Source organism: Ranitomeya imitator, chromosome 8 (assembly GCF_032444005.1).
Source record: "Ranitomeya imitator isolate aRanImi1 chromosome 8, aRanImi1.pri, whole genome shotgun sequence".
Classification (NCBI taxonomy): Eukaryota; Metazoa; Chordata; class Amphibia; order Anura; family Dendrobatidae; genus Ranitomeya; species Ranitomeya imitator.
The window spans coordinates 59632801-59704889 of NC_091289.1; the positions used below are offsets into that span (position 1 = coordinate 59632801).

The window sequence follows — 72089 nt, forward strand, 5'->3', positions numbered from 1 at the left end:
CCAAGTAAAAACCAGAACCGTTAAAAAAGAGGAAGGAAAAACTGATGCAAAACCAAAATCAAAGTGTCCATTTTTAAACAGATCCATTTTTTTTTAAAGACGGATCCATTCACAATTAGAAACGTTGATGTTAAATGTGCATCCATTTTAATGTTAATTGTAACATAGCAAACAGTTTTTTAATACTTGGATTAGTTACAAATGTAACATTAGTAATAACACTATTTCTAGCCATTATATGACTTGTATCCCACATTTTCACCACTCCTCCCTTCTATAGGTTCTCACCTTAATTTGCACTTGACTCTGAGCTGGTAGGTGGAAATTTGCTGATTTGATGTCTCCCATATACAGCACAGTATGTAGAGAGGAATTCCAGCTCTTCATTCTTAAACTAGAAAACAACCAGGATCAGCAGCAATTTTCCCCAGGTGATGGCTTCAATTCAGGACCTGGACTTAGACCAACTATTGTAAAATAATGAAATAATTTCTAAATGAGAGTCCTCGAAATCAATTTTAGTAATCACCGTATATGGGAAACTTTTATGTTGTTAGGTAACAAACAGATAATAACATTTAAAGTAAATTATTTTAGATTTACTGTATGTCTAAAGGGATTACCATATATACTCGAGTATAAGCCCAGTATTTGAGCACTTTTTTTGTGCTAAAAATGCCTCTTTGGCTTATACTCGAGTGAGGGTCCTAGAAGACGGAGTGGGAGCAGCAGCGGTGGAGCAGCGGGTCACAGTAGGCAGGAGTCAGCTGCTGTGGCTAAAGCTTGTGCCCACTGCTAAAGAGAAATGAATATTCACTGCGCTGGCATGGTGCTGTACATGAGAAGGGGTTACATCAAAATACAAATATCACTTACAGTAAATAAAACTAACAATAACGGACTGGTACAGAGGAAAGAGGACCCTGCCCTTGCGGGCTTACATTCTACAGGATTATGGGGAAGGAGACAGTAGGTCGAGGGTTGCAGTAGCTCCAATGGTGTTGATCTGGCCGTGTGGTCTTTACAGGCTGTACGCTTCCTTGAAGAGGTGGGTTTTCAGCTTTCTTTTGAAGGATCCAAAAGTAGTGGATAACCGGATGTATTGGGGCACTGCATTCCAGAGGATGGGTGATATTCGGGAGAAGTCTTGGAGGCGATTGAGTGAGAAGCGAATAAGCGTGGAGGAGAGGATAAGGTCTTGGGAGGACTGGAGATTACGTGCGGGAAGATATTGAGAGATTAGTGTGGAAATATACGGAGGAGAAAAGTTATGGATGGCTTTGTAGGTCAGTGTTAGTAATTTAAACTGGATACGCTGGGAAATTGTGAGCCAGTGAAGGGATTTGCAAAGAGGTGAAGCAGGAGTGTAGCGAGGAGACAGATTAATTAGTCGGGCAGCAGAGTTAAGGATGGACTGGAGGGGTGCGAGAGTGTTAGAAGGTAGGCCACAGAGGAGTATGTTGCAGTAGTCGAGGCGGGAGATGATTAGGGCATGCACGAACATTTTGGTAGAGTGTGGGTTGAGGAAAGGACGGATTCTGGAAATATTTTTGAGCTGGAGGCGATAGGAGGTGGCGAGAGCTTGGATGTGCAGTTTGAAGGTCAGGGCAGAGTCAAGGGTTACTCCGAGGCATCAGATTTTGGGGACAGGGGAAAGTGTGATTTCATTTATTTTGATAGATAGATCAGGTAGGGAAGATATGCGTGATGGAGGAAAGATAATGAGTTCAGATTTGTCCACATTGAGCTTGAGGAAGTGAGAGGAGAAGAAGGAGGATATGGTTGATAGACACTCTGGGATTCTGGAGAGCAGAGAGGTGACATCTGGGCTAGAGAGGTAGATCTGAGTGTCATCGGCATATAGATGGTACTGGAAGCCATAGGACCTTATGAGTTGTCCCAGGCCGAGTGTATAGATTGAGAAGAGTAAGGGTCCTAGGACAGAGCCTTGGGGGACTCCAACAGAGAGGGGGCGAGATGAAGAGGTAGTATGGGAGTAGGAAACGCTAAATGTGCGGTTGGCAAGGTATGAGGAGATCCAAGATAGGGCAAGGTCTTTGACCCCAAAGGAAGAGAGGATCTGTAGTAGGAGGCAGTGGTCAACTGTGTCGAAGGCAGAGGACAGGTCTAGGAGGAGTATAGAGAATTGTCTGTTAGCTTTGGCTGTAAGTAAGTTGTTAGTTATTTTGGTCAGGGCAGTCTCAGTGGAATGGTGGGGACGGAAGCCAGATTGTAGGTTATCGAAGAGAGAGTTGGATGCAAAGTGAGAGGAAAGTTCAGCATGGACATGCTGCTCAAGGAGTTTGGAAGCAAATGGGAGCAAAGATATGGGGCGATAGCTGGACATACCGCTTGGGTCAAGGGATGGCTTTTTGAGGATAGGTGTGATTGTGGCATGTTTGAAGTCAGAGGGGAAGGTACCATAAGTTAGTGAAAGGTTGAAGAGATGGGTTAGGGATGGGATTAGTGTGGTGGTGAGGTTGGGGAGGAGGTGGGATGGGATGGGGTCAAGTGCACAAGTGGTGAAGTGTGATTTGGAGAGAAGATGAGCAAGCTCCCCTTGAGAGATTTTGGAGAGTGAAGTTATGGGGTTTGGGCATTGGTCTCTCATACAAAGGGGTTGTGGTGGTTGAACAACAAAGACTTGCCTTGTTTGGTCTATCTTATTTTTGAAGTGCATGGCAAAGTCCTTGGCAACGATTAGGGAACTCGGAGGGGGCAGTGGTGGGCGGAGGAGAGTGCTAAAAGTGCTGAGCAACTGTTTGGAGTTGTGGGATAAGGAAGTGAAGTAGGCCTGTTTAGCAGAGGTGAGAGCTGGTTCGAATGCCAGTGTTGCTTGTTTGAGTGCAGTGAAATCACGTTTTCTTCCAACGCCGTTCTGCAATTCTGGATACTTGCCGAAGCTTTTTAGTGATGTTATTGTGCCACGGTTGTCTCTTGGTTCGTCGCACTCTGCTATGCATGACAGGGGCGACCGTGTCAATAGCTGATGCAAGAGTGGCATTGTAGAAAGCAGTGGCAGTGTCTGTGTCGTGGAGTGAGGATATAGAGGACAGTGGTAGGATAGAGTCAGAGAGTGTGTTGGTGTCTAGGTGTGTCTAGGTGTGGGAGGTTCCTGCGTGGGTGCGCATGGTGCTGGACATGGGTGACAGGTGAGGAGGACAGGGATGAGAAAGTGAGTAGATGGTGGTCAGGGAATGCTCAGGGAATATTAATTTCCCTGTCATAGCAGGCATAGTAGTCGTAGCCGCCGGTCTCCTGCAGCTGCCAGGCAGTCACGTGTGCCTGCTACTTAAGAAAAATTAATTGCCCCACTGTGCCACAAACCAGACTACCCTAAAAGGGGCGTGACTAAGCAGCTACCTTGGTGTTCACTGGAGCCTCTGATGGTGAGGTCAGGCTTGTGTGGCAGGTAGCTGCCAGGTACCACTCCAGGGCGGTGTGTGGCTGTAGAAGCTGATCCCACTGAGGGACAAAACACAAGTGACAGGTGCAAGCAAGTACGGATAGGCACAACTGGTACTCTGGCGGGCACGGCTGGCACTCTGACAGGCAGGTGGGCACGGATGGAACTCTGGCAGGCAAGAGGGCACGGCTAGCACTTTTGGCAGGCGGGCACTTTTGGCAGGCGGGCATGGCTAGCAGCCAGGTGGGCACGGCTGGAACTCTTGGCAGACGGACATGGCTGGCAGGCGGGCACGGCTGGCATTCTTGGTAGGTGGGCACTATTGGCAGTCAGGCGGGCATGGCTGGCACTCTTGGCAGGCAGGCGGACAGTATTGGCAGGCAGGCGGGAAAGCAACACACTAAAGGAATCGAGATGGTAATGGGTAGGGCAGGAACACAGGCAGGTACGAGTAGGGAACAGATAGGAACCAGTTCAGACTGAAGGGACAGTAACTGTTAGGAACCAGTTCAGTCTGGAGGGACAGGAACTGTATGGAACCAGTTCAGACTGGAAGAATAAGGACACACAGGGCACGGAGCCGGAGCAGAGCAAAGCCACAGGATGCGGAGAGCAAGGTAGAGCCGCAGGAGGCAAGACAGGAGTAGAGCAGAGCCGCAGAATGTGGTAAGCAGAGCGGAACCACAGGTTGCGGCGAGCAGAGCGGAACCGCAAGGTGCGCAGAAGAGCAAAACCGCAAGGTGCGCAGCAGAGCAGAACCGCAAGGTGCACAGCAGAGCAGAACAGCAAGGTGCGCAGCAAAGCAGAGCCGCAGGATGTGAAGCAAAGAGTAGAAGGCGTGAACACAAGGAAGCACACAGCAGAAGAGGAAAGTCTACAGACATCGATCCAAATGGACACAGGGATAGGACTTAGTTCAGACAGGGTCAGATCAGGTACGAGATAAGGTACAGGAACAAGGATTCAGACCAGGGTATGCAGCCTCCTAGGAGGCAGAAACGAAAGACACAGGATACAGGTACAGGCCAGGGTATGAATCCCCCTGGTGGCTAAAACGAGAGATACAGCAAGACAGGACCTGGCAACTCAGCAGCAAGACACTGAGAAAGTACATTGCTCAGGCATCCCCCTGTGGGTGGGGATGCCTTAAGTACCTGAGGCTTCCTGGTAATTGGCTGGGGACACCTTAGGAGGGTGCACATTGTCTCAATAAGAACCAGGAAGTGCTGGGGCCGCCACCCTAAGCATACAGCCAAGAAGTATGCAGCAGGCAAAGACATGAGGCCCAGAGCATGGAGCCGGCAGAGGACAGAACTCACAGCATAGCCCGGAGTGGTGAGTAAGATGGGGGATTGGAAGCCATGCAATGATGCTGGCAAGGATGTTGCATGAATAGTCACGTCTCTCCACTCCCGTGGGCGTGGAGAACAGTGAATATTCATTCCCTTTAGTAGAAGACACACGTGAAAGCCCGGCCACTGCAGGAAGCTGGTGGCTGCAGCTTACACTGTGAGCGCTACTAAATAGCAATAATACTCACTGCTCTCCATGCACATAGTCCCGGCGCGGTGAATATTCTGGCAGCTGTCCTCGGTTTGTAATCAGTGCATGACGTCAGTGCCATGTGCTGCTTACAAGCATAAATCAGCTGCTGGCATCGGAACAAGATGCTGCAAGGGAGTGCAGGGATGGTAGGTAACATGGTTTAGTTTTTAAATGTTTTTTTTTAATGGGGGCCATATATGCAAGATTAGGGATGAAGAGCCATGCAGACAATGGGGATGATGAGCCATGCATACCAGGATGGGGAAGAAGAGCCATGCATACAAGAATAAGGATGAGGAGGGAGCCATGCATACCAGGATAGATATGAGGATGCCATGTATTCCCCAGGATAGGGATGAGGAGCCATGCAGACAAGGATATGGATGAGGAGCCATGCATATAACGATAGGGATGAAGAGCCATGTAAATCAGGATAGGGATGAGGAACCATTCATGCAAGTAAAGAGATGAGGAGCCATGCATACCAGGATAGGGTGAGGAGCCATTCATACGAGGGTATGATGAGGAGCCATGCAATTTTCCGAAATGCGCATCAGGGAGGGCCGAGGACAGCGTGAGGCTTGATCTTTGATCTTGTGGTATGTTCACTTTCAATCCATTATCAATGTCTGTATAAACAGCATTAGGTTTGTGCTTGTTATATGTATACACTTTACTTGATTGATATGGTGTTCAGCAATTTATCTTGATCTATGACTACTTATGGTGGTTTTACCCCATTAGAGATATTATATAATATTAATCCTTATGCCGCCCACTCGCCCTTGCTTATGTGTTGCTTTGTTGCACAATTAATGGCTGTTACCTGTTTTAATCAATAAAGACTACTTCTTTCTATTTATGTACTTGGACTATTAGGCTGTTTCTGTCTATTTAGGTGGTTTATCATTGAATTAAGCAGCTTGTCCTGTATACGTCCATATTAGTGGGGACACTATTTTTCTACTCAAATGTTTGATTTCTGTTGATGTATTCATTTCCCGAGCATAGTATGTTTTCTATATATTTTTATATACCAGGATAGGGATGAGAGGCCATGCATACCAGGATAGGGATGAGGAGGCCATGCATACCAGGATGGGGTGAGGGGGCCGTGCATACCAGGATGGGGATGATGGGGCCATGCTTACCAGGATGGGGATAGGCCATGCATACCAGGATAGAGATTGAGGAGGCCATGCACACCAGGATAGGGATGAGAAACCATGCATACCAGGATAGGGATGAGGAACCATGCATACCAGGATAGGGATGAGGAGCCATGCATACCAGGATGGGGATGAGGAACCATGCATACAAGGATGGGGATGATTGGGCCATGCATACCAGGATAGGTATGAGGAGTCATGTATACCAGGATAGGGATAGAGGACAATGCACACTAGGCTTATACTCGAGTCAATAAGTTTTCCCATTTTTTTTGTGGTAAAATTAGGTGCCTTGGCTTTTACTCAGGTCGGCTTATACTCGAATATATACAGTATTTAATAAATTATTTCAAAATGTATGTTACTCAGCAATATTTTTAACGCAATTAAATACATCCTTCATCATAGGTTCCAATTATTCCCATTGGTGTTGCTATTAATCTGTGCTGCTAGGGTTAGATTCTGGAGAAAATCAGTCTCCTTCCCCCTCTGGGAGCACTACAGTCTATTCTTACTTTCAAATCCCGCTACTCAATCCTAACAAGCTGAAAAGCTAGCCATAAAGCTGACTGTGGGGAGAATGACTTAACAAGCTTGCCATCAGCAATTAATTCATTAAGTAATACTATTGATTTTGACATCAGATTGTGCCATAATATCTGTAAATGCCCAAAAGCCTCACCTGATTTTTTTTAAGGGTTAACCCCTTTCTGACATTTGTCGTAATAACCTGTCCCTGTGCCCTGGGCCTATCCGACCAGGGACATATTATTACTGCACGGCCGCCGGGTGTCAGCTGATTCTGGGCACTTTATCTGCACTTTAACCCCCCAAATGCTGCGATCGAAAGCGATTCTGGGAGCCAGCAGAAGGCTGACAGCCCTACTGCCTTTGGATCGGAGATCCCGCAGCGTGTCGCGCGGTCCCGATCGTTGCCACGGTGACCCGATGCTGCTGCATTCCCATGCTGTACAAGCGATCAGCCTGCAAAAAATGATAGTCTCATATTAGGACAAAGTAAAAAAGTAAAACTTTTTTTATATAATTGTAAAAATATTTTAAAACAATATAAAAAATAATAATTAAAAAAGCAAAAGATAATGTATCTATATATAAATATTCGTATGAAAAAAATATAAACAATAAAAGTAGACATATTTGGTTTCTCCGCAACGACCCGACCTATAAAGCTGTCCCACTAGTTAACCCATTTAGTGAACACCATAAAAATAAATAAAAAGCAAGGCAAAAAACAATGCTTTATGATCATACCGCCGAACAAAAAGTGGAATAAAACGAGATCAAAAAGACGGATATAAATAAACATTGTACCACTGAAAACGTCACCTTGTTCCGCAAAAAACGAGCTGCCATAAAGCTCCATTAACAGAAAAATGAAAAAGGTGTAGCTCTCAGAATAAAGAGATGCAAAAATAATTATTTTTTCTGTTTAATAGTTCTTATTGTGTAAAAGTGCTAAAACAAAAAAATATATAAATGAGGTATCGCTGTAATTGTACTGACCCGAAGATAAAACTGCCTTATCAATGTTACCACAAACGGAACAGCATAAACCCAACCAAAAATTAAATTCCTGAATTGTTAGTTTATGTACATTCTGCCTCCCAAAAATCGGAATAGAAAGCGATAAAAAAAAGTAATGTGCCTGAAAATAGTACCAATGAAAACGTCAACTCGTCCCACAAGAAACAAATCACATGACTCTGTGGGCCAAAATATGAAAAAAAGTATAACTCTCAAAATCTGGTGATGCAAAAACTAGTTTTCGCAATAAAAAGTGTCTTTTAGTGTGTGAGAGCAGCAAAAAATAAAAACTCGATATAAATCTGGTATCCCTGTAATCGCACCGACCCGAACAATAGAATAAGAATAAAGTCGCCTAATCTCTTACACTGCATGAGGAATGGGGTCAAAAAAATAAAAACAATCCTTCACCTGCTGTTGATTTTTTCATTCTGCCTCCCAAAGATCACAGTAAGGCTCAGCGCACATTTATCCTGCACTTTGAACTGAGCGCTTGCACCCGGGTGTCCGTGTAAATTTCTGAAATACATGATTCAGATGGAACCTCTTGTGGAAGATTCCCTATAATGAAGCACATGGAGGCACTGTTGATGCCGTCTGGCCTGTGATCTGGCGGTGTCCGTGTTTTTAGGATTGCATAAAAGTGCCATCGGCCACAGTTTTTTGCAGTTCTGAAAAGGACACCGCTGAACAGAGGCTAGAGGCCAGAGTTATATAGTTACATAGTTATTAAGATTGAAGAAAGACTATAAGTCCATTTAGTTCAAACCATAGCCTAACCTAACATGCCCTAACATGTTGATCCAGAGGAAGGCAAAAAAAAACATGTGGCAAAGAGTAAGCTCCACATTGGGGAAAAAAATTCCTTCCCGACTCCACATACGGCAATCAGACTAGTTCCCTGGATCAACGCCCTATCAAGGAATCTAGTGTATATACCCTGTAACATTATACTTTTCCAGAAAGGTATCCAGTCCCCTCTTAAATTTACGTAATGAATCACTCATTACAACATCATACGGCAGAGAGTTCCATAGTCTCACTGCTCTTACAGTAAAGAATCTGCGTCTGTTATTATGCTTAAACCTTTTTTCCTCCAAACGCAGAGGATGCCCCCTGGTCCCTGTTTCAGGTCTATGATTAAAAAGATCATCAGAAAGGTCTTTGTACTGTCCCCTCATATATTTATACATTAAAATAAGATCACCCCTTAGTCTTCGTTTTTCAAAACTAAATAGCCCCAAGTGTAATAACCTATATTGGTATTGCAGACCCCCCAGTCCTCTAATAACCTTGGTTGCTCTTCTCTGCACCCGCTCCAGTTCAGCTATGTCTTTCTTATACACCGGAGAACAGAACTGTGCACAGTATTCTAAGTGTGGTCGAACTAGTGACTTGTATAGAGGTAAAATTATGTTCTCCTCATGAGCATCTATGCCTCTTTTAATGCATCCCATTATTTTATTTGCCTTTGTAGCAGCTGCCTGACACTGGCCACTGAATAGGAGTTTGTCATCCACCCATACACCCAGGTCTTTTTCATTGACGGTTTTGCCCAGAGTTTTAGAATTAAGCACATAATTATACATCTTATTACTTCTACCCACGTGCATGACCTTACATTTATCCCCATTAAAGCTCATTTGCCATTTATCAGCCCAAGCTTCTAGTTTACATAAATCATCCTGTAATATAAAATTGTCCTCCTCTGTATTAATTACCCTGCAGAGTTTAGTGTCATCTGCAAATATTGAAATTCTACTCTGAATGCCCCCTACAAGGTCATTAATAAATATGTTAAAAAGAAGAAGGCCCAATACTGACCCCTGTGTACCCCACTGCTAACCGCTACCCAGTCCGAGTGTGCTCCATTAATAACCACCCTTTGTTTCCTATCCCTGAGCCAGCTCTCAACCCACTTACACATATTTTCCCCTACCCCCATTATTCTCATTTTATGTATCAACCTTTTGTGTGGCACCATATCAAAAGCTTTTGAAAAGTCCATATACACTACATCCACTGGGTTCCCTTGGTCCAGTCCAGAACTTACCTCTTCATAGAAACTGATCAAATTAGTCTGACATGAACGGTCCCTAGTAAACCCGTGCTGATACTGGGTCATGAGGTTATTCCTCTTCAGATACTCCAGTATAGCATCCCTTAGAATGCCCTCCAGGATTTTACCCACAGTAAAGGTTAAGCTTACTGGCCTATAATTTCCGAGTTCAGTTTTTGTCCCCTTTTTGAATATTGCCACCACATTTGCTATACGCCAGTCCTGTGGTACAGACCCTGTTATTATGGAGTCTTTAAAGATTAAAAATAATGGTCTAGCAATGACTGTACTTAATTCCTGCAGTACTCGGGGGTGTATCCCATCTGGGCCCGGAGATTTGTCAACTTTAGTGATTTTTAGACGCCGACGTACTTCCTGCTGGGTTAAGCAGGTGACATTTAATGGGGAATTTTTATCACTAGTCATTTTGTCTGCCATGGGATTTTCTTGTGCAAATACTGATGAAAAAAAGTCATTTAGCATATTGGCTTTTTCCTCATCCTCATCCACCATTTCACCCAGACTATTTTTAAGGGGGCCAACACTATCATTTTTTAGTTTCTTACTATTTATGTAGTTAAAGAATATTTTGGGATTATTTTTACTCTCTCTGGCAATGAGTCTCTCTGTCTCAATCTTTGCTGCCTTGATTTGCTTTTTACAGAATTTATTTAATTTTTTTGTATTTATTTAATGCCTCCTCACTACCTACTTCCTTTAATTCTCTAAATGCTTTCTTTTTGTCACTGATTGCGCCCCTTACAGCTCTATTTAGCCATATTGGTTTCCTCCTATTTCTAGTATGTTTATTCCCATACGGTATATACTGTGCACAGGTCTTATCCAGGATGCTAATAAATGTCTCCCATTTTCTTTGTGTATTTTTATGTCTCAGGATATAGTCCCAGTTAATTGCACCAAGATCCTCTCTCATCCGTTGGAAATTTGCCCTCCTGAAGTTTAGTGTCCTTGTAACCCCTCTATTACACATCTTTTTAAAGGATACATGAAAGCTTATTATTTTGTGATCGTTATTCCCCAAGTGACCCCCAACCCTTATATTTGCTATGCGGTCTGGCCTGTTGGTTAATATTAGGTCTAGCAGTGCCCCCCTTCTTGTTGGGTCCTGAACCAGTTGTGAAAGGTAATTGTCTGTTACTCTGCTGCTTCATTATAGTGAATAGATTCCTCAGGGGTTTCATCTGAATCAACTCACTCAGAGATTTAGATGGAAACACCAAAGTAAGTGCTCAGAATAGAGCGCCGGATAAATGTGATCCCAAACCTTATGTAAAATGTTCCCAATAAAAGCTTCAACTCAATCCACAAAAAAAGCAAGCCGTCCCTCAGGTCTGTCATCTGTTAACGAAAATATAGGGGTGCTTCCACGTTACTGGTAGCACAAAGGCTCTGGAAAAGCAAAATGGCTCTACACCTGCCAAAAGAAATTCAGCAAATTCTCCACTCTCAAATGCAAATGCCCCCTCCCTTCTGAGCCCCACAGTGTGCCTAAACCACATATTGTGCCCACGTTTGGCATTTCTGAAGTGATGAGAGCCCATCTAACTTACGGGTGCATGCGTTGGTTATAACATTCTGGTGACTGCAACATACTGGTCACTACAGCGTACTGGTCACTACAACGGCAGTTTGCAATTTTCATTCGACAACATTCATTGCTGCTTGCTTCTGGAAAATACCCATGGAGTCAAAATAGTCACTACACCTGAAGATAAATTCAAGGGGTATAATTTCTAAAATGAGGTCAATTGAGGGGGGATTTCTGCTCTTCTAGCAATTAGGGGCTCTGTATATGGAGTCAGCAAACAGTTCTAGGAACATCTGCTCTCCAGGAGGCAAATAACGCTCCGTTCCTCCTGAATATCTCCGTATGGCTAAGTAGTACTGTACAGCCACGTATGGGGTAATGCCACATTCAGTAGAAATTGTTGGACAAATTCTGGTGTCATTTTTACCCACTTCTTGTGTAAAAATGTGAAATCTTTTTGTTGGTAAAAATGTAATTAGTTTTTCATCACTGCCCAATGGTATAAAATTCTGTGACACACCCTTGTTGTCAATATGTTCACTGCACCCCTAGTTGAATTCATTGAGAGGTGTAGTTTTTAAAATGGGGTCACTTTTTGGGGTTCTGCTGTTCTGGCACCTCACGTGCTCTCCCAGTGGGTCATGGCACCTGCAAACCACAGCAGTGAGATATTTTGCTCCTTGCCTTCTGAGCTATTGGCGCACTCTGGAATTAATGGACCTCAGTTTGTTGTAAAAAAAATTTCTATTAGCTCGTAGAAAAATGAAAAACTTGGGGCTACCTTTTAGTGATACAAATATAATTTATTCTTTCTTCACTGCTCATGGTATAAAATTCTGTGAGGCACATGTGGTGTCAATATGATCACTGCACCCTTAGATGAATTCATTGGGGAGTGTAGTTTGTAAAATGAGTTCCCATATAGGGGGTTTCTGTTGTTCTAGCACCTCAGGGGCTCTGCCAATGTGACATGGCACCCTCAAACCATTCCAGCAAAATCTGAACTTCAATGCGGTGCTTCTTACCTTCTGAGCTTTACACTGTGCCTCAAAAGTACATATAGAGTATCGGCATACTCAGGAGAAATTGCACAGCAAATTTTATGGTGTAATATCTCCTGTTACCCTTATAAAAATGCAAAATTTGTGGCCAAATAACATTTTTGTGGGGAAAATGCGTTTTTTTTATTTTCACAGATCAACGTTATGAACTTATCAACTTCTGTGAAACACCTGCGGGTTCAAGGTGCTCGCCATGAATTTAAATACATTATTTGAGGAATTTACAAAATGGGGTCACTTCTGGGGGGTTTCCACTGTTTAGGAACATCAGAGGCTCTCCAAATGGGACATGACGTCTGCTAATGGCTCCAGGACATTTTACATTCAAAAAGTCAAATGGCGCTCCTTCCCTTCCGAGCCCTGCCGTGCACCCAAACAGTAGTTTTCTCTCTCATATGGGGTATCGGTGCACTAAGGAAAAATTGCACAACAAATTGTATGGTGCAATTTCTCCTGTTACCCCTTATGAAAATGCAATATTTTGTGCTAAAAACATATTTATAGGGAAAATTAGATTTTTTTTATTTTTATGACTCAATGTTATAAACTTCTGTGAAGCACCTGAGGGTTCAATGTGCTCACCACACATCTAGATCAGTTCCGAGGGGTATATTTTCCAAAATGGTGTCACTTGTGGGGGCTTTTCACTGTTTAGGCACATCAGAGGTTCTCCAAATGCCACATGGCGTCCGCCAATTGTTCCAGGAAATTTTGCATTCAAAAAGTCAAATTGTGCTCCTTCAGTTCCGAGCTCTGTCGTGTGCCCAAACTGTGGATTTCTCCCTCATATGGGGTATTGGCATGCTCAGGAGCAATTACACAACACATTTTGGGGTCCACTTTTTCCTGTTACTCTTGTCAAAATAAAAAAAATTGGCTCTGAAGTTTTGTTTTTGCTAAAAAAAACTTAAATGTTCATTTTTTTCCACATTCCAAAAATTCCTGTGAAGCACCTGAAGGGTTAATAAACTTCTTGAATGTGGTTTTGAGCACCTTGAGGGGTGCAGTTTTTAGAATGGTGTCACTTTTGGGTATCTTCTATCACATAGACCCCTCAAAGTGACTTCAAATGTGAGGTGGTCCCTAAAAAAATGTGGGAAATGTTACTTATTAAGCATTTTGTGTGACATATCGCTGTGATTTAAGGGCATGAAAATTCAAAGTTGGAAAATTGCAAAATTTTCTACATTTTCGGCAAATTTCCATTTGCTTCACAAATAAACGCAAGTAATATAAAATAAATAAACCACTATCATGAAGTACAATATGTCACGAGAAAACAATGTCAGAATCACCGGGATCCATTTAATCATTCTAGAGTTATAACCATGCCTATGCAGCATCAATAGTAAAAAGATCTAATGCTAAAAATAATTAAAAAAAAAAAAAAATCGTTATATACACACCGTCCGTCGGCCCCTCGGATCCAGAACAGGCCTTTCCCGCTCCTCGCGACGCTTCGGTAACCGGTCCATGCATTGCGATCTCGCGAGATGATGACGTATCGGTCTCACGAGAATGCTACATCATCATCTCGCGAGACCGCAATGCACTCTTGAGACCGGAGCGCACGAGGAGCGTCGGTAAACGCTTCCTGGATCCGGGGGCCAACGGAAGGTGAGTATATAACTATTTTTTATTTTAATTCTTTTTTTTTAACACGGATATGATGCCCACATTGCTATATACTATGTGGGCTGGGCAATATACTACGTGGGCTGTGCAATGTACTACGTGGGCTCTGCAATGTACTACGTGGGCTGTGCAATGTACTACGCGGGCTGTGCAATATACTATGCGGGCCGGGCAATATACTAAGCGGGCTGGGCAATACACTACGCGGGCAGGGCAATATACTACGCGGGCTGTGCAATATACTACGCGGGCTGTGCAATATACTACGCGGGCTGTGCAATATACTACGCGGGCTGTGCAATATACTACGCGAGCTGTGCAATATACTACGCGGGCTGTGCAATATACTGTGTGGGCTGTGCAATATACTGTGTGGGCTGTGCAATATACTGAGTGGGCTGTGCAATATATTGCGTGGGCTGTGCAATATACTGCATGGGCTGTGCTATATACTGCGTGGGCTGTGCAATATACTACGCGGGCTGTGCAATATACTGTGTGGGCTGTGCAATATACTGCATGGGCTGTGCAATATATTGCGTGGGCTGTGCAATATACTGCATGAGCTGTGCTATATACTGCGTGGGCTGTGCAATATACTACGTTGGCTGTGCAATATACTGCGTGGGCTGTGCAATTTACTGCGTGGGCTGTGCAATATACTGCGTGGGCTCTAATATACTGCGTGGGCTGTGCAACATACTGCGTGGGCTGTGCTATATACTGCGTGGGCTGTACAATGTACTTCGTGGGCTGTGCAATGTACTACGTGGGCTGTGCAATGTATTACTTGGGCTGTGCAATATACTATGTGGGCTGTGCTATACACTATGTGGGCTGTGCTATACACTACGTGGCCTGTGTTATACACTACATGGCCTGTGTTATATACTATGTGGGCTGTGTTATATACTGCGTGAGCTGTGTTATATGCTATGTGGGCTGTTATACACTCCGTGGGCTTTGCTCTATACTATGTGGCTGTGCTATATACTCCATGGGCTGTGTTATATACTACGTGGCTGTGCTATATACTATGTGGCTCTGCTATATACTCTGTGGGCTGTGCTATATACTCTGTGGGCTGTGCTATATACTACGTGGCTGTGCTATATACTACGTGGCTCTGTTATATACTACGTGGCTGTGCAATATGCTACGTGTCCGTGCTATTTACTGCGTGGGCTGTTATATACTACATGGCTGTGCTATATACTACGTGGCCGGCCGCAAACAATCAGCGACAGGCACAGTCCGGCCGTGAATTCGTGCGGGAGTTGAACCACGCTTCGCTAATTGGTCGCGGCCAGCCAAATCCTGTGTATTCAATGTATTATTCTAAAATCTTCATAAATAAACTACATACCTATTCTAGAATACCCGATGTGTTAGCAAAAACTGTAGAAAAAAGTGGGCACTCACCATCTGCTAATATTCAGTCTTTATTGTGCCACATGCCAAATGCAGAAATAGCAGGGAGATGTGTTAGAATCGGGGTACCATCTAGTTCTAACTATATCTATCTTAATATTCTCATTCCTTGCCTCTAATGTGTCACACTATTATCCTACGCTGTCCCTAACCTTATACACAATACAGCAACATTACATGAACACATTAACAGTCACAAACATCATGAACACGCACATAATCAATGTAAACATGGCTCAAAGAGGGGAAGACATATGATGGTCTACGTCACCCCCTTATAATAGCATGTAAATAAATAGGTGTACAAAGTTATCATACAGTATGTAACATAGATTAAACACCAGTGTGTAGAGCATAGTATAGAGAAGTTGTTCAATGATAACAAATTATCTGGTCAACAGCATTTTTGGTGCCAAAGATATTTCATTGAATTTAGGGTAACTTTGGGGTGCTGATTCTGAATATGTCATCAGTTTTGCCAGATTGGCTCAAGTTTTTGAGATTTTTGGTATCTTATTTATAGCACTTGTTGGTAAATGCGACGCATCATCTCATTAATTTCTTTGGATTAGTACTTGAACTGAGCAGTTCTCAATATAGTTTTGTGTTAATTAGTGTTCTAAAAGTTTGTTCATAGCTTGATTTTTGCACTAACTTTATGTTGTTGTCTGTTTTCCAGTGAAAAGCATGAACTCATCAAGAAGAAGTTGTCTTAACGATCCAGACTCATTCTGTTACATTTGTGGTGAATACACACTGCCAAAACATAGAAGAAACATAACAGACTTCGTAAAAAAAGTGTATTTTGCCTATTTTGGGGTTATGCTTGGGGACCAAGACAAGTTTTGGGCACCACACATAGTGTGCAAAGCATGTATCGAATTATTACGAAAATGGAGCAAAGGACAAAGAAAAAGCTTCAAATTTGGTGTTCCAATGGTGTGGAGAGAGCAAAAAAATCATCATGATGACTGTTATTTCTGTGCAGTGCAAGTGCAAGGATTCAATAAGCATAAGAAACGAAAATGGGAGTAACCTAACATGGAATCTGCAAGAAGGCCTGTCCCTCATTGTGAAGATGTGCCTGTACCTGTGGTTACCATGTTACCTGACCTTCCCCCACCTGATGATGATGAAGTGTGTATTGGCAGTGTGTATTCACCACAAATGTAACAGAATGAGTCTGGATCGTTAAGACAACTTCTTCTTGATGAGTTCATGCTTTTCACTGGAAAACAGACAACAACATAAAGTTAGTGCAAAAATCAAGCTATGAACAAACTTTTAGAACACTAATTAACACAAAACTATATTGAGAACTGCTCAGTTCAAGTACTAATCCAAAGAAATTAATGAGATGATGCGTCGCATTTACCAACAAGTGCTATAAATAAGATACCAAAAATCTCAAAAACTTGAGCCAATCTGGCAAAACTGATAGCATATTCAGAATCAGCACCCCAAAAATACCCCAAATTCATTAAAATATTTTGGACACCAGAAAAAATTTTTTTTTTTGTTGACCTGTGGGATGGTCTTATGGCTAAAAACTAGCAGCCTAAGTCAGAGAGTAAGGAATCAGGTTCCACAATCCTCCACCCCGACACGCGTTTCATCCTGCTTCCTCAGGGGGCCATAATCAATACTAGATAATGCAGTGTTCCCCAACTCCTGCCCTCAAGAGCCAACAACAGGTCATGTTTTGAGGATTTCCTTAGCATTGCACAGGTTATTGAATGCTTGCCTGTCCAGGTGACGCAATTATCACTTGTGCAATACTAAGGAAATCCTGAAAACATGACCTGTTGGTGGCTCTTGAGGGCAGGAGTTGGGGAACACTGCATTATCTAGTATTGATTATGGCCCCCTGAGGAAGCAGGATGAAACGCGTGTCGGGGTGGAGGATACTTCTTGGATCCTGTCTGTTCTAGTGTCCCTCTGTTGTGATGCACCTGTATTTTTATATTTTGCATGTATTTTAAACTTTATAAAGTTAAGGATTTCTAGTTCACTTTATTTATCGATATATGTACTCACCAAGGAATTGGGATATGGTAGTTATTGAAGCACAATCCTGCCTATTACATAAGATGACTTTTTAAAGGGATATCCTTTTCATTGATTCAATTAATCTTTATTATGTTCCCGAGATTCCCTATGACTCTAGTGTCCTTGCTTTCTCCGCACCCGGAAAGCTATACTATTTCCTACAATATTTTTTCCAATTTTAAACATTTTTTTCCTAATACCCAGACTGATTTTCCTCATCTCCATCTGATTGAACATTCCTGTTTTTTTCCTTACCTCCTACAGACCTTCTCTCACCTCCCTCTCTATGTTACAGTATGACCTTCTGAGTACTGAATCTGCCCTCAAGTGCTGGCTGCGCTGTGTTAATGTCTGACTTCTCTTCCCTATTAATCATCGTCTGGTTCCTCTCCAGGTATCTGAAAAATGCAGCAATAACAAGGAATTCCCCTCATCCCTGTAGGCGTGGGGACAGCACCCACACCGTGGGGGGTCTGCAATCCCAGGGGCTGTAATGTCTATGAACACTTTCACTGTGAAAGCCATGGAAGCCTTCGGATTACAGCTAACTTTACAACACATGACTCCGCTCTGATACCGGGATCCTCATTTAAAAAAGCTTCTTACACTCATGCCAACATTTCTGTGCCCTTCCCAGATTCATGTTTCAGTTATTATTGCCAATTTTCAACTCAATTAATTATAGAGTGTGAAAACAACCGACTCCTTTCATCTTAGGAGATAACATATCAGAGAGCTAAGAATCAGACGAAAGGCAAATACTTGTACACTAATACAGCAATCAGACGCAACTCATACAAAAACTTCCTGCCTTTCAATGAATTGTTTGCCTAAAGTCTCTAATATTTTATATTCATTAAACCCTCACAACGCGTCTCTTCTGTGAGATTCAAAATCTCAGCACAATGCGGCAAAGTAGATGAGGCAAACTAGGCAACTGGCTAGGGCATCTATTTACATGGGACATCCATTGCCAAGAACCCAATGCACAAATGAAGTCCACCAAAGTGTTGTATAGTTATATTATTTTAGAACTGAATTGCAGAATTTTGATGAAACTATATAGCAGTATTATGTATAGGGTAGTAAATTCTTGACACTTTATGGTGGTATTGTGTGGGCTGACATTTCAACAGGTGGCCAAAATCTAAAATAGAAAATGGGAAGCAGGGCCATGCTTGAGGACCAGAGAGCCCCATCCTCTCCAGTGCTGACTTCAGCCCCAGCAAGCAAGAATTATTTCCTTGTGAGCAAATGCAGGGAAATTTAGACACTCAGATGAGACAGGGAGCAGGGTTGTCATACTGAATACCTTTACCCGTGATTGGTTTTGGTAAAAGTGGCAAACTTTTCTCAACATCAGTGGTGGCTCCAAATCACTGTGCTCTCTATCTTCCGTCCCTTCTGTGATCTCCAGTTTTACATTTTAAAGGGAATCTGCCACCAGCTTTTTATAAACCCATCTGAGAGAAGCATAATGTAGGGACAGAGACCTGAATCCAGCGATGTGTCAATTATTGGGCTGCTTACTGTAGTAATGATAAAATCACTGTTTTATCTGCCGCCAATATACCAATTCTCTTAATGCTGAGATATGTCTAACCCCTCCCACACCACTCATTGGCAGTTTTCTGTGTACACTGTGCATAGGCAGAAAACTGGTGGGGAGGAATTATCACAGAAAGTTTACTATTGACAATCGCCTGGTAATAAAACAGTGACTTTATCAAAACTAGAGCAAGAAGCCGAGTAAGTGACACAGCACTGGTATCAGTTTCTCTGTCTCTACATTGTGTACTTTAATTCAAAATTTCCCACCCTTCCTTCTCTACTCTAGCTTTGTTTTTCTTCCGATGATGATCCATTTAGGTCTCCCAGCATGCACTGGGTATTCTCAAATGGGTCGTCATCCTGGGTTAGTGGCTGCTGTCACTCCTGCTTCTTACTCTTCCTCCCAGAAATGGAGTGTCTTCAGGGGGCGGCGCTGTGGTCATTTTCCACTGCCTTGTCACCGCCGTACCCTGATAATGTCCTCTTTAAGTAGCGGTGATGCAGAAATGACTGCAACTTTTCTCACACCGCCCTGCATCTTCAGTCCACACTGCTTCTGTCCCCATCACATCGTTCACTGAAAGGGGTCGGCGATAGAAGCACTGTGAGTCCCATTGGGGATAGCAATGATAATGTATGTAAAGCGCTGCGGAATATGATAGCGCTATATAAGAAAAAGCATAATAATAATAAAAGGTGTGGGCTGAAGATGCGGGCGGCATGAGAGACGTTGCGGTCACTTCTGCATCACAAGGGGCCGGCTTTGACAGAAGTGGTGGTTAGTGACTGGAGCGCCACCCCCTCATAATGCTCCATTTCAGGCAAGAAAACAAAGAAACAGCAGGAGTGGCGGGAGTTAAACACCTTGATGACGATGTGTTTGAAAGTATCCAGTGCATGCTGGGAAACTCAAACAAATCATCATTGGAAGTAAGAAAAAAAACATAGACAGAAAGTTATCGGGAAAGATAAGAAATGTTGAATTGGAGTACATTAGAAAAGTTGTTAGATTATCATATTGGATAGTTAGACATGTAGTATGGAATTCACTGTTAGTTTCGAACAACCCCTTTAATTTTGAGTTGTCATCTAATAAACAGCACTGGGAATCCTAAAACGTTAATAGCTCTGGGCCACCCTTACACTGGATTCCATGAGCCAGGTGGAATATACAGTACAAGCAGTTGCCTGGCACTAGTAACACAGATAAAGCTCTGGCTAGATAGTTCATAGTGCCTTCCCTAGAAATAAGCATGCGGAGGATGTGGGGGAAAAGTGAGCGCTCCCTGTATTATATACTTACTTGCTAAATATTAATATTATTTATACTTTAGAAGTCTGAACTGGAATCTAAAATACATAACATTTGACGCGGAAGATGATCCATCAAATTCAATGATAGTCTGATGTTATTATATTCGACTCTTATTAACCTGTACATAATACTTTATAAGAAATGTCCAGATTAAGGATAGCACATATCACAAATAAATTCAAAGCATTATTAATATATATATATATATATATATATATATATATAGTTTATTTTTTTAAGATAATTAATTTTCAATTTTAATAACAGTAATAACTTGTTTCATAAATGTCATGTTAAAGAAGCACACCAACTCCCATCAAAGTTTTTATCCTCTTAATATATTGCAATCATCATATTGTATGGCACTGTGTACTTACAATTGCTCATTTCTCCTTTCTACCCAGCTAATTTTTCTCTTTTCCATTAGGTCTATGACATCACGATTAAAACTTAGGAGCTGAATGTTTGTAAGCGTTATGTGGAAACAGGAGGTCAATTTTCACCGTATGAGTCATGATTCACTGCAAAAGTCCCTGGCAGGGAGATGAGTGGAGCAGCTTGGTCAGGAGTTGAAGAGGGGGATGATAATTGGAGGGAAAGAGACTTCCTTTTTCTACATAGAGTAGAAAAAAGAGAAGAATTAACTAGGTAGAAAGGCAAAATGAGCAATTGTAAGTACACAGTGCTGTATAATATAATGACTATATGTATTAAGAGGATAAAAAATGTTTTTCAAAAGCTGAGTAGTCATAATGAAAGGAAATGAACACCTTTGTACAGCACTTTTTAATTCCGTCTTGGCTTTCTGAATGCAAAAGTAAAAAGCTTTTTAAATAGTCTTACAATTCACTGCCATTTTTGTTGTTGTGGAATCCTTGAAAACTCCTGCACATAGCTGGTATTAGTGCTGCCGCTTCTAATATAGATCAGACAGCACATGGTTTCAGGCTTTGTTGTTTAGCTCAGCTTTCTCACTCCTTGAGAGGGGAGAAAGCGTTTAACTCTTCAGGGAGAGTGGATCTGACTGGCTGTATACCACCAATTGCATATACGTAGAGGGAAGCACACACAAGTCTGTGTATGTGTCAAAAGAGAACAAAGCACATGTGAACGACTCTGCAAGGGGTGGTGAGAGTCTTGGTGTCTGTTAGTAGGATGTAGAAGGAGACATCAGTACATGAATGAAGCTGCATTAGTACATTAGAGTCAGCAGCAGCATCCTGGACACACATATCCAGCATGAATTACTATAAGGCAGGACACAACCACAAGAAAATATTCTAAAACTAAGAGAAAGTTCTTCAGGAAGATCTGGAAATTAATAAATTAAAAGGATTGCTCCTTATTTTTATTTTTTTTTACTTTTTTTGAACTCAGGGAAAACAATATATATTTTTTATGTCAAAGAAGAACAAGCAGAAAAATCAAGTCTCTCAACTAAAGTTGATACATTACTCTATAACAACCGAAGCATTGTCAAAATACTATAGTGGAACCTAGAAACACTGGTCTATTCATGTTCATGGGTCCACTTTAGCCCCAGTCCCCAAATAATTTGTGAATCAATCTGAAACCCCCGAAATCCCTTCTTGTTTCTCTTTGTTCCCTTGGTGACAACATTATAGCTAAAGTCATTTTAATTATAAAGGCATAATAAATAATAAAAAGAATAAGAAATGATGAATAATAATAAAATGAATGAAAGCGCTGCCTAACCTTGCGATGGACAGATGAGTCCCTTACTGCATGACGTAGTGATCTTAGCTTGTGCTATTGACTCGCTTCAATAATGGATTATGTGAGAATGCGAAGCCTACAGATTTTCCAGCGTTTAATGGAAACTCTTCACATGTGGGCGATTGTTCGAGTCCAGTGTAGGAGAGGAATACCAATAATAGGGGCACAAGTTTGTAGGGAATTTCCTGACCCTAAAAATAGTTACTAGCGCAGTCCCAACAGGAAAGCCTGAGTTCATCTAATGAAACAGACATATCTCTTGTCTCTTTTAACTTCCTCTTCTCTGTTCACTCTTTGGACATTTGAAGAACTGACTTCCAACATAACCCCATATACCACACAGATCTAAGAGGTATCATGTGCTGTATTATAGGTAAATAAGTTTGGGGAAAAAAGAATCTTTTTCAGCAAATCCATGGTTTATGTGTTATTTACATAACCATTAAGTGGTGATCAGTGAATTTAATAATAAATACAGCCAGAGCTGGTATGTCACTCTCCACAAGGAGAAACCTTGCCCCTTAGACCCCAGTCCAGAGCCTCTCACCTAGCCAAATCAGTTCTCATGCTTCGCACTGACGAGGGCCAACAGTCTGCGAATTGAGATACTGATTTGGCTTTTATCCTAAGTCATATTGCACGACTCGTTAAAGGGTTGATTGTGACTTGTAGGATCACTACTTCCAACAGGTGGCACTATAGAGTTCAAGTCCTCTTTTTCTCTCCAGAGGCAATTTGTATAATAAATACAGTCATTATTGAAAGAGGGCAACCCCTCCAAAGATGACCACCACATGGGAAGGCACTGCTGGCGTTCGTTGTCTGGACATGAACTCTGGTCCCAAGAAGGTTTTGATGGAAACACAATGACAAATGTTGACTTCCAGCCAGTGTTAGTACTTCAAAAGATTGCCTGGCAATACTAGAGAACCCCTTTAATTGTAAATGGTGGAAGTTTTTGGCTAACTTTTGGGAAGTTTTTTTTTTCTGCTGCTCTTGATGTCCATAAAATAATCACAACTGAGATAAAGAATGACTTTAAAGTGTAAATCCCTTTAAGGCCAACATCACACTTAATGAAAAATTGGTCCGAGTCTCCCCGCCGAGAGCCGCACAAGTGTTCTCCGTATGGTCATCCATGTGAAATGCATTTGCAATGCGGTGATGCCATTTTCGCGCACCTATATATCCATATGACATCCGTATGGCTTTACATTTCTCACTGCTTTTCCCCATTGTATTTAATGGCTCAATGGGCTGAAATGATAAAAATGTGTCCATATTTGTCACAAGCTAGTTGGATGGTCCGTGTGGTGTCCGAGTTTTTCTCGCACCCATAGGCCTGCATTGGCGAGTCTCGGACGATATACGCTTCTAATCGCAGCTTTCTGTGATTTACACGCATGTCGAATATGCCCGAGAAAAAACGGTGATGTGAGCTGCCCCATAGATTAACACTGGTCCGAGAGCTATGCGATGTTTTCTCGCATAGCACTTGTTCGTATTCTATGGTAGTGTGACCCCAGCCTAAGAATCATTCACTGCTGTTATTTATGACTAGCTATTGAATCCGTTCTAGCAAATATTTTTATTGGTACATTTATACAGTGTCTTCAATAAAATGGTGACAGAGATCGCGGTATGCGCACGTGCTGACTCCAGCGCCATTTTATTGAAGTAATGTACTACAACATGCGCACTGCTATCTTGACGGCGTAGTAGAATTCTTCAATAAAATGGTGCCAGAGTCAGCACGTGTTCATACTGCACAATCCGGTGCCATTTTTGTGAAGGCACTTTGGGAATTTCCATATACAGTGTCTTCAATAAAATGGCACCAGAGATCGCTGACTGCAGCACCATTTTATTGAAGTAATGTACAACAACGTCAACTTAGCAGTGGGCATGTGATGGCCATAGGGATTATGCTGGCAACCAGTGCATGCGCACTGCTATGTTGACATTGTAGTACAATTCTTCAATGAAATGGCACAGGAGTCAACGCTTGAGCATCCCACCAAATCCGGCGCCATTTTGTTTAAGACACTGTGTGTACGAATTTGCAAAACCACTATGTGGGGGTAATATGTGGTCTGGTCATGGTGTGGCTGCATTTATTTCTTGTATGTGGTATTATAGGTCACAATGTGGTGGTAATTGTCGTCTGGCCATGGTGTGGTGGTATTTGTCCCTTGTATGTTATATTATTGGTCATTTTAAAAACTGAAAAATAAGTAAAAATATACCTAAATTGTATTGCACATTTTAACAAATGTTTAATAGGTTAGGGTAGAGCAGGGCCCGGCCAAAAGAATCTACCTTGCCGTGGTGGAAGATTAAAAAATCTTTTGGCCAAAATAAAAGCTGCCAGCTATGTTTGTGATCTGGTGATGGGAATTGTTAATGTATGATTGGTGAGAAGTGGAGTATTTCCAAGAGAGAGCGGTGGGACTGTGGACAGATCAAGGGGTGGAGGTGGGGCTGGGGTGGAGCCTGGGCGGAGTCTCAAGGTGGCCCTGAAAATATTGGCAGTATCGGGCTCCGAAATTCCTAGTGGAAGCCCCGCTGACTAGTAAGACCTTAGGTCTGTTTCTGGCACATGCTTGGCCCTATCTGACTTCCTAACAGGAAAATGTCTCTGCCCCTGTGCTTTAGCCCCTCCCACTCTGGGCTAGTCCCAATCATTAACCCCTAACTCTCCCTACAGTCTGTCAAATTACAACGTCATCACTAATACCGCATATCATAATTCACATTATACACTACTACATAGTGGCCCGATTCTAATGCATTGGGTATTCTAGAATATGCATGTCCACGTAGTATATTGCACAGCCCACGTAGTATATTGCCCAGCCACGTAGTATATTGCCCAGCCACGTAGTATATTGCCCAGCCACATAGTATATTGCCCAGCCACGTAGTATGTTGCACAGCCACGTAGTATATTGCACAGCGACGTAGTATACAGCACAGAGCCACGTAGTATACAGCACAGACACGTAGTATACAGCACAGACACGTAGTATACTGCCCAGTGATGTAGTATATTGGCCAGTCACGTCATATATTGCCCAGCCACGTAGTATATTGCCCAGTCACGTACTATATTGCCCAGTCACATAGTATATTGCACAGCGACGTAGTATATTGCACAGCGACGTAGTATATTGCACAGCGACGTAGTATACAGCACAGAGCCACGTAGTATACAGCACAGACACGTAGTATGCTGCCCAGTCACGTAGTATATTGCCCAGCCACGTATCTAACAGGTTCAAAAAGACTTAAAATAAAAAATAAACATATACTCACCCTCCAAAGGCCCCTTGAAGTCCTGACGCCTGTGTGCGGTGCACGCGGAAGCTTCCGGTCCCAGGGTTGGTATGAGCGCAGGACCTGTGATGACGTCGCGGTCACATGACCATATGGTCATGTGACCATAACGTCATGGAAGGTCCTTCTCGCATAGCATACTTGGCACCGGACCTGCCGCTTGCATTGCCGAGGACAGCGCTACGTTGGAGGGTGAGAATAACCTTTTTTTTATTATTATTATTATTTGTAACATTAGATTTTTTTACTATTGATGCTGCATAGGCAGCATCAATAGTAAAAAGTTGGTCACACAGGGTTAATAGCTGCATTAATGGAGTGCGTTACACCGTGGCATAACGCGGTCCATTAACACTGCTATTAACCCTGTGTGAGGGCTGACTGGAGGGGAGTATGGAGCGGGCACTGACTGCGGGGAGGAAGGAGCGGCCATATTGCCGCCAGACTGTGCCCGTCGCTGATTGGTTGTGGCAATGGTCGTGGGCGTTTTGCCACGACCAATCAGCGACTTGGATTTCCATGACAGAGGCCACGACAAATGAATATCCGTGACAGAAAGACAGACAGAAGGATAGATGGAAGTGACCCTTAGACAATTATATAGTAGATAACAGTACTCATGTCTTCAAGGGGGAACTTGACAGTATGTCCACCTCCCTACAGCTATGTAATGACACCATTTAAAACATCATAAACTCTTGTTCTTGAAAATGAATAATCACTTTTACAGTTTCTATAAATAGATGGATATGAGTAAAGATAACTGTGTCTATACATACAAAACCCAGACTCATATTTAGATAGTGCGCCAAAAGTGATGCAATTGATTACATATTACTCCAACTGATCCTGTGCAAAACCAGTAGATGCGCCCCTTTATGTGTCTGTGACAGAAGCTGCTTTGGAGGTGGTAGTGGCCCCTTATCTCTTGGGCCCCTTTATGTGTCTGTGACAGAAGCTGCTTTGGAGGTGGTAGTGGCCCCTTATCTCTTGGGCCCCTTTATGTGTCTGTGACAGAAGCTGCTTTGGAGGTGGTAGTGGCCCCCTTATCTCTTGGACCCCTTTATGTGTCTGTGACAGAAGCTGCTTTGGAGGTGGTAGTGGCCCCCTTATCTCTTGGACCCCTTTATGTGTCTGTGACAGAAGCTGCTTTGGAGGTGGTAGTGGCCCCCTTATCTCTTGGACCCCTTTATGTGTCTGTGACAGAAGCTGCTTTGGAGGTGGTAGTGGCCGCCTTATCTCTTACGCCCCTTTATGTGTCTGTGACAGAAGCTGCTTTGGAGGTGGTAGTGGCCCCCTTATCTCTTGGACCCCTTTATGTGTCTGTGACAGAAGCTGCTTTGGAGGTGGTAGTGGCCCCCTTATCTCTTGGACCCCTTTATGTGTCTGTGACAGAAGCTGCTTTGGAGGTGGTAGTGGCCGCCTTATCTCTTACGCCCCTTTATGTGTCTGTGACAGAAGCTGCTTTGGAGGTGGTAGTGGCCCCTTATCTCTTGCGCCCCTTTATGTGTCTGTGACAGAAGCTGCTTTGGAGGTGGTAGTGGCCCCTTATCTCTTGGGCCCCTTTATGTGTCTGTGACAGAAGCTGCTTTGGAGGTGGTAGTGGCCCCCTTATCTCTTGCGCCCCTTTATGTGTCTGTGACAGAAGCTGCTTTGGAGGTGGTAGTGGCCCCCTTATCTCTTGCGCCCCTTTATGTGTCTGTGACAGAAGCTGCTTTGGAGGTGGTAGTGGCCCCTTATCTCTTGGGCCCCTTTATGTGTCTGTGATAGAAGCTGCTTTGGAGGTGGTAGTGGCCCCCTTATCTCTTGCGCCCCTTTATGTGTCTGTGACAGAAGCTGCTTTGGAGGTGGTAGTGGCCCCTTATCTCTTGCGCCCCTTTATGTGTCTGTGACAGAAGCTGCTTTGGAGGTGGTAGTGGCCCCCTTATCTCTTGCGCCCCTTTATGTGTCTGTGACAGAAGCTGCTTTGGAGGTGGTAGTGGCCCCTTATCTCTTGCGCCCCTTTATGTGTCTGTGACAGAAGCTGCTTTGGAGGTGGTAGTGGCCCCTTATCTCTTGCGCCCCTTTATGTGTCTGTGACAGAAGCTGCTTTGGAGGTGGTAGTGGCCCCTTATCTCTTGGGCCCCTTTATGTGTCTGTGACAGAAGCTGCTTTGGAGGTGGTAGTGGCCCCCTTATCTCTTGCGCCCCTTTATGTGTCTGTGACAGAAGCTGCTTTGGAGGTGGTAGTGGCCCCCTTATCTCTTGCGCCCCTTTATGTGTCTGTGACAGAAGCTGCTTTGGAGGTGGTAGTGGCCCCTTATCTCTTGCGCCCCTTTATGTGTCTGTGACAGAAGCTGCTTTGGAGGTGGTAGTGGCCCCTTATCTCTTGCGCCCCTTTATGTGTCTGTGACAGAAGCTGCTTTGGAGGTGGTAGTGGCCCCCTTATCTCTTGCGCCCCTTTATGTGTCTGTGACAGAAGCTGCTTTGGAGGTGGTAGTGGCCCCCTTATCTCTTGCGCCCCTTTATGTGTCTGTGACAGAAGCTGCTTTGGAGGTGGTAGTGGCCCCCTTATCTCTTGCGCCCCTTTATGTGTCTGTGACAGAAGCTGCTTTGGAGGTGGTAGTGGCCCCCTTATCTCTTGCGCCCCTTTATGTGTCTGTGACAGAAGCTGCTTTGGAGGTGGTAGTGGCCCCTTATCTCTTGGGCCCCTTTATGTGTCTGTGACAGAAGCTGCTTTGGAGGTGGTAGTGGCCCCCTTATCTCTTGCGCCCCTTTATGTGTCTGTGACAGAAGCTGCTTTGGAGGTGGTAGTGGCCCCCTTATCTCTTGCGCCCCTTTATGTGTCTGTGACAGAAGCTGCTTTGGAGGTGGTAGTGGCCCCTTATCTCTTGCGCCCCTTTATGTGTCTGTGACAGAAGCTGCTTTGGAGGTGGTAGTGGCCCCCTTATCTCTTGCGCCCCTTTATGTGTCTGTGACAGAAGCTGCTTTGGAGGTGGTAGTGGCCCCCTTATCTCTTGCGCCCCTTTATGTGTCTGTGACAGAAGCTGCTTTGGAGGTGGTAGTGGCCCCCTTATCTCTTGCGCCCCTTTATGTGTCTGTGACAGAAGCTGCTTTGGAGGTGGTAGTGGCCCCCTTATCTCTTGCGCCCCTTTATGTGTCTGTGACAGAAGCTGCTTTGGAGGTGGTAGTGGCCCCTTATCTCTTGGGCCCCTTTATGTGTCTGTGACAGAAGCTGCTTTGGAGGTGGTAGTGGCCCCCTTATCTCTTGGACCCCTTTATGTGTCTGTGACAGAAGCTGCTTTGGAGGTGGTAGTGGCCCCTTATCTCTTGCGCCCCTTTATGTGTCTGTGACAGAAGCTGCTTTGGAGGTGGTAGTGGCCCCTTATCTCTTGCGCCCCTTTATGTGTCTGTGACAGAAGCTGCTTTGGAGGTGGTAGTGGCCCCCTTATCTCTTGCGCCCCTTTATGTGTCTGTGACAGAAGCTGCTTTGGAGGTGGTAGTGGCCCCCTTATCTCTTGCGCCCCTTTATGTGTCTGTGACAGAAGCTGCTTTGGAGGTGGTAGTGGCCCCTTATCTCTTGCGCCCCTTTATGTGTCTGTGACAGAAGCTGCTTTGGAGGTGGTAGTGGCCCCCTTATCTCTTGCGCCCCTTTATGTGTCTGTGACAGAAGCTGCTTTGGAGGTGGTAGTGGCCCCCTTATCTCTTGCGCCCCTTTATGTGTCTGTGACAGAAGCTGCTTTGGAGGTGGTAGTGGCCCCCTTATCTCTTGCGCCCCTTTATGTGTCTGTGACAGAAGCTGCTTTGGAGGTGGTAGTGGCCCCCTTATCTCTTGCGCCCCTTTATGTGTCTGTGACAGAAGCTGCTTTGGAGGTGGTAGTGGCCCCCTTATCTCTTGCGCCCCTTTATGTGTCTGTGACAGAAGCTGCTTTGGAGGTGGTAGTGGCCCCTTATCTCTTGGGCCCCTTTATGTGTCTGTGACAGAAGCTGCTTTGGAGGTGGTAGTGGCCCCCTTATCTCTTGGACCCCTTTATGTGTCTGTGACAGAAGCTGCTTTGGAGGTGGTAGTGGCCCCTTATCTCTTGGGCCCCTTTATGTGTCTGTGACAGAAGCTGCTTTGGAGGTGGTAGTGGCCCCCTTATCTCTTGGGCCCCTTTATGTGTCTGTGACAGAAGCTGCTTTGGAGGTGGTAGTGGCCCCCTTATCTCTTACGCCCCTTTATGTGTCTGTGACAAGCTGCTTTGGAGGTGGTAGTGGCCCCCTTATCTCTTGCGCCCCTTTATGTGTCTGTGACAGAAGCTGCTTTGGAGGTGGTAGTGGCCCCCTTATCTCTTGCGCCCCTTTATGTGTCTGTGACAGAAGCTGCTTTGGAGGTGGTAGTGGCCCCCTTATCTCTTGGGCCCCTTTATGTGTCTGTGACAGAAGCTGCTTTGGAGGTGGTAGTGGCCCCCTTATCTCTTGCGCCCCTTTATGTGTCTGTGACAGAAGCTGCTTTGGAGGTGGTAGTGGCCCCCTTATCTCTTGCGCCCCTTTATGTGTCTGTGACAGAAGCTGCTTTGGAGGTGGTAGTGGCCCCCTTATCTCTTGGGCCCCTTTATGTGTCTGTGACAGAAGCTGCTTTGGAGGTGGTAGTGGCCCCTTATCTCTTGCGCCCCTTTATGTGTCTGTGACAGAAGCTGCTTTGGAGGTGGTAGTGGCCCCTTATCTCTTGGGCCCCTTTATGTGTCTGTGACAGAAGCTGCTTTGGAGGTGGTAGTGGCCCCCTTATCTCTTGGGCCCCTTTATGTGTCTGTGACAGAAGCTGCTTTGGAGGTGGTAGTGGCCCCTTATCTCTTGGGCCCCTTTATGTGTCTGTGACAGAAGCTGCTTTGGAGGTGGTAGTGGCCCCTTATCTCTTGCGCCCCTTTATGTGTCTGTGACAGAAGCTGCTTTGGAGGTGGTAGTGGCCCCTTATCTCTTGGGCCCCTTTATGTGTCTGTGACAGAAGCTGCTTTGGAGGTGGTAGTGGCCCCTTATCTCTTGCGCCCCTTTATGTGTCTGTGACAGCTGCTGCTTTGGAGGTGGTAGTGGCCCCTTATCTCTTGGGCCCCTTTATGTGTCTGTGACAGAAGCTGCTTTGGAGGTGGTAGTGGCCCCCTTATCTCTTGGGCCCCTTTATGTGTCTGTGACAGAAGCTGCTTTGGAGGTGGTAGTGGCCCCCTTATCTCTTGGGCCCCTTTATGTGTCTGTGACAGAAGCTGCTTTGGAGGTGGTAGTGGCCCCCTTATCTCTTGGGCCCCTTTGTGGCTGCACATGTTTCACCAATGGTATGTCCCCTCAAGCATTGAGGCAATGGTGGACACAGACAGAAGAGGGTCCTTGTACAAGAACAGTATATGGCCCCTTATTTTTGTGTATGTTACCAAAGCTGCTTCCTCCTTTGGCATTCGTAGTGGCCCCTTATCTCTGGGGCCCGGGTGCGGCTGCACAGGTTGCCCCAATGGTTTGCCCACCCCTGCCTTGAGGCTTCTGTGGTGAGGGAACTCGGAAAGCGATGGCCGCACTCTGTGATGAAGCAATGAGTGATCATCAGCCACAGACATTTGTCACTGATTTCCCTCATGAGTGCAGTAGTGCCGTGTCCGCACTGTTATTTATGGGTGTCCTCAGTGTCTCCCTCCCACCCTGCACACCTTTCCTCACAGTCCTCTGCAGGCGCCCTCCCTCCATCCGCACCAGCCCATCCCTCACAGCAGCACCCGCCTCTTCACTAAAGAAAGCTGCACTCCGAGAAGTGGCACCAGAGGCTTCAGGTCGCTCCTGGCATCTGCTGTGGAAGGAAACCCTAGCCCTCAGCCTCCTCCATGACAGGCTGTGTCACCCTGCTGGAATACTGATGCCACCTATCACCTTTCACATCTTGCTTCTCCCTTTCTATTTACAACCTTAATAATTCTACCTATAACAACATCCAGCCTGCAGACTTTGGAATAAGGGGACCTGTTTTTTTGGGGAGGGGTATCCCCTGTGGGAAGGGTGCCAGCCTCCCTGCTATTCACTCTCTGAGAAGATCTGACAGCTGCTATATACATGTCCCACACATTCTCCCTTGGACTACAGGATGAATCTTGGGGGTCTGCTAATGTCTATTTGGCTTCTGCATGTGGTTTGTGCTGAGGTAAGATCCGCCGAATGTTTAGGATTGGGGGTCAGAGCCCCCTTTATATTGTCATTGGTCATTGATTTCTTTCTATAGAGGCAGGTAGTGAATCTTCTACCTGGAAAATCAATTCTAAATGTTTCAAATTCTTAGTGATCATTCATCACAAATGGAAATCAAATTCTTGACAAATCTGACACCACACAGTGGCAATCATCATCTCCATCTCTGTGGATTTGGGAAATCAGAATGTTTTCCTAATTAGTACATAAAATAGTGAACAAATCCGACAGATGTATACAGACTGAGAATTGTCACATTGTATCGAGGGCTGATTATACAGATTTACTAATTATTATTATTATTATTTTATATTATCTTTTTAAAGCACCATTAATTCCAGGTTTCTGTACATGTGAACTCTTGTTTTACCTGGAGACCACATTGATTATGCACAGCCCTTTTACTAACATTGCTGTTGATGTTGCACCTGGGCACTAACACTGGCACTGTGGTGACATGGGGAATGTTGGATGCCACTTGTAGAGGTGACCCGGCCGCACAGTGCCATGGCACCTGCCACCAGTGACTGCGGGATGTGTGTATATGGCCAGCTGCCTGGAACACGCTGTATGTGCAGCCTCAGGGACAGCGAGGAGGGCAGGTGACATTACAACACGCACACATGCCTGCCAGGCAGGGAGAGCGCAGCATGGAGGGAGGCATACACATGTATGTTGTAAAACAGAGATACTTGAAAAGGCATGCCATCAGTTAAGGTAGGCTCTCCCAAAATCAGCACCTGAGATGACTAAGATACCCACTCATCATAAGGATGGTGGCTACTGGCGTTCATATAAAATGGCACGGTGGTGGCGCGGAGGTGGTGATCACTTATCACCTATTCTATGGACGGATAATAAATGTCAATTCCATAAAACTAGTCCATACTGTACAGATGAAGCAGAGCTGAATTCCTCATGTAGTAATTCTGAATTATTTATTCATTTATTATGCTTTGCTCATGTAGCGCCATTAATTCCACAGCACATTAGACATTATCATCGCTGTCCCCGTTGGGGCTCACAATCTAGATTCCCTATCAGTATGTCTTTGGAGTGTGAGATGAAACCAGAGAACCCGGAGGAAACCCACGCAAACACGGGGAGAACATACAAACTCCTTGCAGATGTTGTCCTTGGTGGGCTTACAACCCAGGACCCCAGCCCTGTAAGGCTGCAGTTCTAACCACTGCGCCACCGTGCTGCCCCATCTATCTGTTAGAACTAGAACTGATAGTGTAATATGCTGCTATATGTGGTTTTTCTCAGGTGATATTTTTTTCCCTATAAACACTTGTCACAATTACAAAACCCACAATAATAAATGTCGAAGAGCGTTTTCTAATGTTCCCGTGTCATTTCGTGCCATAACCAGAACTCCTGAACAGTCATCATTGCTTTTATCAAGCTGTTCGTCACCTCTAAGAATAGAAGGAAATTTTACTCTCCGCTCTAGTAAGACACATCTGCGCGTGTGGTCTGAGAACCCTCTTTGATGTTAGGGGTGCGCACAGTTCACCCCAACATATATTCCTGTACTTTGGAACCACCAGAAAGTAGGCGAGACGCCTCATCTTGTCAGCAATTATAGCTCATGGAGCTGCCAAAATATAAACACGGGGCAGCAATGATGCATGTGCTTTGGACGACTTCCAATACAGGTGCTTTATGTCAGGCTGTCTGGACCTCCTGTCTACTCAAGCCTTCCCCTTTGTTTCTTTGTTCATTGCTTGTTTATTTTACCTTTATTATTTGAACTAAGAGATATTTTATTCTGATGAATACATTATGGCATTTCTTTTCCAGGATGTACATTTATATACGTAAAACAATAAATATTTATCTCTACGCAATCAGCCCAGTCCTTTATGACAACTTCTCCTTATCATTCTGAATATCCTCGCTGTGTAGTGCAGAGTGGTGCAGTGGCCAAAACAAATAGGTCATTTTTGTCTGCCCCTCTGCGCTTCAGACTCAACAGTCTCTCTGTTCTCTCCAATTAGCAAGGATCCCCCCCAAAGCATCTCGCTATCCCCCCTGTTCAGCTCTTTCACCTTTCTCCACCAGGGCAATAAGTTTCTATGAAGAACAATAGCTGGCATCTCTCCCTACAATCCTAGTATTTCTTTCCTAGAAGGGTTGTCTGCCAAATGTTTCTTTGTCCTAGCTTGTTCAGCCTCTGGGTTGGGATTTTCTCTCTGTGAGAAACGAGCACCTTAATAAAGTGGTCTTGTGAAATGTGGTGCTTGAAAATTGCTGCGTTTCACCTAAGACCCTCAAAAGTGCTAATATTGGTACAAAGCAAAGATTCAATTGAGATGAAATGTTTGGGTTTGCAAATGTTTCCTAGGAATTAACTGAAATCTTCAAATCCTCATCACACAAGGTATATTCAGCCAAATCAAATCTGGTATGAAGCCATCATGGCCGAATTTTACAGATCTTGCGATGGATCGTAATAATCATAAACAACTTATTTGCCATTAATGTATATACTCAATTCATCATTTGGCTGTTGGTGTTTGTTTTTGACCTGCAGGCTGGATACATTTCTACAAGTTGCTTATGATCATTAATAGACGCGGTATATACTGAGTCGCTGCCCATTGTTACATTGATCTGTTACAATGCTCCGTGCCTAGAGTGCACACAGTCATACGCACCTGGAAAGCATCATTGGAAATGATGACAGCTGCGATGTTCATGTATTCATTTTGTAAATAAAATGGTGCAAACTGATGGGGAGGTATGGAAGGAAGACAAGCCAGGAATGTATGAAAAGAATAACAGCTATTTACACAGGGTCTATAGTAATGTCTTTGATGCATCGTCCTTCCATATCCATCAAATGCCAAATGGAGGCAGAGTAGCAACCAGTGTCGGACTGGGGAACCAAGGGCCCACCAGTAACCAACTCCAGGACCCGATTTTTCAGCTACAAGCAAATGTGACACTATCCTCAATCACCGATTTATATAACAATGAACTGGTTAGATTGATAATGAATAAGACGCCGCCATTGTCTGTACATAGTGATTCCAGTATGTTGTGCTGCTCATATAAGAGGGTGGTGGTCCAGTCTTGGAGAGGGGCCCACCAGATGATTCTCCTGTTCTCCAGTGGGCCAGTCCAAACCTGGTAGTAACAGAACATCTTTCTAAGAGATCCACTGAGAACCATTTGAGGTTATAATAACAATACAGTATATACTGTACTATGGGCACAACCACGATGAAGAAGTAAATGGTGTATACTGGCATGGTCTGTAGTGTTGGATGAGTCAATTAATGTGGTCAATATTCTGGTATCATCCATCTCACATATTAACGTTTTTTTTCTAATGTGATTGTAGAATAATTGTGATCTATTTACTTAACAGGGGGACCCCATTCCGAGTGACATGTATGAGAAAATTACAGGAGGATCAGTCAAGTCTATAGCAGATATAAGAAGGTTGCTGCAGATAGAATCCGTAGGTAAATCTCTACAGAATTGTGTCTGATGATGCTGTGCTTGAGTTTTACGGGAAATCTGTCACAAGGTTTAAGCTTCCCTATCGAGGGGCAACATAAGTAGCAGCTAAGACCTTGAGTCCAGCGCTGTATTACTTAATTTTATGAAATCCTTGGTTATTTTCCTCTGTGATGGAGTCTTCCCCATTTTGTACGCTCACTGCTGAGTTCGCTTCCTCCTCCCATTCACCATTGATTGACAGTTATTTCCCTGTGTACAGTATACGGGGAGTATCTATGAGGCACAGCTCAAGAACATGAGGACCCAAGAGGCCCCCATACACATTCAGAGAGGCGACCGATATCTCTCCAGATTCCCCTCCATATAAATGTGCTCGACTCAACTGGGCGCGCCTATCTTCTCTATGAGAGAGGTACAGCCAGAATTATCTGACACTGGCTTATCTCTGAGCTGAACGAAAGGATCATCCATTTAAATTCACCAGGCTGGATCCTTCTGTCCCCCGAATTCATATGTCGGGGGAGAGTCAGGATGGTCCCAATACATATTAGACTGTCAGCATTCTGCACCAAGATCAGTGGCTTTGGCTGAATTTAGTCTTCAGGCTGTAATCATTGATGAGATATATGTAATACAGTGCTAGAATCAGAGCCTCTGTCACTAATTCATCAACTGAAACCAAGTGGCAGATTCCCATTAAGGCTGTCTGTTACAATGAAGACGCATGTTATAGTTGGCATTAAAAAATGTTGTCCTAGAGTTGATATGTTGATTTAAGTTGCATTTATAGTTAATAAGGTTGTCTAGGACTTTAATATTGATGGCTTATCCTTTTGATAGGTCATCAATACTAGATCAGTGCAGCGCAACACCCTACCGATCCACTGTTCCCGGTGCCGGCAGATGTGATCAGATGCAGAGCTGATGAGCAAAGCTTTGTCACCTGTATAGTAGCTGCAGCTGGGTACTGCACATCTGCCCCTACTGAAATGAATAGGCGTGGATCTGATCACATCCACCGGCACTGGGAACAGCTGATCGGTGGGGTGTCAGGGGTTGCGCCCCACTGGTCTGGAATTGATGACCTAGCCTAAGAATAGGCCATGAGTATTAAAGTTGCGTTCAACCGTTTTAGTCTTCTTGAGCATCCTGATCTATGCATTGATGAGGATGAGGAGCTCCAGTGTAGACATTGCTGGCCACATCCCTGGAGAACCTTGGGATTATTATTCTGTGAATTTTTCATAACGGGCTGCTAATGTTGACATTAGCCATAATTCAGTTGTCTTCTGTACATACTATGTGTTATTCGCTTTTTATCAGCATGTCAGTGCATGAATATCTCTAGGAATCAGGTGCCTACAATTATTTGCAAGTTACAATGTGCAGTGTTAAACATACAGGAATGTACTGGCCTCGGTTATAATGCAGATATGTTTGGGGACTAGTTTTCACCTTAGTGTAGGGGTTAATGGCCATAACACGTAGAGCTGGCCCGAGTGTGCATGAAGTCCTGCCAGGAGGACCTGTTTGCAGTCCACTGGTCTTTGGTGTTCTGTGCTGTGACCTCCTTGTTATTGTCTCCCTGCGCACGTCAGACCCCTGCACTCCGCTATCTGTGTCTGGACACAACTTCCCCTCTTTGTCTGATGCGCCAGTCTCAAACTCTGGCTTGTGCTTGAAAAGAATTCCTTGCCCCCCTCCCCATTCGTGCAGCCCACCCTCTCACTTCCAGACTGGGTCCAGCTGTGGCAGCTGTATGTGCTATTAATACCCCCTAAGCACATCAGCGTGGCAATGCCACTGAGAATCCGGCAAGAAATGATGGGACTTGACGTATGGTGTCATAGAGGGGGCATATACATTTGGATTGGGGAACTTTCGGTTGTGCATATTGTCTAAAGCAGAGGTCCCCAACTCCAGTCCTCAAGGCCCACCAACAGGTCATGTTTTCAGGATTTCCTTTGCATTGCACAGGTGATGCAATTATTACCTGGGCAAAACCAAGGAAATCCTGAAAACATGACATGTTGGTGGGCCTTGAGGACTGGAGTTGGGGACCTCTGGTCTAAAGGGCCATTTTCACTGGGCAATTGCCAATTAATAAATTATGGATATTGATACAATAGCAATTCTTATGCCAGGGGAGTAACCAGTAGGGTGCAGATAGGGCACATGTCCTGGCTACTGGCTGACAAGCCAATAAACCACTTTACCTTACCAGGGTACTTAGGTACAGAGTATGGACGTTACATTATAACCCTAGCTTATCTTTCTCTTAACGTGTCTTGAACATGTCAGCGTCATTTGTGATGTTCCACCTCGCCATACTCTCATTTTCTCACAATAATTTCTGGCACCACAATAAGATCTAGTAGAATTTTATCATTTGTTTTATATCATGTAAACTAAAACCCATGATTTCATTGAGTTTGTATGACTATCCGACATGGATAGGGCAGTATAATAATTGGAATATTCTGGAAATTGTTATTAGCCCTTAGAATTGCAATCTAAAGGGTAGCTAAACTTGTAAATTGTTTTTGAGATGTTGTAGTCCTTGTTCCGCAGAGTTGATCATTGTGGGGTCCAAGTGTTTAGACCCCCCACTGATTATTCAAACCAAGAAGCAGAAGATTATGCTCAGAAGCACATAGCAGTGTACAGGTTCTGTATAAATGCATACATATTAATCCAAATGACCTAAGCCAAAATACTTGGTCACATTCCGTGAAGATACTTCAAAACACAGTGCCAAAAAAAATTAATGGCACAAGGAATGTAAAATCAAACAAATTTTATTAACCCCTTCATGACCCAGCCTATTTTGACCTTAAAGACCTTGCCGTTTTTTGCAATTCTGACCAGTGTCCCTTTATGAGGTAATAACTCAGGAACGCTTCAACGGATCCTAGCGGTTCTGAGATTGTTTTTTCGTGACATATTGGGCTTCATGTTAGTGGTAAATTTAGGTCAATAAATACTGCGTTTATTTGTGATAAAAACGGAAATTTGGCAAAAATTTTGAAAATTTCGCAATTTTCACATTTTGAATTTTTATTCTGTTAAACCAGAGAGATATGTGACACAAAATAGTTAATAAATAACATTTCCCACATGTTTACTTTACATCAGCACAATTTTGGAAACAAAATTTTTTTTTGTTAGGAAGTTATAAGGGTTAAAATTTGACCAGCGATTTGTCATTTTTACAACGAAATTTACAAAACCATTTTTTTTAGGGACCACCTCACATTTGAAGTCAGTTTGAGGGGTCTATATGGCTGAAAATACCCAAAAGTGACACCATTCTAAAAACTGCACCCCTCAAGGTACTCAAAACCACATTCAAGAAGTTTATTAACCCTTCAGGTGCTTCACAGCAGCAGAAGCAACATGGAAGGAAAAAATGAACATTTAACTTTTTAGTCACAAAAATTATCTTTTAGCAACAATTTTTTTATTTTCCCAATGGTAAAAGGAGAAACTGAACCACGAAATTTGTTGTCCAATTTGTCCTGAGTACGCTGATACCTCATATGTGGGGGTAAACCACTGTTTGGGCGCACGGCAGGGCTTGGAAGGGAAGGAGCGCCATTTGACTTTTTGAATCAAAAATTGGCTCCACTCTTTAGCGGACACCATGTCACGTTTGGAGAGCCCCCGTGTGCCTAAAAATTGGAGCTCCCCCACAAGTGACCCCATTTTGGAAACTAGACGCCCCAAGGAACTTATCTAGATGCATAGTGAGCACTTTGAACCCCCAGGTGCTTCACAAATTAATCCGTAAAAATGAAAAAGTACTTTTTTTTCACAAAAAAATTCTTTTAGCCTCAATTTTTTCATTTTCACATGGGCAACAGGATAAAATGGATCCTAAAATGTGTTGGGCAATTTCTCCTGAGTACACCAATACCTCACATGTGGGGGTAAACCACTGTTTGGGCACATGGTAAGGCTCGGAAGGGAAGGAGCGCCATTTGACTTTTTGAATGAAAAATTATTTCCATCGTTAGCGGACACCATGTCGCGTTTGGAGAGCTCCTGTGTGCCTAAACATTGGCGCTCCCCCACAAGTGACCCCATTTTGGAAACTAGACCCCCCAAGGAACTTATTTAGATGCCTAGTGAGCACTTTAAACCCTCAGGTGCTTCACAAATTGATCTGTAAAAATGAAAAAGTACTTTTTTTTCACAAAAAAATTCTTTTCGCCTCAATTTTTTCATTTTCACATGGGCAGTAGGGTAAAATGGATCATAAAATTTGTTGGGCAATTTCTCCCGAGTACGTCGATACCTCATATGTGGGGGTAAACCACTGTTTGGGCACTCGGCAGGGCTCGGAAGGGAAGGCGCGCCATTTGACTTTTTGAATGGAAAATTAGCTCCAATTGTTAGCGGACACCATGTCGCGTTTGGAGAGCCCCTGTGTGCCTAAACATTGGAGCTCCCCCACAAGTGACCCCATTTTGGAAACTAGACCCCCCAAGGAACTTATCTAGATGCATATTGAGCACTTTAAACCCCCAGGTGCTTCACAGAAGTTTATAACGCAGAGCCATGAAAATAAAAAATAATTTTTCTTTCCTCAAAAATGATTTTTTAGCCTGGAATTTCCTATTTTGCCAAGGATAATAGGAGAAATTGGACCCCAAATATTGTTGTCCTGTTTGTCCTGAGTACGCAGATACCCAATATGTGGGGGTAAACCACTGTTTGGGCGCACGGCAGGGCTCGGAAGGGATGGCACGCCATTTGGCTTTTTAAATGGAAAATTAGCTCCAATCATTAGCGGACACCATGTCACGTTTGGAGAGCCCCTGTGTGCCTAAATATTGGAGATCCCCCAGAAATGACACCATTTTGGAAACTAGACCCCCAAAGGAACTAATCTAGATGTGTGGTGAGGACTTTGAACCCCCAAGTGCTTCACAGAAGTTTATAACGCAGAGCCATGAAAAAAAAAAAAAATTATTTTCTCAAAAATGATCTTTTAGCCTGCAATTTTTTATTTTCCCAAGGGTAACAGGAGAAATTTGACCCCAAAAGTTGTTGTCCAGTTTCTCCTGAGTACGATGATACCCCATATGTGGGGGTAAATCACTGTTTGGGCACATGTCGGGGCTCGGAAGTGAAGTAGTGACGTTTTGAAATGCAGACTTTGATGGAATGCTCTGTGGGCGTCACGTTGCGTTTGCAGAGCCCCTGATGTGGCTTAACAGTAGAAACCCCCCACAAGTGACCCCATTTTGGAAACTAGACCCCCAAAGGAACTTATCTAGATGTGTGGTGAGCACTTTGAACCCCCAAGTGCTTCATAGAAGTTTATAATGCAGAGCCGTGAAAATAATAAATACGTTTTCTTTCCTCAAAAATAGTTATTTAGCCCAGAATTTTTTATTTTCCCAAGGGTTACAGAAGAAATTGGACCCCAAAAGTTGTTGTCCAGTTTCTCCTGAGTACGCTGATACCCCATATGTGGGGGTAAACCACTGTTTGGGCACATGCCGAGGCTCGGAAGTGAAGTAGTGACGTTTTGAAATGCAGACTTTGATGGAATGCTCTGTGGGCGTCATGTTGCGTTTGCAGAGCCCCTGATGTGGCTTAACAGTAGAAACCCCCAACAAGTGACCGCATTTTGGAAACTAGACCCCGAAAGGAACTTATCTAGATGTGTGGTGAGCACTTTGAACCCCCAAGCGCTTCATAGAAGTTTATAATGCAGAGCCGTGAAAATAATAAATACGTTTTCTTTCCTCAAAAATAATTATTTAGCCCAGAATTTTTTAATTTTCCCAAGGGTAACAGGAGAAATTTGACCCCAATATTTGTTGTCCAGTTTCTCCTGAGTACGGTGATACCCCATATGTGGGGGTAAACTACTGTTTGGGCACATGCCGGGGCTTGGAATTGAAGTAGTGACGTTTTGAAATGCAGACTTTGATGGAATGCTCTGCGGGCGTCACGTTGCGTTTGCAGAGCCCCTGATGTGCCTAAACAGTAGAAACCCCCCACAAGTGACCCCATTTTGGAAACTAGACCCCGAAAGGAACTTATCTAGATGTGTGGTGAGCACTTTGAACCCCCAAGTGCTTCATAGAAGTTTATAATGCAGAGCCGTGAAAATAATAAATACGTTTTCTTTCCTCAAAAATAATTATTTAGCCCAGAATTTTTTATTTTCCCAAGGGTTACAGGAGAAATTGGACCCCAAAAGTTGTTGTCCAGTTTCTCCTGAGTACGCTGATACCCCATGAGTGGGGGTAAACCACTGTTTGGGCACACGTCGGGGCTCAGAAGGGAAGTAGTGACTTTTGAAATGCAGACTTTGATGGAATGGTCTGCGGGTGTCACGTTGCGTTTGCAGAGCCCCTGGTGTGCCTAAACAGTAGAAACCCCCACAAGTGACCCCATTTTAGAAATTAGACCCCCCAAGGAACTTATCTAGATATGTGGTGAGCACTTTGAACCCCCAAGTGCTTCACAGACGTTTACAACGCAGAGCCGTGAAAATAAAAAATCATTTTTCTTTCCTCAAAAATTATGTTTTAGCAAGCATTTTTTTTGATTCACAAGGGTAACAGGAGAAATTGGACCCCAGTAATTGTTGCGCAGTTTGTCCTGAGTATGCTGGTACCCCATATGTGGGGGTAAACCACTGTTTGGGCACACGTCAGGGCTCGGAAGTGAGGGAGCACCATTTGACTTTTTGAATACGAGATTGGCTGGAATCAATGGTGGCGCCATGTTGCGTTTGGAGACCCCTGATGTGCCTAAACAGTGGTAACCCCTCAATTCTACCTCCAACACTAACCCCAACACACCCCTAACCCTAATCCCAACTGTAGCCATAACCCTAAACACAACCCTAACCGCAACACACCCCTAACCACAACCCTAACCCCAACACACCCCTAACCATAACCACAACCCTAATTCCAACCCTAACCCTAAGGCTATGTGCCCACGTTGCGGATTCGTGTGAGATATTTTCGCACCATTTTTGAAAAATCCGCGGGTAAAAGGCACTGCGTTTCCGCGGATTTCCAGTGTTTTTTGTGCGGATTTCACCTGCGGATTCCTATTGAGGAACAGGTGTAAAACGCTGCGGAATCCGCACAAAGAATTGACATGCTGCGGAAAATACAACGCAGCGTTTCCGCGTGGTATTTTCCGCACCATGGGCACAGCGGATTTGGTTTTTCATATGTTTACATGGTACTGTAAACCTGATTGAACACTGCTGCGGATCCGCAGCCAAATCCGCACCGTGTGCACATAGCCTAATTCTAAAGGTATGTGCACACGCTGCGGAAAACGCTGCGGATCCGCAGCAGTTTCCCATGAGTTTACAGTTCAATGTAAACCTACGGGAAACAAAAATCGCTGTGCCCATGCTGCGGAAAAACTGCACGGAAACGCAGCGGTTTACATTCCGCATCATGTCACTTCTTTGTGCGGATTCCGCAGCGGTTTTACAACTGCTCCAATAGAAAATCGCAGTTGTAAAACCGCAGTGAAATGCGCAGAAAAACCGCGGTAAATCCGCCATAAATCCGCAGCGGTTTAGCACTGTGGATTTATCAAATCCGCAGCGGAAAAATCCGCAGAGGACCAGAATACGTGTGCACATACCGAAACCCTAACCCTAGCCCTAACCCTACCCCTAGCCCTAACCCTAACCCTAACCCTAACCCTACCCCTAACCCTACCCCTAACCCTACCCCTAACCCTAGCCCTACCCCTAGCCCTAACCCTAACCCTACCCCTAACCCTATTCTAACATTAGTGGAAAAAAAAAAATGTCTTTATTTTTTTATTGTCCCTACCTATGGGGGTGACAAAGGGGGGGGTCATTTATTATTTTTTTTATTTTGATCACTGAGATAGATTATATCTCAGTGATCAAAATGCACTTTGGAACGAATCTGCCGGCCGGCAGATTCGGCGGGCGCACTGCGCATGCGCCCGCCATTTTGGAAGATGGCGGCGCCCAGGGAGAAGACGGACGGGACCCCGGCTGGATCGGTAAGTATGATGGGGTGGGGGGGGACCACGGGGAGGGGATCGGAGCACGGGGGGGGAATCGGAGTGCGGGAGGGGTGGAACGGAGCACGGGGGCGTGGAACGGAGCACGGGGGGGCTGGAATGGAGCACGGGGGGGTGGAACGGAGCACGGGGGGGTGGAACGGAGCACCGGGGGGGTGGATCGGAGTGCAGGGGGGGTGATTGGAGCACGGGGGGGTGATTGGAGCACGGGGGGAGCGGACAAGAGCACGGGGGGGAGCGGAGCACTGGACGGAGGGGAGCCGGAGCAGTGTACCGGCCAGATCGGAGGGGTGGGGTGGGGGCACACTAGTATTTCCAGCCATGGCCGATGATATTTCAGCATCGGCCATGGCTGGATTGTAATATTTCACCCGTTATAATAGGTGAAATATTACAAATCGCTCTGATTGGCAGTTTCACTTTCAACAGCCAATCAGAGCGATCGTAGCCACGAGGGGGTGAAGCCACCCCCCCTGGGCTAAACTACCACTCCCCCTGTCCCTGCAGATCGGGTGAAATGGGAGTTAACCCTTTCACCCGGCCTGCAGGGACGCGATCTTTCCATGACGCCGCATAGGCGTCATGGGTCGGAATGGCACCGACTTTCATGACGCCTACGTGGCGTCATGGGTCGGGAAGGGGTTAATCAACAAATAACAAGTATCATAAATACCTAGGTACCTCAAACCACAACTAGAGGCTACTAGGAGTAAGGCACAAATCACATCAGATGCCATACATGTATGCAACAGGCAAAAATGCAGCGTGATATATCAAAACACATAAACCTCTCAGTACTGCACTTAATTGATGCCACTGGCACAAGCCTAAGTGGCAGGAAAGCCAAGGGAAAATACCTATGTGCTTGACTCACTACCTGGATGGTGCCTTAGCGTCCATATGACAAGCATGTAACGGTATATAACCTGTGATGTGCCCACGTCCTAGTACGGGACCCACCCCGACGCGCGTTTCACCAGTTCTTCTTCCGGGGGCGAGAACTGGCGAAACGCATGTCGGGGTGGGTCGCGTACTAGGACGTGGGCACATCACAGGTAATATACCGTTACATGCTTGTCATATGGATAGGTATTTATGATACTTGTTATTTGTTGATTAATAAAATTTGTTTGATTTTACATTCCTTGTGCCATTAATTTTTTTTGGTACTGTGTTTTGAGGTTCTGTATAAAGTCTACAGCCCTTACATATTATTTATTTAAATACTCTTTTACATAGTCCCCATTCACAAACATCATCATCACAACTGTCCACATTAGGGCTCAAAATCTGAATTCCCATCAGTGTGTAGAACGAAATCAGATTACCCAGAGGAAACCTATGCAAACACGGTGTGAACATATAAACTCTTTGCAGATACTATCCTTAGTGGGATATGAACTCAGGGCCCCATCGCTGCAAAGCATAAGTGCTAACCACTGAGCCACCATGCTGCCTAATATTGGACCAACCCACCATTATTGATAGGTTTGGCCAATAGTTCAATGTGTATGGGGGCCTCGGACAACTGATTGTTGGGGTAGATGTCGATTGGCATGATCTCAGTCCAGTTTATACGGCCTACTGACACACAGGATTACGATCTCAGTCCAGATAATACAGCCTACTGACCCACAGGATTCCAATCTCAGTCCAATTTATATGGCCTACTGACACATGGGATTCCAATCTCAGTCCAATTTATACGGCCTACTGACCCACAGGATTCCGATCTCAGTCCAGTTTATACGGCCTACTGACCCACGGGATTCCGATCTCAGCCCAGTTTATAATGCCTACTGACCCACGGGATTCCGATCTCAGCCCAGTTTATACGGCCTACTGACCCATGGGATTACGATCTCAGTCCAGTTCATTTGGTCTGCTGACCCATGGGATTCCAATCTCAGTCCAGTTTACGCGGCCTACTGACCCATGGGATTACAATCTCAGTCCAGTTCATTTGGTCTGCTGACCCATGGGATTCCAATCTCAGTCCAATTTATACGGCCTACTGACCCACGGGATTACGATCTCAGTCCAGTTTATATGGCCTACTGACCCACAGGATTCCGATCTCAGTCCAGTTTATACGGCCTACTGACACAAAGGATTCCGATCTCAGTCCAGTTTATATGGCCTGCTGACCCACGGGATTCCGATCTCAGTCCAATTTATATGGCCTACTGACCCACTGGATTCCGAACTCAGTCCAGTATATACAGCCTGCTGACCCACAGGATTCCGATCTCAGTCCAGTTTATACGGCCTGCTGATCCATGGGATTCTGATCTCAGTCCAGTTTATACAGCCTGCTGACCCACGGGATTCCGATCTCAGTCCAGTATATACGGCCTGCTGACTCACAGGATTCCGATCTCAGTCCAGTATATACGGCCTGCTGACTCACAGGATTCCGATCTCAGTCCAGTATATACGGCCTGCTGACTCACAGGATTCCGATCTCAGTCCAGTTTATACGGCCTGCTGACCCACGGGATTCCGATCTCAGTCCAGTTTATACGGCTTACTGACCCACGGGAGTCCAATCTCAGTCCAATTTATATGGCCTACTGACTGAGCCCATAAAGAACCCTTGGCCAAACGAATGCCCCTGTGTATGAGAGAGCTGACAAAGATGGCTGCAGGCTATATGATTAGTTCACGGTGGCTTAAGAGTTTATATACCAATCTGTGTGCGCTTGAGCATAAGCTGAGAACTTCTTGGAGGGAGCGAACCGGACACCACGATCAACAGTAGTCTGATTGATGGCCAAACCTATGAATAGGTTACAACATATGAAAAAATCCTCAAATGTCTGCTATTTGCTACATACAAATGTTCTATATAGGAGATTTCCTCTGCGGGGTCTCTAAAACTGCCATAATTGACTTTCCAATTATTGTTATCACCGCATAATGATTGGCCGTATCTATATATATAATTGTCTAAGGGGTACTTCCGTCTTTCTGTCTGCAACTTCCGTAACGGAAATCCCGCGTCGCTGATTGGTCTCGCCAGCTGCCTGTCATGGCTGCCACGACCAATCAGCGATGGGCACAGTCTGATTAGTCCCTCCCTACTCCCCTGCAGTCAGCGCCCGGCGCCCGCATACTCCCCTCCACTCACCGCTCACACAGGGTTAATGCCAGCGGTAATGGGCCGCGGGTACCGCACTCTGTTACCGCTGCTATTAACCCTGTGTGTCCCCAACTTTTTACTATTGATGCTGCCTATGCGGCATCAATAGTAAAAAGATGTAATGTTAAAAATAATAAAAAAACAAAAAACCTGCTATGCTCACCTTCCGTAGTTCGACGATGCGCTCGTGGCTGCCACCATCTTCCGTTCCCAGAGATGCTTTGCGAAATTACCCAGAAGAGACTTAGCGGTCTCGCGAGACCGCTAAGTCATCTGGGTAATTTCGCAATGCAACCTGGGAACGGAAGATGGCGGTAGCCGCGCGCATAGGGACAGCTATGCTGGATCCCGGCGGGTGAATATATAACTATTTTTTATTTTAATTATCTTTTTTTAACAGTGTTATATACTACGTTGTGTTTTTTAAGTGTTATATACTACGTTGGCAGTGTTATATACCGCGTGGGCAGTGTTATATACTGCGTGGGCTGCGTTATATACCGCGTGGATGCTATATACTACGTGGCCAGTGTTAGATACTATGTGGGCACTGTTATATACCACAGGGGCAGTGTTATATACCGCGGGGGCAGCATTATATACCGCGTGACTGCTATATACTATGTGGCCAGTATTAGATACTATGTGGGCTGTGTTGTGTACTGTGTGGCCTGTGCTATATATTACGTGGCCACTGTTATGTACTGCATGGCCTGTGTTATATACTACGTCGCCTGTGTTATATACTGCGTGGCTGCTATATACTGTGTGGGCTGTGTTATATACTATTTGGGCTGTGTTATATACTGCGTGGCCACTGTTATATATTGTGTGGCCTGTATTAACGCATCGGGTATTCTACAATATGTATGTATGTATATAGCAGCCACATAGTATATGGCACAGGCCACGTAGTATTTGTCTGCTATATACTACATGGCTCCTATATACTACGTGGCCTGTGCTATATACTATGTGGCTGCTATATACATACATACATACATACATATTGTAGAATACCCGATGCGTTAGAATCGGGCCACCATCTAGTAGTATAATAATTGAGTCAGTACTATTTATAGCAGATCAGTTTCTACTTACACAGGGTCAATTAATAATATGTGTGGTGTGCCTGTGGACGGCCGGACCCCAGCGTCTCCTCCCGGCCTATTCACTGTTTGTCCTTGGTGTGTTCTCATACAGACAGGGTGTGGTAAGCAGCTGTTTTGGAAACAGCTTTCTAAGTTTTACCTAAAATGTAAAATAATAGCCATTGTTTAGTCTTATTCCTTTCCCAGGAGGAGACTTTTCACCATCAAAGAGTTCATACAAAACACAAGTGAAGCTATTAATCGGCAAACGAACCTAATTGCGTATTCATCTCTTGTTATTTAGTAGCTCTTTTGTCCCCTTACTTTAAACAACCCTTCATCTTAGGCTGCTCGACCTCCACTACTGTAATGTACAGTTACATGACATTTATTAGCAAACTGCCTAGATATCTGCTGCGGGGCGGCTCATTGTAGTCATATGTGGTGATGACATATATACTGTTTGTTATCTCTTTTATGACAGTGTTGCTTGTAATGCGTTCAATAATAGTATTTTTACCCACTGTTACATTTTTACATAAACTTTCTGTGATGCCAAAATGATCTTTAGAATAATAAAAAAGGGAATTAAAAGTCCAAATAGACTTAAGAAAATATCTTAAGAATTGTGTTGAAGTATTTATTCAGTGTACATTCTGCAAAAAAAACAGCTGTTTTGATGCTCACCGGGATGCTTTCTTAATAATGTTGTGACCCCATGTGTCAGACAGCCTTTGTCCCTGATCACTTGGTGTTAGTCTGTGGGTCTTTATCCCGGCTTTCAATTGTTTACGCGTCATTGTTTTCGGCCCATTGGTGTCATTATTATGGGGCTCCAAGTGTCGCCGCACCATTGTTCTCGGGCCAGAACTCTCACTCATTTTGTCATTATCCTAGGACCCCAAGTGCCAGTGTATCATTGAACTTAGACCCTAAATGTCACCGTGTCTTTCTTGCTGGACCCTAAATGTCACCGTGCCTTTCTTGCTGGACCCTAAATGTCAGCGTACCTTTCTTGCTGGACCCTAAATGTCAGTGCGTCACTCCATGTTTTTGTTCTTGCACCCCTAATATCAGTGTCTCATTGTTTCATAAAGGCAAAAGGTTAAGATTCCAGTTTAATGTACTTTTTTTTTATTAAATATTTACAGAATGTGATTTCACCCATACACAAATCCCTGAAAACTACAACTGGCTCATACATTTCATGTCCCAATAATGTGTAATATTATGTTCCCTAAATGTATTTTCCCAATGGGAGCAGAATGGAATAATAGTCAGCTGGCGAAATCTTACCATAAACAATTATAAGCCCCCCTGGGACCCCCTTAATTAGCTCTACAGTGCAGGCTGTCTACATAACTGGGGGCTTACATAGGCATGCTGGTTGTTCCATGGAATCTCTCAGTAGGTCGTGTTTTCGCTACGGCCAGGTTTTGGGGAAAACAGTGATATCATTCAGAGTCCATCCCCTTGGAAATGCTTTCCTTTGTAAATGTTTCAATCATTTTTTACCTACATATTTGTAGAGGCTGCCAAAAATAGCATGAAAAGGCGTTTTATTATTGTCAGCCAGGGGGGGCGTATGACCTTAATTCTGCAGCTGTGGTTTACACAGATCTTTTATGATGGTTAGAGATCAAGGCCTATGAAAGAGATGTATAGCTATATGCACTTGATCGCTAAAAAGTGTAAAGAACCACATTTGGGTTTTGTCATTAGTGATGAGCGAACTTTCACGGATAAAGTGTTATCTGTGCATGCTCGGGTGCTAGCCGAGTGTCTTTGAAGTGCTTGAAAAATATGTTTGATTTCTCGCGGCTGCATGTTTGACAGCCGCAACACCTGCAGGGATTGCCTAACAAAAGTGTAGTCCCTGCATATGTTGCGGCTGTCGAATAGGCAGGCACGGGAAATCAAACATATTTTTTGAGCACGCCGAAGACACTCTGTTAGCACCCGAGCATGCTCAGATATCACCGTATCCGAACATGCTCGCTTATCACTATTTGTCATGTATCAAGCAAGCATAAGTCTTTTATATTGGCTCAGGGGCAAACATACTATGAGTGCAGCCTGTGCAGCCAAACAGAGGCCCAAGAGGCCAAGCTCCTACTTCCACCTTCAAAACAGCAAGCAGCCATAAACTGGTGCATGACGATGAGCTACTGGGCTGCAAAGTGCCCAAATAATGTTCACCAGTCTGTCTGCCCATATTCCAGCAGATTCACTTTATAAAGAAACAAACTCTTAAAGGGAACCTGTCACCAGGTTATTGCCACCAAATCTGAGAGCTGCATAATGTAGAGACAGAGATCCTGATTACAGCAACGTGTCACTTATTGGGCTGCTTGATATTTTATTAAATCACAGTTTAATCAGCAGCAGATTATCCATAGAGGACTAGTAAACCTGCTGCCAGGTAGTCCTCCATATTCATGAGCTCTGTATAACCACTGATTGGCTGCTTTCTGCCTATGCACAGTGTACACAGAAAACTGGGGGTGGGGTTATATAGAGCTTAGCATTTGGAGAACTGATAGATGTGAAGAAGATAAAACAGCAATTTTATCAAAATTGCATCAAGCAAATCAGTAAGTGACACATCGCTGGAATCAGGGTCTCTGCCCCTATATCATGCTGCTTTCAGATGGGATGGCAAAACGATGGTGACAGATTCCTCTTAATAGTGTTTGGAAAAGATAAGCAGAAATTGGGATTATCGCATCTGAACAGCCCATATCACAACTTGGTGTCGGTCCAGGGTTTAGCAGTCTCGTATGATTCTTATATCAAGAGCGTCATGTGTACAGTTGCACATTACAAGTTTCTTGTGATTTCATGAGTAAAGGTACCGTCACACTAAGCGACGCTGCAGCGATACCGACAACGATGTTGATCGCTGCAGCGTCGCTGTTTGGTCGCTGGAGAGCTGTCACACAGACCGCTCTCCAGCTACCAACGATGCCGGTAACCAGGGTAAACATCGGGTTACTAAGCGCAGGGCCGCGCTTAGTAACCCGATGTTTACCCTGGTTACCATCGTAAAAGTAAAAAAAAAAAAACACTACATACTTACCTACCGCTGTCTGTCCCCGGCGCTCTGCTTCTCTGGTCTGGCTGTGAGCACAGCGGCCGGAAAGCAGAGCGGTGACGTCACCTCTGTACTCTGCTTTCCGGCTGGCCGGCGCTCACAGCCAGTACAGAGAAGCAGAGCGCCGGGGACAGACAGCGGAATGTAAGTATGTAGTGTTTTTTTTTTTACTTTTACGCTGGTAACCAGGGTAAACATCGGGTTACTAAGCGCGGCCCTGCACTTAGTAACCCGATGTTTACCCTGGTTACCAGTAAAGACATCGCTGAATCGGCGTCACACACGCCGATTCAGCGATGTCAGCAGGAAGTCCAGCGACGAAATAAAGTGCTGGACTTTCTGCAGCGACCAACGACATCACAGCAGGGGCCTGATCGCTGCTGCGTGTCAAACTGAACGATATCGCTATCCAGGACGCTGCAACGTCACAGATCGCTAGCGATATCGTTCAGTGTGACGGTACCTTAAGACTTTAATATAGCTTTGGTGCACTCATCTGAATAAAACCTTTATCTCCATCTTTAAATGTGAACAGTAAAATGACCTTGAATCAAAGGTAAAACAAACTGTGTCTCTTGTGTAAAAATCTGCTTGTTTTATGGGATGTAACGTGTTTTGCAATCCGACCTTGAATCACCAATGTAACTGCATGAGAAATAACATTTTTGTCTCCCCCGATAGATGACGAGGAGGATGTACAGGAGCTAAGCAGGAATGGAACAAGAAGCTTGCCTAGGGGCAATTCCAGCCACTCCCGGGTCATTCGTAGTCTAGGTGAGGAGACACCCAGGGCTAATCCATTTCTCAGAGACTACGAGGCCGTGACATCAGACATTCCGATTTTATGAACGTATTTTATAGAAAACAAATCACTTCATCATCATATCAAATTGACGTATCGATTCACACTTCCAATGTTTTAGCAACTGCACATTTGCACATGACACCCATATTTCACAACTATGTAACAACCGTTTTTTGTGACCTCGTTTGCGCCTTAGAATATTGACATTTCCTCTTGGAATTTTGTGTAACTGATTTACGTCTCTTTTCTTTCAGAGGTTGAACAAGCTCAGCCCGCACAGTGCAAAACAAGAACGGAAGTTTTTGAAATCACTCGTAATATGGTCGATCCGACCAATGCTAACTTTATAGTTCAGCCGTCTTGTGTGGAAGTGCAGAGATGCTCTGGATGTTGCAACTCCAGGAACATGAAATGCGTGGCACTTCGCAAACATATTCGACACGTCAAGGTAACTTTGGGCCAGGTGACCTAAATTTATGGGTATGATTTTAATGCACATGTTTATATGATCAATTTTGGCACCAATTGTGGTGCTAGTGATCACCTCCACCCCTGCTGTCCATCAGTAAGCAGACACCCCTCCAATCTATCCTAAAGACTGCTGCCCGACTAATCCACCCGTCCCCCCGCTATTCCTCGGCCTCTCCCCTCTGTCAATCCCTTCACTGGCTCCCCATTGCCCAGAGATTCCAGTTCAAAACCCTAACCATGACATACAAAGCCATCCACAACCTGTCTCCTCCATATATCTGTGACCTCGTCTCCCGTTACTCTCCACGCAACCTCTGATCCTCACAAGATCTCCTTCTCTACTCCCCTCTCATCACCTCTTCCCACAATCGCATACAAGATTTCTCCTGTGCTTCCCCATACTCTGGTACTCTCTACGCCAACATATCAGACTCTCGCCTACCATGGGAACCTTCAAAAGGAACATGAAGACCCACGTCTTCCGACAAGCCTATTACCTGCAGTAACCACCAAACTACTGAGCAACCAGCGCTGCCCTCACTTACTGTATCCTCACCCATCCCTTGTAGATTGTGAGCCCTTGCAGGCAGGGTCTTCTGTCCTTCTGTACCAGTCGTGACTTGTATTGATAAGATTACAGAACTTTGTTTTTTAAGTATACCCCTCCACACATGTAAAGCACCATGGAATAAATGGCGCTATAATAATAAATAATAATAATATTAGCTTTCGATTCAAGAAACTCTTTGCTGGTCATATCGAACTCTGCACTGCTGCTATTCTCAGTCTCTTAAGACCCCATAAACAGTAAACTAATGTCAGCTTCACCGACAATCTAATATGTATGCAGGCCTTTGACAATTGATTGTTGGGTGAGATGTCAATTGGGCAAGTCCGATTTCAGACTGTCAATCGCTCTGTTCTCCTGAGATAAGCCGTCATAGGATATGTCTGGCAAAGGTTTTCTCATAAAGAACACAGGAGTGCTCAACTAAGCGTGTATAGGAGAGGCGACCAAACGATCGTCTGCAGCATCATTCGACCAATAGCCATCTAATGTGTATAATGTGTATGTGTGGCTTTAGCCTATTCAGTGACCTGGCTTTTAAGGCTCTCATTTTACTCTTTTAGTAAATCAAGGTGTTGCATCTGTCTTAGTGACTAATATATATGTGCACACGCTGATGTAAAATAATGGATTGCTAATGTCTGTTGAGACAGTATAATTTCCTGAGATTGTGAAATCTGTTACTGAATTTGCAATCTATTGTGTAAATTAATTTGAACTATTCACAGAAAAAAACAAACAAAGCAAACAACTTCAAATGCAACATCCCCCTCCCCAATTTCCATAAAATTAAAGCTATGATATACTTGACGCGCTGCCAACTTCCCATCAGTGTGGAACGCTAAGCAGAGCTGTTAGGTTGACGGACATATGAGATGTGTTTTTTTTATTATTACAAATGTCCAGTAAAAAGACCACAATATATTTCCAGAGGGACAGCTCTGCATTGTGTATATCCACACTGTAACGTGTCCCTTCCATTGTGCTGCAAATGTGCCCCCCACTGTTGGGGGTACTTTCCAGAAAAACATTGTGCTTTGGAAAAGTTGAGTATTTTTTATGGAACATTCCTGGCTGGATATTTGTGTGATGGCGATGGAACATGCCGTTGGGAAATGGAAAGATCTGCTGCATAGGCAGTGTGGTCATTGAGTGTAATGCGAGCCTCCTGGACCATGGATGGTCACAGACAGCTTAGTAAAATGGACCTTTCTACTAATTACACAGAGGAATGGTTTATGGCACCTTGTGGATAACTAGCAGTTTGGTAATTGTTTTATAGTTTGTTGACACTTTTTAGTTTTCTGATCCCTAATAATGATTGTCCTGTTGATACAGGTGAAGAAGATTGTGATTCATCGAAACCTAAAAAATATCGTAGAAGTCCCTTTTCCATTAGAAGACCATGTGGAGTGCAAGTGCCAGCCGGTAAGCGCTGCCTCTGCAAGAAGTCACCACACTGCCAACGACCACAGGAAGGTTGCAGGTAATTATTATCCCTTACTATTGTGCTCCTGACTTGGCTGATACCATCATCTTCATGGACACTAATCCTTATCATTCCTGATTGTTTAATATAGGAGTACCTGTGACTACTCCTCCTCCAACCACTGTAACTCAGAAAGAGGAGTCTCAACTACGACCGCTGAAACGAAAAAATAGAAAATTTAAGCATCTACCTGGCAAAAAGGAGCAGAAACTTCTTCTAACCACGTAGCGACCTGAGGATGGTTCTTTGTATCTGTTACTAAGCAGGTAAGATGTGATACCCCCCTCCTGAACCCACCTACCAATTATTATAAGGGGTTGTCTCAAGTTCTTAAATTGGTAAAATTGCAAAGTACTTGTAATACAAACAACTTAGCAATTTATCTTTTATTAAAAATACTCTACATTTTTAATTTTATAGTGTGCATCTCACTGTCTAGATTGCCCGCATTCTCAGATTGGCCATTTCCTAGAGCTTGCTGGCTCTATACTGTAGAGCCTACCTGTGCCGATCTGAAGCTGGCTGGATCTGTGCTTCTCCCATGCTGTAGAAGCAAATCTGCCTCTTCTCCCAGCATGGAAGAGCGTTCAGTTTGGACCAGCGATGCAACCAAGCCACTAGTCAATCATCAGGAGCGCACTGTCCCCAGCAACCAGAATGCTGGGAAGCAGAGGAGCAGTGCGCTCCCAAACATACAACATGAGAAAACCCCTTTACCATGTTATATTAATCTCCAAAGTGCTGGGAAATGGGGTTTACAACAATGAACAACTTGAAGGATTAAATATACTGTAATGGCGTAGAAATCATTTAAATCTTTAGCTTCTTCAAGAATTGCTAAAAGAATGGAGTAACTAACCCTTAATTCTTCCTCAACAATTAACAAACAGTTATGAGATTATCTCTAAGTATCTACAAATAGTATATGCAGCCTTAGGCATGTTTGATCCTATTGTATCATTTTAAGTAATGGCAGCTAAACCTACCAGATTCAGAAGCAGATAATATTGTTCACTATGACTTGGAACTTTCTGGTTTCAACAGATTACCATCCTGTTACTTCATAAATGCGAAACAGTAACTGTCGAAAACCTGGATGCCTGCACTCTTCCATACTATATTTGTTTCCCAACATACTGATTTACAATGAAAAATTATATTGTGGCACCATAATAGACAGAAAAATCAATGTCAATATTTTTTATGCCCCCCCCAAAAAAAATATTCTAAGAGTGAAACTTTTATTGCCTAACCGGAAAAATTATATTTTCAAGCTTTCAGAGCACAGTGGTTCCTTCTTCAGGCATATTTGTAAACCTGCCCGAAGAAGGAGCCTCTGTGCTTTGAAAGCTGCAAATATAATTTTTGTGGATAGCCAATAATGGTATCACTTCGAGAATATTTTTGTCTTTTTTTGGGCATAAAAATATTTCCTAATATATTGTAATATATAGTAAATTCTATTCACTTTTTTTTCCCAGTGTATTAGAATAATCGTCTTTGTCGGAGAATTCACCAGTTTGTTAAATCCAACTGTCTAAATATACCTATATATTTTTGCCTAGGATACACAGCCAGACCAAATTTGGCCCCTATGGGGTCCATGGACTTCTGACCGGAAGATTCAAATTCTGGACTTGGTGCCGCTGGTGCTTTACAGAGACAAAAAGACTGTTTTCCATCTGTACCCACTGCTCCCACTGCACATTTCTCCCAACAGAGATGGAGGATTGTGTTCCTTCGAGAGCAGCAAAGAACTTACTGCCACATTTCTAAGTTTAAACCTCTGATTTTCAGGGGTGGTGGGACAAAAGAATGGGGAACACAAAGCCACTCTTGAGTTCACTGGATGTATTTTGTCACCTTATTTAATGTACTTTATGTTGTATTTTTTATATAAATATATACATATTTTTGTAAAAAGTGGTTTCCTTTGCTCAGATTGCACGAGGCAGGACAGAGACTGAAACATGGGAATGGGACTGAATTCTTAGTGACCTTCATCGCCATAGCCCAGTATTTATATATTTCTACTATGTTGCAACCACTGAGAAGGAAAAGCCACATGTCAGATATACCGGGTATATTTCTGCTTTAAGCTAATGGAGCAAACCACGTACAGTGCAACAATGTGGAAAGCGTTGTCGTGGGACATCTAATTGGTTGTCTAACCGATCCACAGTGTTTTTTCCCCATACATAGTGGCAGAATACTGTTACCCTGTGGCTCCTTTCATTTGTCCTTCCTCATACCTTTCCCAGTATTTCTGAAACGACTTATCCATTTCCTTCCCATTACTCTGAATTCCTTTCTCTTTGCACACAGCTCTGCCTGTCAATTAAAATGAAAAAATATTGATGTAATATGTAAAGTAATTTATATTCAATATTTAAATTGTACAAAGAAAACCCCAAGCAATTTGTATTAAAAAGGGATTACATTTGTATTAAAAAGACAAGAAAGTTTTTCATTATGTTGTATTTTTATTTTAAGCCAAAAGAAAGAAAGGAATATATTTATTATGCACGTAGGGCAAAAGTCCACCCACATCCATTGGTATTTCTCTCAAGGAATAGGTTAGAAGCATCTAATCAGCAAGGAGTGTGAAGGTCATTGATAAGGTAGGAGGCAGAGCTGTGAAATGGCCTATTGTGATTGGAGGATTCCGTGTTATCAGCTCTGTATACAGGTGTCACCTGTCATTATAAGCCTGCCTCTGATGATAACGAGTCTGCTGAAAACTCTTCATGAAAGGACAGGAAGTATAATAAAAAAAAATGCCCCAGTGACAAGTGGGAAATTGCAAGATTACTGTTTTTTTTTTAATAGAGATTATTATATGAAAAATAAAACATCATTATTTTTTTTAAACACGTGTTATCCAAAAATCTGATTTAAATAACAGGTCATTTTCTGATGCTAGCTTCCTTTTAATCAGCATACTCTCACAGTATGATTCTGTTGATATAGGCTATTGGAGGCACATCAGCCTGGTATATTTCCATCTAATCTAAGATAAAATGATAAGAGGATGGAAATACTGAATTTATCACTATTCCAGCTCACTGAAAGCATATGGTCGCAACCAAGGGCATTCAGTTTGTTCCATGAACCTGCCAAAATTTACTATATTTGGCAATAGACATCCAATATGTATAGTGTTATAGTAGCCCCCTAGCAAAGGTGTCACACGCTAAGGAAATAAAACACTAGATGGGAATAAGAAACTTTTTGAGACAAATGTGGCATCCTTCTCTAGTATTCTTTTTACTTATTCACACTTAGGGGCCAATTCACCGAGCAGTTTATACCTGCCGCAATCGGGGCTGTAATGTTTTTTTGTGCTATTTCAGATGATGTCAAGGCTTACAATTTAATAGGATCAAGCTCTAGTTCTGGAGGCTGATTTTACAGAAAGGCATTCTGTGATCTAAGTGTGACATTAGTGACCTTTAACCTCTGGAACTTAACACATCCTTTGAGTTGCAGATCGCTTTGTTGGGGCATTTCACATATTGGTGTCTGACAATGTCTTTGCTAATTAAATTGCATTAGCAATTGTTAAGGTTGCGTTTAATTTTCCTAAAGCTACAAAATAAAAAACATATTGGTGCTTTTCTGTGGGTCATAATTGTCCTAGCTGATATAAATGTAAATTATTGAACAAGACTACCAGGGATGACAATATACTTCTTCACCCTCAGAGAATCTCGCCACAAATGTAGATAAAGGAGCATCAATGGTGGCAACCATCAGACCCCACCTAGATGGTCATTCATGACATGGAGGGCTTGCTTGTAATAATGTCATCTATCAGTAGATTTGGATCTTGGGTTACTAGTACAAAGAAGCTTAGCAGGGATTGTCACTTGAGCACAAAGATCCACCTTCATCAAGCACTTTAGTTTTTGTAAGTGTGTTCTAAACATATTAGGAAATCTAGAATCCGCATTTTTTCTGGGGTAAGAAATGAAATACTGTATTTCCTAAGAAGGAGTTATACCTTCTGGTGACCACTGATAGAGGACAGCAGCTGCAAAGGTAACCCCACTCCAGGAGGAAGGATCGAGTAGCTGCCGGAGGCGGCCATATCCCTAAGAAACTGAGAAGGGATTTTATAGATGGCAGAGAAGCTGGGCAGGCTGGGAGCAGCTGCTCTTGTAACACAGGAGCCTTGCCAAGAAATAGGGTGGGAGAACATTACCTACTCCTCCTCCTGAGACTTTGGGGTCAGGACTGAGGTGAGCAGACAGCGAGAAGCTAAGTTTAACCCATACACAGGCTGGCAATGCTTGTATATTTTTAAGTGACCAATCTTTAGGACCTTGAAACAGTAGACCTTCAAAGCATCCAATCTCCATGCTATGCTATATTTTCTGACAGAGTGGCACCCCAGTTCACTCATTTGACATGATCTGTAATGCAGGGTAGACAATAATAATTTGTACTACATCATGAATGATGTAATAAAATAGGGAAGCATGGTAACATAGTTAGCAAGGCTAAAAAAAAGACATTTGTCCATCCAGTTCAGCCTATATTCCATCAGAATAAATCCCCAGGTCTACGTCCTCCTAAAGAACCTAATAATTGTAAGCTACAATATTATTATGCTCCAGGAAGACACAGGTAAGAAACAGCCTATAGAGTATCCTAGGGTCGGACATGACTGAATGGATAGAATTAGGATCATCTTGAGAAAATTTGCCAATAATTTATTGTCTAAAATTTTATGTATGTATTGGAGTCACATTATCTCCTAAAGTCCGCCATATACAGTAATTGTTAGATTTGATGGAACTGGCCAACTCTCAAAACGTTCATGGTGGCCTCCAGGCCAAAAGTTGGTGAAATTAAAATCTGGCATATTGGATTTCAACACAACCAGTATTTCCAGAGGATATCAGCTACTGCCTAAACAATCTGACATCAGTTTATTTCAGGGAATTTGTCACCAGTTTTTGAGTCTCTGAACAAATGCCACCATCTTTATCTGCTACATTCCACAAATGTGTCTAACATCTCCTGACTCCCCCTGTATAACCCCAAGAATACAATTTTAATTTCTCCTGCGCTTGACCCTGGACAGATCGATTATCCGTGATTCCCCCCTCCCCCCTTTTGACCTCACTCCCCTGAAAAATGACAGACACATTTTCTTTTGGATATTAAACGGCCACAGCAGCCAATTTATTAGTAATTACCAAGACTCTTGGTAGGGTCCTTGAAGTCGTAAAAATTCTAAAGTCTGGTGGTCTATTTTTCCATGGCATTGCCCCTCCCCCCCCCCCCCGCTTTTTACTCCTAGCCGCATTTTAATTTTAGCTCAGGAGCACCGCGAGTCCAGGGGAAGAGGTTACCTCCATTCTGTTAACGTGACCCCAACGTTCCATCACCAGGTGTCACCCAAAACTCACGACCATGTGACCCCAACATACCATCGCCGGGTGCCACCCATTACCACCAGACCACCACCAGGTAACCAACCAATGAAGGGGGTTCGTGGCCTTTTAAAGAATCCCCACTTCAAATTTTTACCGACTTTGAGGACCCACCAATGCTTCAAGATATTGCCGAATTCTTTGTAGCAAGACCCTTCGACTCACAAGGAGTCATCCGCCAGCACTCAGGAGAGCAAAACAAACCCCCTGTGGGGAAAAAACCTCCTGGGAACCATGGCCGACGGATTGTCCTTCCCCTGGGCCTAGAAGGAAACATGCCAAATTAACATAACGGAATCATATTATTGCCATGCTGTCACTGCCGACCATCGCCACTGTGACCCGGGATACTTCCTTCTTCTCGAGTGGGTAGGTGGGACTTGTTATCCAGCCGTCCATCTGTGATCAAAGAGAACACCTACGTCCTGCCCAGTCCTTTTAACACTTCCCTGAGACCCCACCTCCCATTGTCCTATGTCATTTCTTCCCTGCTGTCCCTTTCACCCAGCCCCCCCATCCCCTCCACCTTCCTGTCTTTTCCAAACCACTAACTCTCTTCCAGTGTCATGTCCGCTTTCCCCTATCCTTGCGTGCGTGTTCAGTGGATACTGTATGTAAATGTTGGTAATCTGGTCGGATGGGCGTGATTTCTATGAGGTCTGTGCCTCCTCTCTGCTCCTAATCGACATCATCTGGCTTTGATTGATGTCATTCACATAACAAGCAAATTCTCGCACTTTGTTCTGCCCTACTGCGGGCTGAGCATAAAACATCAGTTGGGAAGTGCACTGCGGATTGCGTTTCCCATAGGTTTATATTGTACTGTAAAAGCATGGGAAACCGCTGTGGACTTGTAGCTGCTGAAACGCTGTGGATCCGCAGCAAAATCCGCAGCGTGTGCACATAGCCTAAAGATAGCTTGTAGAGCAATAATCTGTGAGGATCCGACCTTGTTCTAAATACTACTGGACCAATGGACATAGAGCGGAATCCACGGCACTAAAGGATGCAGACTTTTTTCAGCACGGAGCACCGAGTACAATGAACATGTGTTTTATTATAGATTTGGTTTGTGTCAGTTTAAGTGCACTAATTTGACTTTGAAATGTTCAGCCTCTGGAATCAATATTTCCATTCAGTGACCACAAGCAGAGGAAGACGTGAGGGCTGGATCTTATTTATACACAGGATAAAGGTAAAGGTACCGTTACACTAAACGATTTACCAACGATCACGACCAGCGATACGACCTGGCCGTGATCGTTGGTAAGTCGTTGTGTGGTCGCTGGAGAGCTGTCACACAGACAGCTCTCCAGCGACCAACGATGCCGAAGTCCCCGGGTAACCAGGGTAAATATCGGGTTACTAAGCGCAGGGTCACGCTTAGTAACCCGATATTTACCCTGGTTACCATTGTAAAAGTAAAAAAAAACAGTACATACTCACATTCCGGTGTCTGTCACATCCCCCGCCGTCAGCTTCCCGCACTGACTGTGTCAGCGCCGGCCGGCTGTAAAGCAGAGCGCCGAGTATGTACTGTTTTTTTTTTTTACTTTTACAATGGTAACCAGGGTAAATATCGGGTCACGAAGCGCGGCCCTGCGCTTAGTAACCCGATGTTTACCCTGGTTACCAGTGAACACATCGCTGGATCGGCGTCACACACGCCAATTCAGCGATGACAGCGGGTGATCAGCGACCAAAAAAAAGGTCCTGATCATTCCCAGCGACCAACGATCTCCCAGCAGGGGCCTGATCGTTGGTCGCTGTCACACATAACGATTTTGTTAACGATATCGTTGCTACGTTACAAAAAGCAACGATATCATTAAAGAAATCGTTATGTGTGACGGTACCTTTACAGCAATCATTCTATTACTCTTGATAGTGTCTCAGAAGTCTCAATTGAGCCTTTGTTTCATATGAGACTGTATGTTGACTCTAGTATGTTAATTTGTGAATGCATGCTGAGTACCCATTGCTTAAGCCCACTGCAGTTTATAAACCTACACACCTTAGGATAAATATGCAGATTATTTGAACAATCAAACAATGAAGGATCATCTCGCCCCACCTTCCTCCAATCCTGTGGAAGAATGTCCTTCATGGGAGCTGTGGATACAAAAAGTCTCTGGCTCCCTCTGCAAAGAGATCTTCTTCAGGAACAGCCCAAGGAACCAAGGCTCCATCTGGTGGAATACAGATTTGCTCCTCTGTCCATGACTGAACCCACAAACACATTTGGAGAACTCCAGTTGGGACTGTAAAATATGAGGTCTGTGGCTGGAGCTTGCTACACATGCTACAGTCAAGATATCTATCATCTGGATGTGAGGAACTATCATAAGGTTGTTGTTGCTGGCTGGAGGGGTATACATGTGCTACGGTCGTTATATCCATCGTCTGTAGGAACAAAGGCTGTGACTGCCGACTATACAGGCAGGAGATACCAAAAATAATGGTCCAATCAAACATTGGGAAACAATGGGTATCACCTGGTACGGGGCAGTGGAACTACCAATCCCGGGTTGGGAACTTGTGGACTGAGGACATTGTATTTTGGCTATCTACCTGGAGTTGCAGTATGAGAGTGGACTGAAGAAATAAAGATAACTGTATCATCAACCTAGCTAGGTGATTAATACAACCCACAACCTCAGATCTTCACACAGTCATTTTTTTTGATGAATCAATAGCACACATAAAAAATTTACTTTGTAATATATCTTATTAAAGAAATATAGTTCTTTCTCTTCATAAACTGATCTTTTTCAAAACTCTCAGTTCACTGGTAAAATCTATCTTCACTGAATACAGAATTTCCCATTACTGAGATGGTAGTTGGTGCTCATAAACGTCTATAGAGAACAATAGCTGTTCATTTAGCAGAACTTATGGCAGAATGTCTTTGTCTGCCTCTAACTCCTCCTTCTTCCTCCTCCCTCTCTTCCCATAGAATTTTAAAAGCACCAACCATCATCTCCTATCTCAATAGTGGGAAAACCTGTCTTTACTGAATACAGGTTATACTTTTGAATTGACTGAGAAAGATCAATCCAGGAGGAGCAGGGGGAGAAAGAAGCAGATTTATTTGAAAAATTTTTTTTTCAAAGTTGCTTATTTTCATGTGCACTATTGATTTATGAAATAAAATGAAAATAAATGAAATAAAATTAAAACTTTGTTAACATTTTGCCATTTTACAATTGTGGTCAATTACAATACTCATGGCATATAGTGCTACCACTGAAAAAGGCATGCTTAGCACATATTGCCAACATCCTAGGGTTGACCACAGCATTTGTTTTTGAAGATAAGCCAATGGTTGGTGGTAGGAAAGTTTGGCTGATGAGTAAAAGTAGGAAATATTTTCCTGTTTTTTTAAATGCCTCCAAATGTATAAATGTGCTTCGGTAGCACTTAAAATGTTTGTCAAGAGAGTGTGGCTGGCAATGAAGTTTGATGTTGTAGGGATGATAAGCCAGATGTAAAGGTACCTTTACACTATACGATTTACCAACGATCACGGCCAGCGATACGACCTGGCCGTGATCGTTGGTAAGTCGTTGTGTGGTCGCTGGAGAGCTGTCACACAGACAGCTCTCCAGCGACCAACGATGCCGAGGTCCCCGGGTAACCAGGGTAAACATCGGGTTACTAAGCGCAGGGCCGCGCTTAGTAACCCGATGTTTACCCTGGTTACCAGCGTAAAAAAAACCAAACACTACATACTTACATTCCGGTGTCTGTCCCTTGCCGTCTGCTTCCCGCACTGACTGACTGACGGCCGTCAAGTGAAAGCACAGCACAGCGCGCTGTGCTGTGCTTTCACTTTATGGCCGGCAGTCAGTCAGTGCGGGAAGCAGACGGCAAGGGACCTGACGGACACCGGAATGTCAGTATGTACTGTTTGTTTTTTTTTACATTTACGATGGTAACCAGGATAAACATTGGGTTACTAAGCGCGGCCCTGCGCTTAGTAACCCGATGTTTACCCTGGTTACAAGCGAACGCATTGCTGGATCGGTGTCACACACACCGATCCAGCGATGACAGCGGGAGATCCAGCGACGAAAGAAAGTTCCAAACGATCTGCTACGACGTACGATTCTCAGCAGGATCCCTGATCGCTGCTGCGTGTCAGACACAGCGATATCGTATGGATATCGCTGGAACGTCACGGATCGTACCGTCGTAGCGACAAAAGTGCCACTGTGAGACGGTACCCTTAGAGCAATGCTGTCTATCTGTATATATAATTGTCTAAGGGTTTTTCCGTCTGTCTGTCTGTCTGTCTGTCTGTCCTGGAAATCCCGCGTCTCTGATTGGTCGAGGCCGCCAGGCCTCGACCAATCAGAGACCGGCACAGCATCGACGTAGAAATCCCGCGTCTCTTATTGGTCGAGGCCGCCAGGCCTCGACCAATCAGCAACGGGCACAGCGACGATGATGTCATAAAGGACGTAGACATCTCACGTTTCTGATTCAGCGACGGGCACAGTATCGACGTAGATGTCATAAAGGTTGCCTCGACCAATCAGCGACGGGCACAGTCTGCCGCGAATTCTGGAATCATCATTGTCCATATACTACGGGGACTGTTATGTTTGCTAATGACAGGTGTTATGAAGGCAATCCAGAAACACAGTGTGCTTAGCGATCAGAGCGCACACAGTGATCTGACAAATACCCAAAAATACAAGAACGAGCTCTGAGACGTGGAAACTCTGTAGACTGCACACCTGATCCTATCCTAAACACAACTTACGGCGCGCGAATTTTTGCCTGTAGGACATTATTGCAAGAGAGCTTGGCTGAGTAGATTACACAAGAAGGAAAACACACAGCAAGTGAACAGGATCTAGGAGCAACATGGCAGATGTGACAACCTACATGGTGAGCTGCAGCATGTGCTACATGTTCACAGATCGACCAGAAGAAGAATCCAATTTCACCTGTCAGAAGTGTAGACTAGTGGCCCTTTTAGAAGAAAAGGTGCGGGGTCTGGAAGAAAGAATAGCAACTTTGAAACTCATCAAAGAGAATGAAGACTTTCTAGACAGAACAGAAGCATCTCTACTGGTCACAGAAGGTGCAAAAAGTGTCAGAGAAACTCCAAAAGCAGATGAGTGGAAGCATGTGACCAAAAGAAGCAAGAAGACCATGGAGAAATCACCAACCACACAACTGAAGAACCGATATCAAATCTTTGTAGAGGATGAAGATGGCACACCTAAGAATGAAGCAATACCAGCAAGCAAAAAAGAAAAGGGCACACAGCAACAAGTGACAGCAAAAAGTACAGCCAAGAAGCAACGAAGAGTGGTGGTGGTGGGAGACTCACTACTGAGAGGCACCGAAGCAGCCATCTGCAGACCGGACATAACTGCAAGAGAAGTATGCTGCCTTCCAGGTGCGATGATCAAGGATGTGACCGATAGGATACCAAAGCTCTTCAGCTCCAAGGACGTCCACCCATTTCTTCTGATACATGTTGGCACCAATGACACGGCAAGGAAGGACCTACCGACAATCTGCAAGGACTTTGAAGAGTTGGGGAAGAAAGTAAAGGAACTGGATGCACAGGTAGTTTTTTCTTCTATCCTTCCAGTAGACGGGCATGGCACCAGGAGATGGAACAGGATCCTTGATGCAAACAACTGGCTAAGACGATGGTGCAGACAACAAGGATTTGGATTCCTGGACCACGGTGTGAATTACTGGTATGATGGACTCCTCGCCAGAGACGGACTACACCTCAACAAACCTGGGAAACACACATTCGCCAGAAGACTCGCTACACTCATCAGGAGGGCGTTAAACTAGAAGAAGAGGGGACGGGAAGAAAAACATTAGACTTGAACAAAGAAGACCCAGGAAAACATACTCAGATGGGAGGTAAGAACATTTCTAAAGCAATCCACAGCGAGGAGATTGGAACAAAACAAAATCCTCTAAACTGCATGCTCGCAAACGCCAGAAGCCTGACAAACAAGATGGAAGAACTAGAAGCAGAAATATCTACAGGTAACTTTGACATAGTGGGAATAACCGAGACATGGTTAGATGAAAGCTATGACTGGGCAGTTAACTTACAGGGTTACAGTCTGTTTAGAAAGGATCGTAAAAATCGGAGAGGAGGAGGGGTTTGTCTCTATGTAAAGTCTTGTCTAAAGTCCACTTTAAGGGAGGATATTAGCGAAGGGAATGAGGATGTCGAGTCCATATGGGTTGAAATTCATGGAGGGAAAAATGGTAACAAAATTCTCATTGGGGTCTGTTACAAACCCCCAAATATAACAGAAAGCATGGAAAGTCTACATCTAAAGCAGATAGATGAAGCTGCAACCCATAATGAGGTCCTGGTTATGGGGGACTTTAACTACCCGGATATTAACTGGGAAACAGAAACCTGTGAAACCCATAAAGGCAACAGGTTTCTGCTAATAACCAAGAAAAATTATCTTTCACAATTGGTGCAGAATCCAACCAGAGGAGCAGCACTTTTAGACCTAATACTATCTAATAGACCTGACAGAATAACAAATCTGCAGGTGGTTGGGCATTTAGGAAATAGCGACCACAATATTGTACAGTTTCACCTGTCTTTCACTAGGGGGACTTGTCAGGGAGTCACAAAAACACTGAACTTTAGGAAGGCAAAGTTTGACCAGCTTAGAGATGCCCTTAATCTGGTAGACTGGGACAATATCCTCAGAAATGAGAATACAGATAATAAATGGGAAATGTTTAAGAACATCCTAAATAGGCAGTGTAAGCGGTTTATACCTTGTGGGAATAAAAGGACTAGAAATAGGAAAAACCCAATGTGGCTAAACAAAGAAGTAAGACAGGCAATTAACAGTAAAAAGAAAGCATTTGCACTACTAAAGCAGGATGGCACCATTGAAGCTCTAAAAAACTATAGGGAGAAAAATACTTTATCTAAAAAACTAATTAAAGCTGCCAAAAAGGAAACAGAGAAGCACATTGCTAAGGAGAGTAAAACTAATCCCAAACTGTTCTTCAACTATATCAATAGTAAAAGAATAAAAACTGAAAATGTAGGCCCCTTAAAAAATAGTGAGGAAAGAATGGTTGTAGACGACGAGGAAAAAGCTAACATATTAAACACCTTCTTCTCCACGGTATTCACGGTGGAAAATGAAATGCTAGGTGAAATCCCAAGAAACAATGAAAACCCTATATTAAGGGTCACCAATCTAACCCAAGAAGAGGTGCGAAACCGGCTAAATAAGATTAAAATAGATAAATCTCCGGGTCCGGATGGCATACACCCACGAGTACTAAGAGAACTAAGTAATGTAATAGATAAACCATTATTTCTTATTTTTAGTGACTCTATAGCGACAGGGTCTGTTCCGCAGGACTGGCGCATAGCAAATGTGGTGCCAATATTCAAAAAGGGCTCTAAAAGTGAACCTGGAAATTATAGGCCAGTAAGTCTAACCTCTATTGTTGGTAAAATATTTGAAGGGTTTCTGAGGGATGTTATTCTGGATTATCTCAATGAGAATAACTGTTTAACTCCATATCAGCATGGGTTTATGAGAAATCGCTCCTGTCAAACCAATCTAATCAGTTTTTATGAAGAGGTAAGCTATAGACTGGACCACGGTGAGTCATTGGACGTGGTATATCTCGATTTTTCCAAAGCGTTTGATACCGTGCCGCACAAGAGGTTGGTACACAAAATGAGAATGCTTGGTCTGGGGGAAAATGTGTGTAAATGGGTTAGTAACTGGCTTAGTGATAGAAAGCAGAGGGTGGTTATAAATGGTATAGTCTCTAACTGGGTCGCTGTGACCAGTGGGGTACCGCAGGGGTCAGTATTGGGACCTGTTCTCTTCAACATATTCATTAATGATCTGGTAGAAGGTTTACACAGTAAAATATCGATATTTGCAGATGATACAAAACTATGTAAAGCAGTTAATACAAGAGAAGATAGTATTCTGCTACAGATGGATCTGGATAAGTTGGAAACTTGGGCTGAAAGGTGGCAGATGAGGTTTAACAATGATAAATGTAAGGTTATACACATGGGAAGAGGGAATCAATATCACCATTACACACTGAACGGGAAACCACTGGGTAAATCTGACAGGGAGAAGGACTTGGGGATCCTAGTTAATGATAAACTTACCTGGAGCAGCCAGTGCCAGGCAGCAGCTGCCAAGGCAAACAGGATCATGGGGTGCATTAAAAGAGGTCTGGATACACATGATGAGAGCATTATACTGCCTCTGTACAAATCCCTAGTTAGACCGCACATGGAGTACTGTGTCCAGTTTTGGGCACCGGTGCTCAGGAAGGATATAATGGAACTAGAGAGAGTACAAAGGAGGGCAACAAAATTAATAAAGGGGATGGGAGAACTACAATACCCAGATAGATTAGCGAAATTAGGATTATTTAGTCTAGAAAAAAGACGACTGAGGGGCGATCTAATAACCATGTATAAGTATATAAGGGGACAATACAAATATCTCGCTGAGGATCTGTTTATACCAAGGAAGGTGACGGGCACAAGGGGGCATTCTTTGCGTCTGGAGGAGAGAAGGTTTTTCCACCAACATAGAAGAGGATTCTTTACTGTTAGGGCAGTGAGAATCTGGAATTGCTTGCCTGAGGAGGTGGTGATGGCGAACTCAGTCGAGGGGTTCAAGAGAGGTCTGGATGTCTTCCTGGAGCAGAACAATATTGTATCATACAATTATTAGGTTCTGTAGAAGGACGTAGATCTGGGGATTTATTATGATGGAATATAGGCTGAACTGGATGGACAAATGTCTTTTTTCGGCCTTACTAACTATGTTACTATGTTACTATGTAACTAAAAGCGGCTGTGGATTGCGCCTAACAACTACCTAGGCAACTCGGCACAGCCTAAGAAACTAGCTAGCCTGAAGATAGAAAAATAGGCCTGACTTGCCCCAGAGAAATTCCCCAAAGGAAAAGGCAGTCCCCCACATATAATGACTGTGAGTAAGATGAAAAGACAAAACGTAGGGATGAAATAGATTCAGCAAAGTGGGGCCCGATATTCTAGGACAGAGCGAGGACAGTAAAGCGAACTTTGCAGTCTACAAAAAACCCTAAAGCAAAACCACGCAAAGGGGGCAAAAAAAACCCACCGTGCCGAACTAACGGCACGGCGGTACACCCTTTGCATCTCAGAGCTTCCAGCAAAACAAAAGACAAGCTGGACAGAAAAAAAGCAACAAAAAAGCAAAAGGCACTTAGCTATACAGAGCAGCAGGTCACAGGAACAATCAGGAGAAGCTCAGATCCAACACTGAAACATTGACAAGGAGCAAGGATAGCAGCATCAGGCGGAGTTAAGTAATGAAGCAGTTAACGAGCTCACCAGAACACCTGAGGGAGGAAGCTCAGAAGCTGCAGTACCACTTGTGACCACAGGAGTGAATTCAGCCACAGAATTCACAACAGGGGACATGCATATTCTAGAATACCCGATGCGTCAGGCCTCGACCAATCAGCGACGGGCACAGTATCGACGTAGACATCCCGCGTCTGATTGGTCGAGGCCGCCAGGCCTCGACCAATCAGCAACGGGCACAGCGATGATGATGTCATAATGGTTGCCATGGCGACGATGATGTCATAAAGGTTGCCTCAACCAATCAGCAATGGGCACAGTGACGATGATGTCATAATGGTTGCCATGGCGACGATGATATCATAAAGGTTGCCTCGACCAATCAGCGACGGGCACAGTCTGCCGCAAATTCTGGAATCATCATTGTCCATATACTGCGGGGACATGCATATTCTAGAATACCCGATGCGTTACAATCGGGCCAACATCTAGTTCACATATAAGAGGCTTAAGTAGCCACTAGAGAAATTGCTGTGACTATACCCACTTGGAAGGCAGCTGAACATTACCTTTCTCTTGTACGATCATAAACTATTAGTTTAGCACTTTAAAAAGGAAACGTTGCTTTTATTTTTATTTCATAAATCAATAGTGCACATGAAAATAAGCAACCTTGTAATATACCGTATATACTCAAGTATAAGCCGAGATTTTCAGCCCATTTTTTTAAGCTGAAAGTGCCCCTCTCGGCTTATACTCGAGTCATTGTCCCAGCAGGTAGGAGGGGGAGTGGTGGCTTTCACATCATACTCACCTCCTCCCGGTACGGTCTCTGCTCATCCCTGCTTCTCAGATGGTCTCCGACGCCCGCAACTCTTCTTATGTTCAGCTGTCACGTGGTACCACTCATTAAAGTAATGAATATGGATGTGACTCCACTCCCATAGGTGTGGAGCGCATATTCATTACTTTAATGAGCGGTACCATGTGACTGCTGAACACAGGAACAAGCTGCCGGCGTGCGCTGGAGACCATCAGAGAAGCAGGGACATGCAAACCGTGCCAGGAGGGTGAGTATGACAGGGGAGGGTGAGCCATGTGATATTCACCTGTCCCCGTTCCACCGCCGAGCTGTGTCTTCTGCATCCTCTGGCTGTGACGTTCAGGTCAGAGGGCGCGATGACGTGGTTAGTGCGTGCTCTCTGCCTGAACAGTCGCTGCAGAGACCCGGAAGACACAGCGGTGCATATGCAGCATAATATTTTATGCAGCATCTTATGGGGCCATCATTAACCTTTTATATAGCATTATATGGGGCATATTTTAACCCCTTAATCCCATATGACGTACTATCCCGTCCAGGTGACCTGGGACTTAATTCCCAGTGATGGGATAGTACGTCATATGTGATCGGCCGCGCTCACGGGGGGAGCGCGGCCGATCGCGGCCGGGTGTCAGCTGCCTATCGCAGCTGACATCCGGCACTATGTGCCAGGAGTGGTCACGGACCGCTCCCGGCACATTAACCCCCGGCACACCGCGATCAAACATGATCGCGGTGTGCCGGCGGTGCAGGGAAGCATCGCGCAGGGAGGGGGCTCCCTGCGGGCTTCCCTGAGACGATCGGTACACGGTGATGTACTCACCGTGTACCGAGCGTCTTCTCCCTGCAGTCCCCGGATCCAAAATGGCCGCGGGGCTGCATCCGGGTCCTGCAGGGAGCACTTCCGGGTCAGGATCAGGCTGCAGCTGCAGCTCTAATCCTGCCCGGCTGTATGTCAGATCACCGATCTGATAGAGTGCTGTGCACACTGTTAGATCGGTGATCTGTGATGTCCCCCCCTGGGACAAAGTGAAAAAGTAAATAAAAAAATTTCCACACGTGTAAAAAAAAAAAAAAAAAAATTCCTAAATAAAGAAGAAGAAAAAAAAATATTATTCCCATAAATACATTTCTTTATCTAAAAAAAAAACAAAAAAACAATAAAAGTACACATATTTAGTATCGCCGCATCCGTAATGACCCGACCTATAAAACTGGCCCACTAGTTAACCCCTTCAGTGAACACCGTAAGAAAAAAAAAAAAAAAACGAGCCAAAAAACAACGCTTTATTATCATAACGCTGAACAAAAGGTAAAATAACACGCGATCAAAAAGACAGATATAAATAACCATGGTACCGCTGGAAGCGTCATCTTGTCCCGCAAAAAACGAGCCGCCATATAGCATCATAACCAAAAAATTAAAAAAGTTATAGTCCTCAGAATAAAGCGATGCCAAAATAATTATTTTTTCTATAAAATAGCTTTTATCGTATAAAAGCGCCAAAACATAAAAAAAATGATATACATGAGGTATCGCTGTAATCGTACTGACCCGAAGAATAAAACTGCTTCATCAATTTTACCAAACGCGGAACGGTATAAACGCCCCCCCAAAAGAAATTCATGAATAGCTGGTTTTTGGTCATTCTGCCTCACAAAAAATCGGAATAAAAAGCGATCAAAAACTGTCACGTGTCCGAAAATGTAACTGATAAAAACGTCAACTCGTCCCGCAAAAAACAAGACCTCACATGACTCTGTGGACCAAAATATGGAAAAATTATAGGTCTCAAAATGTGGAGACGCAAAAACTTTTTTGCTATAAAACGCGTCTTTTAGTGTGTGACGGCTGCCAATCATAAAAATCCGATATAAAAAACGCTATAAAAGTAAATCAAACCCCGCTTCATCACCCCCTTAGTTAGGCTAGGTTCACATTGCGTTAATGGGTTAACGCTAACGGACAGCGTTGCACGGCGAAAATGTCACAATTAACGCCGTGCAACGGGTCCATTAGCACACCCATTGACAGCAATGTGATTTTCGGGTGTAGCGCATCGCTAGAGCGTGCCATTTTCGGCTCGCGCTAGCAAGGTGCCGTTCTTTTGTGGCGCGCCTCAGACGCTGCTTTCAGCGTCCGCGGCGCGCCCGAGGTCCGATCCCCGATCTTCCAGAGCGGGGACGTTAACGCGACCACTAAACACGACACCTAAAAAGACATTGCGTTAGCGCAATCCGCTAGCACTAAACGGATTTCCCTAACGCAATGTGAACCTAGCCTTAGGGAAAAATAATAAAATTAAAAAAAATGTATTTATTTCCATTTTCCCATTAGGGTTAGGGCTAGGGTTAGGGTTAGGGCTAGGGTTAGGGCTAGGGTTAGGGCTAGGGTTAGGGCTAGGGTTAGGGTTTGGATTACATTTACGGTTGGGATTAGGGTTGGGATTAGAATTAGGGGTGTGTCAGGGTTAGGTGTGTGGTTAGGGTTACAGTTGGGATTAGGGTTAGGGGTGCGTTTGGATTAGGGTTTCATTTATAATTGGGGGGTTTCCACTGTTTAGGCACATCAGGGGCTCTCCAAACGCGACATGGCGTCCTATCTCAATTCCAGCCAATTCTGCATTGAAAAAGTAAAACAGTGCTCCTTCACTTCTGAGCTCTCCCGTGCGCCCAAACAGGGGTTTACCCCAACATATGGGGTATCATCG

General features: G+C 44.0%; 1 protein-coding gene across 1 annotated transcript; it reads left to right on the forward strand.

Moving 5' to 3' along the window:
- The first annotated feature begins 30946 nt into the window (after window positions 1-30946).
- On the forward strand, window positions 30947-56220 carry PDGFB (platelet derived growth factor subunit B). The gene is made up of 7 exons (XM_069737007.1): window positions 30947-31523; window positions 34947-35043; window positions 51099-51191; window positions 51477-51670; window positions 53600-53747; window positions 53842-54016; window positions 55316-56220. The coding sequence occupies exons 1-6, from the start codon at window positions 31467-31469 to the stop codon at window positions 53976-53978; spliced, it is 726 nt and encodes a 241-aa protein (XP_069593108.1). The 5' UTR covers window positions 30947-31466; the 3' UTR covers window positions 53979-54016; window positions 55316-56220.
- Window positions 56221-72089: the final 15869 nt, after the last annotated feature.

Bases quoted from the DNA above. Each gene is read 5' to 3' on its own strand.
- PDGFB (XM_069737007.1), top strand. From the start codon at position 31,467: ATGAATCTTGGGGGTCTGCTAATGTCTATTTGGCTTCTGCATGTGGTT. The intron at 51,192-51,476 runs GTGAGGAGACAC...CTTTTCTTTCAG, and splicing joins CCGGGTCATTCGTAGTCTAG to AGGTTGAACAAGCTCAGCCC. The intron at 53,748-53,841 runs GTAATTATTATC...TGTTTAATATAG, and splicing joins CGACCACAGGAAGGTTGCAG to GAGTACCTGTGACTACTCCT.